Source organism: Colossoma macropomum, unplaced genomic scaffold (assembly GCF_904425465.1).
Source record: "Colossoma macropomum unplaced genomic scaffold, Colossoma_macropomum, whole genome shotgun sequence".
NCBI classification, from domain to species: domain Eukaryota; kingdom Metazoa; phylum Chordata; class Actinopteri; order Characiformes; family Serrasalmidae; genus Colossoma; species Colossoma macropomum.
In genome coordinates, this window is record NW_023495255.1 from 59,287 (window position 1) to 120,234 (window position 60,948).

The 60,948-nt window shown below is 37.6% G+C and overlaps 1 protein-coding gene across 1 annotated transcript; it reads right to left on the reverse strand.

Moving 5' to 3' along the window:
• Positions 1-30,336: 30,336 nt before the first annotated feature.
• Positions 30,337-60,385, reverse strand: LOC118801294 (verrucotoxin subunit beta-like). The gene is made up of 5 exons (XM_036561536.1): positions 60,225-60,385; positions 37,094-37,186; positions 33,552-35,288; positions 31,126-31,223; positions 30,337-30,804 (listed from the first exon to the last, which is right to left on the reverse strand). Exons 2-5 carry the CDS (start codon positions 37,182-37,184, stop codon positions 30,487-30,489), a joined length of 2,244 nt encoding a protein of 747 aa, XP_036417429.1. The 5' UTR covers positions 37,185-37,186; positions 60,225-60,385; the 3' UTR covers positions 30,337-30,486.
• Positions 60,386-60,948: the final 563 nt, after the last annotated feature.

A 60,948-nucleotide genomic window follows, 5' to 3' on the forward strand; every position in this document is an offset into this window, starting at 1 on the left:
TGCATGGTAACTGCACCGTGAACACTCCGAACTGCCTAATGGGAATTCATCTGCGCGCGCATGACGCAGGAGCAGTCTCACCCGTGATTGGCTGGTGAGGAAAACTGGTTTAAACTGATTGGCTGGAAGAAAGCGGGAGTTTTGCGCTTCAGCACAGACGGACTCGGCACATATACTCCAGTAAGATCCCAGCGTGCTGACCGTATATATGAAACGAAACATAACAGCCAAATCTTTCCAAAAATACGGGGTAGACCGCAACACAAGTGCACAGATTGCTTCCACTGCAGAGCTATCCCTCGCCGCACCAGAGACACACTCACACACGCACACCTAGGGGCAATTTAGCATGTCCAATTGGCCTGACTGCATGTCTTTGGACTGTGGGAGGAAACCGGAGAACCCAGAGGAAACCCACGCAGACACAGGGAGAACATGCAAACTCCACACAGAAAGGACCCTGGTCGCCTGGCCGGGGAATCGAACTCAGGCCCTTCTTGGTGTGAAGCGCTGAATGTTTCACATTTACAGAAAAATGTATCTATGTTTTTTTTTTCTATTTCTGCTGGGTAGCTGAATGTGTAGGTATACATTGTTTATTGTTTAACATTGTGTAGTGCTTTCAGATTATAGCATTAAAGTATCTAGTACTTTACTAATACAGTACTACTCTTTCATTTTACATCAGGCATATTAAATTCACTGAACAAGACCTTTTATACCTTTAGTAATGTTTAATAAATGTTTGTAATGCATTACTAAGGCAACATTTGTTTTCACTTTACATCAGGCATATTAAATTCACTGAACAAGACCTTTTAAACCTTTAGTAATGTTTAATAAATGTTTGTATTGCATTACTAAGGCATTATTTGTTTTCACTTTACATCAGGTATATTAAATTTACTAAACAACACCTTATACACCTTTAGTAGTGTTTAATAGATGTTAGTAAAGCATTTTAAGACATTATTGGTTTTAACATAAAGCATGTTATGCTCTCTGAGTAGTTTCCTTTTATTCCTGTTTATACGATCATGTTTATATTTACAATTTCTAAATGTATGATGAGTTCCTAAAAATGTCCCATTCACACTCACACATGCATGATGAAATTTGGAATAAGGAAGAGAAATTGGGTAGGTAAGTAAATCATTTCAGTATGTAAAATTCCTTCTTGCAATACACACATAAGCATATCTAACAAACATCAGAATGTAGCATATTAATGTAAGCTTTTATATATAAAATAAAATATTACCTTGCGCTCATTTACATACATGAGTAATGAGTAACTTGGAAAGGTCCAGTCAAGCTCAGTACATCCAGAATCTCTCAGCAGAGGAACTGAAGACTATATTATTAGCTTTTTATTTCCTTTTGCATCTAAAATAAAATATTAAAGCTCCAAAGTGAGAGGTGAGCAACAAAGAAGCAAAACAGGAGCTGAACCACCTCAACGAGACGACACAATGAAACCCCAACAAGCAACGAAACCTAAATGACTGAAATGGAACTGAGGGAAAAGCAGTAGAGAGGGAGTAAAGGTGTTATCATTTAAAAAGTACAAAATACAGTACAAAATCCTACATCAGTAAATGGAAGTAAGTAAATAAATCAAGTTAGTGGCTACCATTGGTAAAGTGTCATTTCAGCCAGTTAAACTATTACTTAACATTGCTTTTTTCAAGCGTTATGTATAACTGCAGTACATACGCAAAGCACTAGAACATAAACTAATGAAGTTGTAACATGTTCAATTAACATTAGTTAACCATTATCAATGTAGAACCTTAGTTGTTGTTCATGTTAATAAATGCATTACTTAATGTTGATGAGTCAACAATTCACATGAAAACAACATTAACTAATGCAGTTGTTACATGTTTACTTAACGTTAGGTAACCATTGTTAATGCATTACTTCATGTGTTGTTCATGTTAACTAATGCATTCCTTCATGTTAGTTAGTCAACACTTAATGTAAAGTGTTACCAATGATTTTTATACTTTGCTATGCCTGTCTACAAATTCCTAATTGTATGTTCCTCTTTAGATTTCAGTCACGCATCCTACCAGGAACCATTCTGGCTGGAAGAAGTCGATGACACTTACGATTTCCGTTATCTGTCACGGGCCGTCGAACTGTCGCTACAAAAGTTGAAACACGTGACTGCACACAGATCAAGGCAAGACGTTTGTTCTGCTTTTTCCAAGTTCAAAGAACGTGTAAATCTGTTTCTTAATCATTGTAATGTATTGTATGATTCAAATGGCTCAGAAACGCCCTAGCAGTGATCTTTTTAACGATGATGCTAAGAAGCCTAACATCATTCCTTTTTCAAGCACCCCAAATCAGATAGTGTCTGTACTGGATCATAATTTGTCAAGATTACAAAATACTCTAATCGAACACAACGCGTACACAACTGTGAATCCGTTTTTATTAGATGCGGTGAATCAACTTAATGAAAGTTTGTCATTAACTCATGAGCGCGGCTCAGTCTTTGAATCTGTAGCATCTCGTAATATTACCTTACAAATCACACCAGAAACTCTACATGATGCTTTCTATCAACTAAACCAAAGTCTGTCAAGGTTACAAAATAATCTGCAAGAACAAGGATCGTCTATTCAGTTTAACCCTTTTCTAATAGATGCGGTGAACCGACTTAGTGAAAGTTTGTCAGTATCTCACGAATGCAACTCTGATATAGAGTCTGTACTGCCGCCTCACAATATCCTAGAAAATGTGCCATCTCAGGATTTTTTCTTTGAACTAAATCAAAGTCTTTTGAGATTAAACGATAATCTGGTAAATTTAAGTCAGAACTCATCAACCAGCCCTGTTCATGATGAACATAACTCTTTTATGGCTGCTAATGAAATCAGTAATCCCCCATCACCTATCACTGAAAGAGAGGATGAACTGAATGACTTTTCTCCTCCTCCACCTAGCGCTGAAAGAGAGGATGAACTGAATGACTTTTCTCCTCCTCCACCTAGCGCTGAAAGAGAGGATGAACCAATGACTTTTCTCCTCCTCCACCTAGCGCTGAAAGAGAGGATGAACCGAATGACTTTTCTCCTCCTCCACCTAGCGCTGAAAGAGAGGATGAACCAAATGACTTTTCTCCTCCTCCACCTAACGACGCAAATGAGCAGTTGGGAAATGGCATAGATCGAAATATCATCATAAATCGTCTGGACAGGTTCAACACCACAGAAATTAGAAGGCGTGTAAACTTTTCCTCACTAGGTAATGTTGATAGTTTTGCTGATTTTTACAATTATGTTCTTGAGATTTTAAACCAAATGTTGGATGTGGTTAATGATGAAGTAGGCCCGAGTGATGCTGTACATGTTGAAATTCAAGGTGATTCACTCAATGTTTCATCGCGTGTTCAGGTAGACAATGGGGTAATTGAATTGAATTCTTTTCTGTCGTTGCTTGAAAATGCCATACAGAGTAAATTTGAAATACTTTCGGATGAAACTTTGCAAATAGTGATTCGAATTGTGCATGCCCCGCAAGGGGGAGGGCGGCAAAAGCTATCACACATCTTCAACTCTGAAGTTGTTCAGAAAATGATGAAACATTTGTACGTGTTTCACAATAAAGACAACCTATGCTTTGCCTTATGCGTTTCCCAATTATTGAATCCTGATAAAAACATTTTTCAAGTAGAACAAATTGCAAGGCAGCTGCAACATGATGTAGGGATGTCTGTAAACGATATGGTTAGCTTTGCTGACATTGTGCGTTTTGAGCAACGACTGAGCTGCAAAATTGTAGTGTTGTACCGAGCCGCTAACAAAAACGGGTACGCTCTTTATCAAAACACCAAGATGCCCCATTTGATGACATAACCATTTACTTGTTTTTGCATGAAAATCATTATTACAGAGTGAAAAATCTTAAAGGTGTACTAGGTACCTCCTACGTCTGTCCTTACTGTCATGCTGGCTTTAACAGCACGAAACATCACAAATGTGATTTCTGTTGCAACATATGTCTCGACCGTGACTGCCCCAATCAGCCTCGAAAGACTGTGCAAGGTAAAGAATGTCTAAGGATTTGTAGATCGCAATATTGTTATGATAAACATAAAGCGGCTATCGGGGCGGATGTAGAACATTCTTTGTGCAAAACTAGATTCTACTGTCCTAAATGCAACACGTTGCAGGATCGGGGTAAAGGATCCACAAAGCATCAATGTCGTACGAGTCTATGTAAAGAGTGCGGTGCCAAAATGAAATCAGAAATTGCGCACAAATGTTTTATTGAACCTTTAAAAAGAGAACCTTCGGATGAAAGGTTCATCTTTTATGATTTTGAGTCCAATCAACAGACGGGGTACCACATAGCAAATTACATATGCTGCATTGATTTCAGCGGTAATGTGTGGACGGCCGGCGGAGACGCATGCGTCGCCGCATTCTTTAAGAGGTTTCGCAGGAAAAAATACAAAGGCTACACATTCATAGCGCACAATGCTAGAGGGTATGGTTCATATCTTTTGCTGAATCATTTGGTAAAACAAGGTATAGCACCTAGCATCATAGCACAAGGTGGTAAAATCTTGTGTTTTGAAGATGTTAAATATGAACAGAGATACATCGATAATCTCTCTTTTCTCCCTATGAGACTGAGCGCTATTCCAAAAGCCATGGGTTTCACAATGGAAAAAAGGGGTATTTTCCGCATTTCTGGAATACCCGGGAAAATCAGAACTATGTAGGACCTTATCCAGAGCCCGAGTTTTACGGGGTAGCTACCATGATGGCTAAAGAAAGAGATGAATTTTTTGAGTGGTACAATACACTCACGGGAAAGGTCTTTGACTTCAAAAAAGAGATGGCTGAATATTGTGAAAATGACGTTCGCATTTTGAGAATGGTGTGCTTGTCTTTCAGGAGTGAGATACTGAACAGCACGGGGGTTGATCCATTCAAGTGTATCACAATCGCCAGCGTCTGTTTGAAAATTTTCAGAACCAACTTCCTACCTAAAAACATTTTAGCTATTCCTCCTTTAGATAATTACATCGACAGACAGAAATCGTACTCCGCACCCTCTATCCAGTGGCTCGAATACCTCTCTGACAGAGATGAAATTCCCATTCGACACGCTCTCACTGAAGGTGAAGTCAAGTTTGGAAACTACTTTGTGGATGGTTACTTTGAAGATGGTAGTATTCGAAAAGCTTTTGAGTTTTTTGGTTGTTTTTATCATGGTTGTGATAAATGCTACCCTTCAAACTTACTGCATCCGCTAAGTAAGTCCTCTCAAACCTTTGGGGACATTTATCATCAGTCCCTGGAAAAAATCAGGACTTTGCAAAGCACTTACAACTTGCATGTTACTGTGATGTGGGAACATACATGGAACGAGATGAAAAAGTCAAACCAGGATGTGAAAAAGTTTCTCAATCACTTTGACTTTCCTGAGCGTTTGAACCCCCCGCGATGCTCTGTTCGGCGGGCGTACAAACGCTTTACATCTCCATTATGTAGCTCAGCCTGGTGAGAGAATCGATTACTATGATTTCACGTCCCTCTATCCGTATGTGAATAAGACAAAGAGGGGTAACACTTTACATTAAGGGTCGCTAATCATTCATTAAATATATAATAATCAACTATTAGTTTCCCATTATTTAGCTATTAGTTAACTCTTCATTAAGCATTAGCTATTACTTAGTAATTGATTAAGCACTTATCAATTAGTAATTAAGTACACTGTTAGTTGATAAGTTAGTTTGTGGCTTACTTACTCATTATCTGTGTGCTAATTGCTGCTTATTACATTGTTAATTAACTAATAAGTATTTTTCTTCATATAAAGAAGTAACGTGATAATTTACTAGCACCTATGTGTTAATCCCGCTAATTATCTGTTAATTAACTTTCCATCACCTCCATATATTCAGTTGCTTCACTTTTCTCACTTTGGTTCTTGTTCATTAAAGATGCCTATGGTCACATCTGACCGTAAGATGAGCACACACAAATTCACTGACGGTTTTGTTATTCATCACTTTCATCTTGGCATATCTGTACTCATATCTGGTAGGAGTGCGTGTAAATTTGGGCATAAATGCTGGATATGTGGCTAATTAACCAAAACTATTGTCAACATAATCTTTAATTGCAAAAATAAGAACAACAATAGAAAATTTCAATAATACTAATTTGTGTGCATGACAGTCCAGTACAAAAGTGGATGTACTTACTTTACGTGCACATTGATGTAAACAAGTGCTGCAACTATTTCATGTTCCATTTAAAGACACATTACACTGTGCTTTTGTTTCATACTACTGACTCACAAACACAGCTTCGGTCATACACTGCAATAATACAGCGTTTATTTTAGGGAATTACACTAAACAATCACTCTACTATGTTAACAACACTGAGAGTATTTAGTTTTATTTCACATTCTATTTTTTTCCAGTTGTTTTCATTTTAATACTATTAAGTTTGGTCAGCAGGGGAGGAGTGCACTCACTGCTGGACATCAAACTCCACTTTTTTTACGTAACTTTGATGATTAATGGCCATTAGATCTTTACATTTTGACCATTAATTACTTATTAAATTCCACTTAATCAACCATTCATTGCTTCTTAAATTCCTCTTACTTAATCATTAATTACTTCTTAAATTCCTCTTACTTAACCATTAATTACTGCTTTTGTGTCCCTCCAAGTAAAGTGACAACACAAAATCAGTAATTAATGGTCAAGTAAGAGGAATTTAAGAAGTAATTAATGGTCAAAATGTAAAGATCTAATGGCCATTTTGTCATGATAGTGCATGAAAACTAACATATGTCTGTTGTAGCTCAGTATTTGAGCATTATAGTTCACTGCTAATGCTTAATACGGACGTAATCGCGACTCTTTGTGAAAAGGGCCCATGGCCATTAGACCTTTACATTTTGACCATTAATTACTGCTTTTGTGTCCCTCCAAGTAAAGTGACAACACAAAAGCAGTAATTAATGGTTAAGTAAGAGGAATTTAAGAAGCAATGAATGGTTGATTAAGTGAAATTTAAGAAGTAATTAATGGTCAAAATGTAAAGGTCTAATGGCCATGGGCCCTTTTCACAAAGAGTCGCGATTACGTCCGGATTAAGCATTAGCAGTGAACTATAATGCTCAAATACTGAGCTACAACAGACATATGTTAGTTTTTGTGCACTATCATGACAAAAGGAAGTGAATGGAAGCACTGATTTAACTGTAAACACAGCTAAAATGCTGTGTGTGGTGCAGCCCTGCTTACTACTGCTGCAGCTGCTCACATCAAGCAGTGTCTCTGTAGTTGTACAATATGCCAGCGATTTCTGTAATATTTTTGTTATCAAAAGAAATAAAAGTTCTTCTGTGTAGTATGAATTTGGTAGACGTTGTTTAGCTGTAGCTAGCTAGCAACGCTAGAAGCCATTTCTAACTGTAGCTGTGTTCCCAAAATAAGGAAGCTAGTTAGCTTTCATCAGCTGCTGCCACCAGCGGGCTAATGTGGAGCAGGTTCTGTGACACATTTAGCTACATGATGGCAGTGACTTCTGACATAAACACAAACAAAAACTTTTACATGTAAACTATATTTTACAGACCTCGTTTAAACTGTATTAGCTTACGGCAGGCTAGCAGGCTACAGTCGCTAATTAGCTAGCCTGCCATTAGCAGTTTGAGCACCAGCTTCGTATGAGCATCAAACTTTAAAGCTAAGTTAGCTCTAACGCTGGCTATGTTAGCGATCTGTCAAACAGCATTATTCTTATAGTTTCATGGCAATTTATGAAGCAGCACTTCAGAAAACATCCACCTTTCACTGCTCAGTCAAAAACGAGACTCATAGCTGAAAAAAACATCTGAAAAAGCTGCTTCATGTTAGCCGGGCTAGATTGGTTAGCAGTAGCTTCTAGCCAGTATAGCTAGCTTAATATAAACAAAGTCTATAACATTCATGCTACATATAAAAGTTCTTCTTTCTTTTGAAAACAGAATATTACCGAATCGCTGGCGTGTTGTACAAAGACACAGAGACGGCCTGATGTGAAGCAGCTGCAGCAGAACTGCAGTAAAAACAACATACAGCATCTCAGCTCTGTTTACAGTTCAGTCAGAGCTTCCGTCCACTTCTTACTCTCACTGTCACAACCGTGCAGGAACACTACAATACAGCTGTTGTAGCTCCTTGTTTGAGCGTTACAGTTCACTACTAAACATTTTGACATCGCGTCTGCAGTAGTTAACTATATGGAGAAGAAGTGAGTTTTACCCTGCTAATGCTTAAACCGGAAGTAATCACGAATCTTGTGAAAAGGGCCCATTAATCATCAAAGTTGCGTAAAAAAGAAAACGTTTTTATAAGGTATGAACTGCTCTGCGTCTGATTCATAACAATTTTGTACGATGTGGAAACAAGTGGAGATTTGAGCATAAATGATAAATCAGCTTCAGTGCATGAAACCAGCCTACCAGCACCTCATTTACATATCATTTACATGAAGCACACACTAATTCATGCAGATGTTTCAGTAGCCAGCCAATAAAATGGCAGTGTTTGGCATGAAAGCTTATGGCCGTGCTCATGGGTGGAGTTTGATGTCCAGCAGTGAGTGCACTCCTCCCCTGCTGATCAAACTTAATAGTATTAAAATAAAAACAACTGGAAAAAAAAATAAAATGTGAAATAAAACAAAATACTCAGTGTTGTTAACATAGAGTGATTGTTTAGTGTAATTAATTCCCTAAAATAAACGCTGTATTATTGCAGTGTATGACCGAAGCTGTGTTTGTGAGTCAGTAGTATGAAACAAAAGCACAGTGTAATGTGTCTTTAAATGGAACATGAAATAGTTGCAGCACTTGTTTACATCAATGTGCACGTAAAGTAAGTACATCCACTTTTGTACTGGACTGTCATGCACACAAATTAGTATTATTGAAATTTTCTATTGTTGTTCTTATTTTTGCAATTAAAGATTATGTTGACAATAGTTTTGGTTAATTAGCCACATATCCAGCATTTATGCCCAAATTTACACGCACTCCTACCAGATATGAGTACAGATATGCCAAGATGAAAGTGATGAATAACAAAACCGTCAGTGAATTTGTGTGCGCTCATCTTACGGTCAGATGTGACCATAGGCATCTTTAATGAACAAGAACCAAAGTGAGAAAAGTGAAGCAACTGAATATATGGAGGTGATGGAAAGTTAATTAACAGATAATTAGCGGGATTAACACATAGGTGCTAGTAAATTATCACGTTACTTCTTTATATGAAGAAAAATACTTATTAGTTAATTAACAATGTAATAAGCAGCAATTAGCACACAGATAATGAGTAAGTAAGCCACAAACTAACTTATCAACTAACAGTGTACTTAATTACTAATTGATAAGAGCTTAATCAATTACTAAGTAATAGCTAATGCTTAATGAAGAGTTAACTAATAACTAAATAATGGGAAACTAATAGTTGATTATTATATATTTAATGATTGATTAGCGACCCTTAATGTAAAGTGTTACCATCAGAGCAAAGGTTCTACCCCCTAGGGGATTGTGGGCCCCTGTCCTCCCATACAGGGTGAAAGACAAACTCTTGTTTCCTTTATGTCGAACATGTGCTGAACTACAACTGCAAAGTTGTAACCACACGGATGAGGAGAGGGCTCTGACCGGTAGCTAGTGTAGCGTGGAGGTGATGAAAGCCCTCGAGAAGGGCTACAGGGTGATGAAGGTGTTTGAAATCTGGCACTTTCCTAACCAGTCAGATGAGTTGTTTGCAGATTACATCAAAATGTTTCTGAAGACGAAACAGGAGAGCTCAGGGTACCCCTCCTGGGTAGTTGATGAGTCTAGTAAAAAAGAGTACGTTCAAAAGTATAAGGAGAATGAGGGGGTCAAGCTGGATGAATCTCGTATAGTCGTTAATCTGGCTAAGAGATCTGTGGCTAAACTGGCTTTGAATTCTTTGTGGGGTAAGATGTGTCAGAGACCCGACAGGTCAAACACTTCACTGATCAAAGACCCTAACGAGTGTTTGCAGTTTATGTTCTCAGATATGTATGATGTGAGTCATTTCTCTTTTCTGAATGATGAGGTGGCGATGGTGCAGTGGAAATACTCGGATAACAGGTGTCTCAAACCAGGTAAAGCTAATGTTTTTATTGGCATCTTCACTACAGCCTATGCTAGACTTGAACTGTACAACTTGATAGACGGAGTGCAACAGCGGTGTTTGTACACAGATACTGACAGCGTCATTTTCAAAAGTAAAAAAGGTGACTGGATGCCGCCTTTGGGCGATTACTTAGGCGGTCTTACAAGCGAACTTGATGCGGATGATCAAATAGTAGAATTTGTCAGCGGAGGTCCAAAAACCTAGGGTTATCACACTCTTAAAGGTAAGACCACGATGAATGTCAAAGGTATTACTTTAAACTACGCTAACGGTGAAATTGTGAACTTGAAATCCTTGACAGAACTGGTTGATGAGTCTGTGAAAAACCCTAATCATGTCAGAGAAATAATGACCACCCACAATCAAATTGTTAGAGATAAAAGAGGCTTTCACTTGAAAAACAAAGCACAGATGAAAAGATTCAGAGTTGTGTATGATAAACGTGTTCTATTACCAGATTTTACAACTTTACCTTACGGTTATTGATTGATTTAATTCATTTTTAAAATGTTTGTGCCTAAAGGTTTGATAGTAGGCTTCAAATGCCATTTTCTTGTATCGTATGTGGACCTAGCAATAGTGGAAAATCTTTTTTTATCAAATTGTTACTGGAAAATTGTATGTATTCCATGTCAAAAATCCCAGAACAAATTGTATGGTGTTATACGTGCTGGCAGCCTCTCTATGATGAGCTGTCGAACAAAATAAATATCCGTTTTGTTCAAGGTGTACCCGACCCTTTGTGTGATGATGAACTATTTCCTCCCCACAAAACAAACTTATTGGTGATTGATGATTTGATGGAAACAGCCAGCAAGAACGAGGAAGTAGAAAAGGCCTTTACAAAATATACTCACCATAGAAACCTGAGCGTCATCTATTTGGTTCAAAATCTGTTTTTCAAAGGGAGAAGTAGCAGAACCATCAATTTAAACACCAACTACATGGTACTTTTTAAAAATCCTAGAGACAAGTTACAGATCAGCATACTGGCACGTCAAATGTACCCGGGCAACAACAAGTACTATACATAAATAAGTACAAACATTCCTTTAATGGCGCAACAATATCCGTTATATCAATGTCCATTGAAAAGACGGAAAAAACTATCAAACTTTTTGCCAATAAAAGAACGACTGTAGAGTCTAAAAGAAAAGCCGTTAATCAATCCGGAGGATTTCTTCACCCTTTATTGAGTGTGGCGATTCCCTTCATCAGCAGTTTAATAGCATCCCGTCAGAGATAGCATGGAATCCGCTGAAAAGATGTATTTGGTACCTCAACATCAACTCGATAAGCTTAAAACCATGACGAGCGGAAAAGAAAATGTTAGAAACACGGTGGAAAATGATTTAGATTAAACGATGCGTCATATTTTGACCAGGTCTGACTTGATTCCTTATGAAAAGGCCAAACTTTATGCATCAGCCCTACAAAGGTTTTTGAACATAGTCAAACAAGGAGATGAGGAAACGGCTCAACTAACCCTATCCCTGCCTGTTGAATCTGAAAATAAGTGGTGACTGACGATCAACAAACAACTAAAGATGAAATCGCTAAAGAGGTTATCGGTAATGTTCCGGTTAGAACCAGAAAAAATGCTCCTTACATCATGGATAAAATATCAAAGTCTGGCAATGTAGCTTTGTGGAACGACGAAGGGGAGTTTATTTTTAAAGGAAAACCAATTAAAGGATCGCACATGTTAGACTTCTCACAGCGCCTCATAAAGTATCTGACGACCGGAGACCCCTAGGATGGCCTGAAATGTTACAAACTGTAGCTAACTTAAACATTCCCTTTTCAACCATTCCTAACGTCGGTGTTCGACGTAAAATATCAGACCTTAAAAAATCTAAAACTTTGTACTCTGCCGTTGCTTCGACTCCCCTAACATCCTCCCCTAAAAGTAGCGTTTCAGATGCCTCTAGTCTTGATACTTTTGAACCTAATTTTAAATCTCCTACCTTTGACCCTTCAAACTGGTTAAAGTTTTAATTAAGATTGATGATAATTAATAAATGATAACACGTTGTAATGAATATTTTTGTAATGTTATTTTTATTGAAATAAAATGTTATTACAATGACCTTTGTAGGTATTAAGAGTTGTTATTTTAAAATGTATTACAAGCACAATCTATATTTTTCACCAGAGTTGGCACATTGAATACAGTTCATGGCACACGTTTTATTTACTCTAGGATACATTTTTTTGGCAAAAGACACAACCATGTCATCGTTTCTCTTCAAGTCATCGGTGCACATACACATAATTTGATTAAAAGAATATCCTTTAGCTCTGTGACATAAAAAGAACACGCAATGTTGTCCGCAGCAAACTGATTCAAACCTTTGAACTTGTTTTGAGTTATGTTTTATTTCAAGACAGTTCTTTTTTAAAAATGAATAAATTGATTCAGGAAAGAGGTCAAAGTCCGGTGGGTTTCTGTATGAATCAAAAAATTCTCCAGATGTTTGATCGTTGAGACATAACGCCAACCAGTGTTCTCCCGGCATGTGACTCGGGTGAGTGTTTATGATGTATAGAGCAGGAAACTGTGTCGGCCTGTTTTTGGGTAAGTCATTGCAGGCCAAGACACCGTGAAAAACCCGTTTCAGAGGAGCACAACTTCTCATCAACTCTGTAAGTTCTCTGGTATCCATAATTACTGATAATCTATGAGAACATTTCGACGATTGTTGATCTCCAGAGTCGAATCAAAACTGGCATATACAATTAGATTTACCGTTCTCAGAAGAGGGTTTCGAAATCTGAGTTCCAGCCTCATATTACCCAACTTTATTAACAACAGATGTTGTCCGCAGTCATCGTCAGGGCTCAGGTTGAAAGCGAACAGCATGTAACCTTGTACGTACTCTTGTCTGTTTATTGCCAAACCTTGATCTTTGTTTTCTTGAAGCCAAAATTAATGAATAACATTCACGGACCACGTTACCGGACTGAAAATTAGGTTGAAACGGTTTTGCAGGATACTGTGTTCCGTCTACATAGAGAATTATAAATTCTGTATCGTAATGTTTAAAATCAAAAGGGTTCTTATTATATGCTCCGCTGAAAGCGTCGTTGTCAACCATTCCAAAAATTAGTGTTTTAGGAAGTGGGCCGAGGAACAGGTTCTCTTGGGTGCATATACGGCTGCCCGCCGGTAGACTAAAGGTCTTCATACCTAATCTCTCGATCGGGTATTTAGCGGTGGCATTGAGCAGCGCCTGCGCGTGACCCAGCCTTACAGCCAGAGACACGGTTACTTTTTTCACATACAGAGATGCCGTGAGTAATTTAAGAATGTAATCCCTGGCTCCTTCTTTCATTAGACAAAACTCATCTTTACTTCGAACCATTTTAATTTTTAAATCAACTCCGTTCAGTGAAAGTTTATCCTGAAAAAATATATCCGAGTGAATGTGTCCCATCAAGTCAAAGGTTTTGCTTTCTGCGCTGGTCTTGAATCCGTTGTTACGACCTTGAGGATCCGTCACATCCATCTGACCGGCCGTGTCTTTGTAAAACAATCCGGCTGAAAATTGCGTGTCTAACGACTCTCTAGCAAAATTAGAAATTATCTCAATAATAGATCTATACGAGTATGTGTTACTCGACTGAGTAATGAGACGGTCTCCAAGCATAACGTCTACTTGTGAAAATAGAGATGCTATAGGATAGTTTACAACCCCGACTTTAGCGTCATTAGCTATATTGGATCCGTCAGGGTTTGTGATTTTACACCTTAAATGTAAAAAGGTGTTGTTCAGGTCTAGGTAATCTTCACCGATGCCGGCCACATAAAACTCCAAGGGACCGTTATCACTCATGGTTGAAAGCGGCGGTATTTCAACATAAGTATATTTTTCAACACTCGTTTGAGTGTACACTAGAGTAAAAATATCCAGTTCCGACTTGGTGCATTCGGCGGAAAGACTGTGCAAAAAGGCCATGGCGTTAGAAAATGTTCAGTCTTCTTCGTTTGTTAGAGGAGGAGGAAGAAGAACGCTTGTTTCTTCGTTTGCTTTTTTTCACTCTGACCTTAACTTTGGCGATCTTATGTTTTTTATTTGAAAATACTACCCGCCTCCCAGGAGGCCGCCTAGTGTTCTTGTAGGCAATCGCCGCGAGTCCCGATCCATGCTGCTCTTGTATTTGAGTCTTGGTGATGATGTTTTTCACCACATCACTTACGATACCTTTTGCTGCTGTTTTTAAATGAGGTTTTACGATAGATATACCCCTTTTAATAATAGGAACCGCCATCCTAAAAAGTGATTTGAAGATTCCCCCGAACCCCGCCCCATACATGGTCGAGGTTCCGTGGAACCCTGGGAGCCCATTGCCGGCCTGATGTTTGTAGTAGTCTACATAGAGCTGAGGATCCGTGTAGCTTGCTCCAATCATTTTTCAAACACGAAAAGAATGTTTTGCCGGTCTAAAGTGAAGTTTAGTGACAAATTTTCCGTACAGAAAAGGTATATGCTTATCCTGATCGGATTTGACTTCGATGACTATATCGCTAATTAGACTCTTACTCACAGGTATGTAGTGCGGCTTGTCATATGTTAATGTGACAATTTTGTTATTCTCACCAGTTATATGTACGCATCTCAACAAAGGCACAAAACTGTCCCCAACCCTTTGATAATGAATAATATCCATATACACAAACATGGTGTAAAATCCTGCATGAACGTCGGCCGGATAGGGAGCCTCAGGTTCATGACGTGTGAGTACTTTGTTTTGTTTCAGACCGAGCATATGTGATAAGTTTCCCTTAGCACCCAGTGAATAAGATTTGTCGGTTACCATACGTATTTTGTTGATCTTAACATCATATTGAATTTTTATTTCAATAGCTGATTGTTTTACAACTCTTCATTTCCTCAACGAGTTGTTCTATACCGTCGTAATGCCCTTGACTGATTTGACAGTTATAATATTTATTACTTGTTCCATCGCTGTATTGAACAAAAAACACGCTTTCCCACCCCGTCAACGAGTACCAAGTATGAGGATATTGCACTTCTGTGAGAGCTACCTCCCAATCACCCGTCAACTTGATGGGTTTCGCAAATTTTGTAGTGTAACATAAAATCTTATTATCGGGATAAATGCTTTTGGAGGAGTTGCTCGGGAGAGTCACAAAGAATCCACTCTCTTCCATGTTGTGTTGTTTATAATTTTTATTTTGCTCCTACCAATTCTTTTTATTCTTTCACAATGTCAATGACATCCTTGGCAGGAATCCAAGAGTTAAATTTATCAGGCCACCCCACCCATTTCACTAAACACATCTTTTTCCGGTTTTGTGTCTTTTCGTCCAAGATTTTCTCTATTTTAAATATTTTGTCTTTTCCGACTATAATTTTTTCCAGCTCTGGTTCATAAAACGTCCCCTCTATGTTTTCACCATCGACGTCTTGCAGTTTATATACCGGAGGCTCTCTCGGTATCTGTTCCACTATTGTAAAATATTAATCCGTATAGTTTTGCTCATACCCTTTTTCAAACTGTCTTTTTAAATGTGAAATTCTGACGATGTCACCGACCTTAAACTTAAAGCTTAGTTTCTTTGCTCTTGAAGGAAACAACCCGTACAAGGTTTTAAAAACTTTGAAGGAATTTGTCTCGTTCACCTCGACAGGTTTCATTTTGATGCTGCTGTGGTAGTTGCGGTTGTACGCGTGAACCAAGTCCTGTACTACGTCGATGTATTTTCTCGTATTAACGGCTGTAAAATATATCCACATTTTATTTCTGAGCGTCTTGTTAAACCGCTCACAGATTGACGCTTTTTGACCCGTGCCCGTAGCAAAGTGAACGATGTTGTACTTTTTCATTAAACCTTGAAAGGTTTTGTTAAAAAATTCTCCACCTTGGTCCAATTACAGTTTTTTAGGAACTCTCCCTTCCTTAAGAATGGATTCAAAAGCTTTGGTTAGCTCGACTCCTGACTTGTTTCGTAATACACGTACCCAAGCACAGTTGGATAAAATATCTATACAAGTTAACATGAATTTCATATTGTCATTATTCTCTGATAAGTTGGTCATATCCACTAAATCGGCTTGCCATTGTTCATCGATGTTTTTCACAAAAACTCATTATAATTTAACCTTTTACCTATTTTCTCAACAACAGCTCTTTGCAAACTCTCAACCCCTCCGTAAGACCCTGGGTCAGAGGGTGTATAATATATATTATTTAACAACCTCTCAGTCATTTTGGTGCGCCTCTGTAGTAATGGACAAAAACGAGTGTGGAGTTAACATTTTATTGTTACAAACTCAGAAACCTAGTGACGTGAAATAGATTTACATTTTTGTCTGATAAAAAAGAAAACAAACAGTCGATCGTTTTTCCAACATCGACATGTTGGCAAAAGTGTGTGAAAATGGTTGTCCTGAAGGTTTCCAGGGTACTATGAGTATCTTGTAATCAGCTTCACATTTTGTATATCTGTACATCATGTAAGAGTATAATTCACCGCAGTGTCTCTCGAAACCGCTCCAATCGTTCCGATGCAGAATGAATTTCCCCGTGGTATCCGTGAAACTCTCTGTCGGACTGCTGAAGAGGGTAACGCTGTCATTTTGTTCATCAAAAACGAATCCAAAGTAGCTTCCGTTGGATAGTCTCCACGCGTGAAATTTGTCCGACTCATTGAGTCGCAAAATTGTTGATCTAGACAAAGCTGTCACAGACTTTTTAGGGGCATCTGGTGCGTTGGCCATGGCTTCTTAGCTGCTTAGCCGCTTAGCTGCATATAGATCTCTTGAAACACTAACTCTTAAAAACCCTTGCTCACAGCGTCATGGACAGAAGGGAGGAGTTTGATCTTACATGTAGTTATGAAAACATATGTCTGATTGGTCGACATCTTTTTAAAAATTGGCGGGAAAATCGATGTTAGCGTCATAGCGTATCAAAATGGCTGAAAATAATGCGGGTGAAATAGGACAATATAGCAAGATATTATCAATTCAAAGACAGATGGGTAAGGCCATTGGCACGTGGGTGCGTGTGTGTGTGTGGAGGTGGGTGTTTTTTTGTGGCGTTGTTGGGGGTGCTGGAAGTATCCTGTTCAGGCCTCCGGGGCAAGGGGGTGTTGGTAGGGCCAGAACATTCTCTGTTTATGTGTCTAAACCAGATGATTAATTGAAGAATGGTAGTGGGGGTACTGGTGGGTGGGGGCCAGAAGATTTCCTGTTCAAAACCAGATGTCTAAATTAGATGGTTCATTGAACAATAGGGAGTTGTTCATGAAGGGTGACACCCCCACCTGGGGACAGAAGGGTGATGGCGGGTGGGTGACTGGTGGGTGTATTGGCGCCAGAAGATTTCCTGTTCAAAACCAGATGTCTAAATTAGATGCTTAATTGAAGCAAGGGGAAGTTGTTCAAAAGGTCAAGGGTGACGGAAGGGAAATGATGATGATGATGATAATGGGGGGTCAAAGGTCAAGGGTGACACCTCCCACCCTGGGTGACGGACGGGTAATTATGATGATGATGATAATGGGGGTCAAAGGTCAAAGGGGGCGGGGCTACGACTTGTCAAAATCAATTAGCAAATTTGATGGTTACAATACTTGCATCCTATTTCTCTCTCTTGTAGTAAATACTATTTAAATATGATTAGAGTGAAAAAGGCCTATAAATTTAATTTTTTATTTATTATAAAATATTAGTTAAATGGTTTAAGTAATGGGGCAACGTATTAACATGAAAACAATTGATTTAAAGTCATATATTAGTCTTGGTGTTGAATTTGTACCTATTAATATTTCAGCTTAGTTCTGCCATTGTGTAAGTAACCCTGATGAGGCAAACTAAACATTTGTAGCTAAAAAAGTAGTTGGAGGACCGCTGTAATATTTTGTAGCGGTGACTTAAGTTATTAAATTTTAAAAAAGGGCTTTGCATTAATTGAGTGTTTTTATTTAAAAAATGGAAATACATGAAAATGTGAAAATACATGCTTACATGTTATTCTATAAATTAAACTAAGATGAAAGCTGATGTACTTTTTTCCTATCTTATTTTTAAGGCATTTGGAGCCTTCAGATGCTACACAATGGACAACATTTTGAGATGAAGTGTTAGGATTAGAAAGTCCTGTGTTCATTACTTAAAAAAAAACAAAAAAACAAGAGAGGGCAGAGAATTGAATAGTTAATGAAAAAATACACGTTAGGCTGCCGGGATACCAATCCTGTTCCTTGAAAATTTTTCATGTTCAGGACACAACACTTCAAATATGCGGGAGGTAGAATGTTTAGGTGTAGAGCTTTTAATACATGGGTTGCTCTTTTGAATAATAGTCGTTGGCCAACATTGTTCTTGTGCCAAATTTAGTTCAGTAAATTTACTGCATGAGATATAAGCACACAGTAAACTATATTAGCAGTATTAACAAATACATGTGAATACTATTCTTGCTCCTGCACATTTTTATAATATGACTTAATTTTTTGGTTTTTCATAAGGTACTATGAGTTACCAGATCATTAGACACGCCTACTTTGTCCTTCTGCTCATCGACCCTTTTATCAGACAAATGTACTACATAGGTATGCTTTGTAGATTTACAATTGCAGACTGTAGCCCATCTGTAGCTCAATAACACCCACACAAACCCGACCGTCCACCTTGAAGATCAACCTTGACACTACATCATGTTTTTGTCATTACCGGGAGAAAAATACAATATCCAATATCACCCCAGCCGTCTCTTTCCAGTGGTGAATGGGGTGGGTGATATGGTGTTCTTTTATGTACTGATGATATCCACAATATGCTGAAAAGCATATTGTTACATTGACATAATTTATGACAGGTTATAAACTAGACTGTCAAATGGACTGCAGTCAGTAACTGTAAGCCTACAAAGTGCACCTGAATGGGAAGTATATCCAATTAGATGGTGTTGCTGTTTAGGATGCTGTTGATGTTAACTTTATCTGTAGGGAACTAAAATCAATGTTGGAAGGCATGTCGCTGATACGATGTAGTGTTTAAATCTTCGTTGAATATTTTGCATATAATAATTGTTTTGAATAATTTTACATTGATTTTAAGATGCTCTGTATTTTGAATTAATTTTTCATTGGGTACTTTAGGGCTGAGATGGTTTATTAGGTCCACATTTCATACTTCTTTTAGGAAGTAGTGTCCACAGCTGTTATAAATTCCATTTAAATAGCACCTTTGTCTTATCCAATGTCACTTTACAAAGGCAGGGAAAAAGGGTATTAAAAAAAGTTATAGTACATATGTCATTTTATTGCATTGCCATGTTTTTTGGTTATACTTATCCACAGAATGTTCTCATCTTTTTTACCCCTTACCTGTTTGCGTCTCTGTAATAAACAGCAACAATTACATTTCTGAAATGTGTTTTTTTTTTTTTTTCAGGAAAAGTGATATTTCATTAATGTACAGGATGTTTTTTTTAATTTGAAGATGTTGGAATTTTATGACTTTGCTTTTAATTTACAGGAACCACAAGAAAGTTACTGAAAATATTGTAATTGTATTGAAAAACAAGATAGCTGCTGTTAATAAACTGGCAGTTAGTGTAAAGACATCAGAAGCTACTGTAATTTTACAAAAAGCACTTCAATTCATGGTTTAAAATGTTAATTTACACTAAGTATCTGAAAAATTGATGAAGGAAGACAAATAACAAAACATTCAGTTAAATTAAATGTTAAGTTATGGAAAAAAAATCAAAGGAAGACTTGTTAAGACTCTGTTAAAAAAGAAAAACTTAGTCATTTACAGAAAATATATATTTAATTGAGAAATAAACTGAATTGGATATTATAAAATGCCAGTACATTTTCTGTAATTTTACAGATAATTTTTTTACAGTCTACTTGCTTATGACATTATGGTATTTTACCATAAATTTTACCCAAAAAATTGTATTTTTGCAGTTAAATTGTTATTTTGTATTGTGTATGTTAGTGGGGTGAACACTGGGTTTGGTTTTTTCCTTTTCTTTTCTTTTGCTGTGATTTGTGTTTGAGGCTTGGATGTATTATAGTGTCATTTTGTGGTGGATGGCTGTGCAGGGTGCTTTATGTGTGATTTGAGTGTGATTTGTGTTATTAGGTGTATTTTGTGACTGATTAACTCCCAACCAGAACAGAACAGAGGACACTCAACAAGCTGTTAGCCATCTTGGACAACACCTCACACCCTCTGCATGCTACACTGGATAAACAGAGAAGCACATTCAGTGGCCATCTGTTACAGCTGCGCTGTGTTAAAGAGTGCTGTGTGAGATCATTCTTACCCACTGCTGTAAGGCTCTACAATGAGTCTCTTTACTGCAGAGATGGTACTGATCTCCTGCTATCTGAACTGTGCTGAACCACATCACTGTATCTCCTCTCTGATTAATACACACTCTGCAATATATCACAACTATTACTGTAATGACACTTTCACTATGCACTTTACACTGTAATATTGATGCAACTCAGAGTTAGTTATGTCTATAATATGTGCTTTTAGTTTACCTCATACCACTCAGTGCCTGCTGTCTTGTAAATACCACAAATCTGTCTCATATGCCATGTAAATATGTAAATAGATATACTTTTACTTTTATTTTATTTCTCTTGTAGTTTAACTTATGTCTAGATTTATTTCTATTTCCTATTTTCTCTGCATAGTATATGTAAGTTTATGTGCAATTATATGTCTTGCTACTGAAACACTGCAATTTCCCTCCGGTATCAATAAAGTTCTATCTATCTATCTAACCAAATGATTAGCCAACCAAATTGGAACTTGCATTAATGATGGACGAATCAGCAGAGAGAGAGGTGACGAAGGTGGAGACTTTTATTTTAAAAGGGGACCCAGGAGAGCGTGAAGCAGCGATTATTGGGGGGCGATTGTTGGGGAGCAATTGCCAGCAGCAGTTCTGAGAGCACGGTGTAGCGAGAAGAGCAGGAAGCGAGTGGTTGCAAGAGTTGTGGCGTGGATAGCACGTGAACGAAGTTGAGAGCTGCCACATGCAACGAAGAAGCCCGGTCGCAACGAGAGAGAGAGTAAGTGGTTGAATGAGGCACCACGAGAGCCTCAATGAAAGCAGCGGTGACAGCAGCGGTGAGGAAGGAGAAAAGCAGTTGAACGCGGCACGAGTCTCGCGAGAGTCTCGACGAAGGCACCAGTGTATGGTGATGACAGCAGCACCGGTGAGCGGGATAAATAGAGGGCTGAGGACCAGGCCACACACCACTGGCAAGTTGCTGTAGGCTCCAGGTGGCGGTTGCGATCGCTACCTGGACAGGCGTGAGTATCTGCAGCCTTTTCTACAGTCTCTGAATGTAGTGGTGTGTGACAGTGAAGAAAAGATGATGGACCAATTTATTATTTATTAAGCTGCCACTGTTGTGATGTAAACTATGTTTTAGCATTGAGAACTTTACTTTGTGAAGTTAGACATTGGGGCTGAGTCTTGATTTGAAGAATTTGTTACTGCCAGTTTGTTTCCTTGTTTTGGGCAGGTGTTTGCACCCACGCCATGAACCGTGAAGGACTGCTTGTAACTGCTCCCTGCATCATTCAGACTGCTCCTGGGACTTTAAGGCTATTTTTAAATGTTGCTTTCATTGTTTGTTGCTTTTAATATTCTTTTTCATTTCTTTTTAATGTTTTTAATGTATTAAAGAAGGGTAATAAATCTTTTTGAATCAACCTCTGCCTCCTGTCGAGTAACTGGACCAAAACTGTTTCCCCCCAGTCGAATTTGTAATTTTATATTTGTATTGGGTGTAGTTAGCGGTATAAGAAACCTCTTTTTGAGCGTTATGATAGTCTAGCAGTTGGTTACTCTTTTATTATTGGTTGAAGTTCTTGATTTTACTTATTTAGTATATAAAATATTATCTCTCCTTTTTATTCTTTTACAATCATTTTTTTAATTTACTACCACCGCAAGCCTCCGCCCCCTAACATGTATTGTGATCATAATTACCTCCTAATGAAGAACACAGAAACACCTTGTTAATTAGTAATAAGTTACTGTGTGTTTCACTTTATGATACCGTTCATGATCATCATAAACTCCTAATGAAGAACATGGTAACACCGTGTTCATTAGTAGAGTTACCATATGTTTCACTTTATGATACCTTCCTGATCATCATTAACTCCTAATGAAACAGTAACACCCTGTTCTGTAGTAATGAGTTAAAATGTGTTTCACTTTATGATACTGTTCCTGATCAGCATTAACTCCTACTGAAAAACACACCAACACCTTGTTCATTGGTAAAGATTTACCATGTGTTTCACTTTATGATACTGTTCCTGATCATCATTAACTCCTAATGAAGAACACAGCAACACCTTGTTAATTAGTAATAAGTTACCATGTGTTTTACTTTATGATACTGCTCTTGATCATCTTTAACTACCTTGTGTTTCACTTTATGATACTCTTCTTGATCATTATTAACTACCATGAGTTTCACTTTATAATATTGTTCCTGATCTTTATTAACTCGTTCATTAGTATGAAGTTACCATGTGTTTTACTTTATAAAATTGTTCCTGATCCTTATTGTAAAACACAGTATTGAAAAACACAGTAACACCTTATTCATTAGTAATAAATTACCATGTGTTTCACTTTATGATACTGTTCCTGTTCATTATTACTCCTAATGAAGAACACAGTAACATCTTTTTCATTAGTAATAAGTTACCATGTGTTTCACTTTATAATACTGTTGCTGATCATCAAGTCCTAATGAAGAACACAGTAACACCTTGTTCATTAGTAATAAGTCACCATGTGTTTCAGTTTATGATACTGTTCCTGATCATCAACTTCTTTTTTATTAGTACAAAATTACCATGTGTTTCACTTTATAAAATTGTTCCTTATTGTCTCTTAATGAAAAACACAGTAACACCTTGTTCATTAGTAATGTTACCATGTGTTTCACTTTATGACACTGTTCCTGATCATTATTAACTACCATGTGTTTCACTTTATAATATTGTTCCTGATCATTATCAACTCCTTGTTTATTAGTACGAAGTTACCATGTGTTTCACTTTATAAAATTGTTCCTTATTGTCTCTTAATGAAAAACACAGTAACACCTTGTTCATTAGTAATAAGTCACCATGTGTTTCAATTTATAATACTGTTCCTGATCATTATCAACTCCTCGTTTATTAGTACGAAGTTACCATGTGTTTCACTTTGTAAAATTGTTCCTTCTTGTATTCTTATGAAAAACACAGTAACATCTTGTTCATTAATAATAAGTTACCATGTGTGTCACTTTATAATGCTGTTCCTAATCATTAACTCCTAATAAAGAACACAGTAACACCTTGTTCATTAGTAATAAGTTACCATGTGTTTCACTTTATGATATGGTTCCTGATCATCATTAACTCCTAATGAAGAACAAGCCAAGTCAGCTTTATTTTTATTACAGCTATATATATGTACATAGTGAGATGAAACGACATTCTTCCAGGACCATGGTGCAACACAGGAACACAAGTGTGAGACAATACAATATACACAGTGCAGACAATACAGTACAATAAATAAATATGAAAAACTTACAATAAATACAAAACAGACCACAGGCAGTACACGGTACTGAGAGTATGTGGTGTTGTGCAAAGGAGGATGTAACATACTATGACATATTAGCAGCTTAGCAGATAGCCTAGCATATATGAGCATAGCAGTCACTGCGGTAGCAACCAGAGCAGCAATACACAGTATACAGTATTTGGTTGATACAGTAATTATAGCATTGTTAAACATTGTTAAAGTGAAGTAAAATGCGCAAAAATGCAAGTCAGATATTGTTGTGGAAATAAAATGTGCAAAAATACAAGTATTCAGATCTACAGTCATATCAAGTGAAGTGTTTCAGTGAAATGCAGTAACTATATTTATACAGTCCTCCATAATTTGGAAATGCAAAAAGTTGGGAGTCAATTAGTCCCATATTGTTATGTATGTGTGTGTGAGGGTCTGTGTGGGTGTTATGTATATGTGGGTGTGGGAGTTGAGGAATCTGATGGCTTGTGGAAAGAAACTGTAGCACAATCTGGCTGTGAGGGCCCAAATGCTGCAATACCTTCTTCCAGATGGCAGAAGAGAGAACAGTTCGTGTAAGGGGTGTGTGGGGTCAGTGGGGTCAATGCTAGTGGCTTTTTGGATGCAGTGTGTCGTGTAAATGTCCATGATGGATGGAAGAGAGACCGCAATAATCTTTTCAGCTGTCCTCACTATTTGCTGGGGGGTCTTGCAGTCAGAGGCGGTGCAATTCCTAAACCAGGCAATAATGCAGCTGCTCAGGATGCTCTCTATAGTGTCTCTGTAGAAGGTGGTAAGGATGGTGGGTGGGAGATGAGCTTTCCTTAACTTCCGCAGGAAATAGAGATGCTGCTGGACTTTCTTGGTTATGAAGCTGGTGTTCAGGGTCCAGGTGAGGTTCTCCACTAGGTGAACACCAAGGAACTTGGTGCTCACAACAATCTCCACAGGGGATTTGTTGATGGTGAGTGGAGAGTGGTCACTCTGTGCTCTCCTGAAGTCAACAACCATCTCCTTTGGTTTGTCCACATTAAGATGTACGTTGTTGACTTTACACCAGTCTGTCAGTCTCCGCACTTCCTCTCTGTGTGCTGACTCATCGTTCTTACTGATGAGACCAACCACAGTAGTGTCATCAGCAAACTTTCTGATGTAGTTGGAACTGTGAAGTGCCGCACAGTCATGAGTCAGCAAAGTGAACAGCAGTGGACTGAGCACACTGCCCTGGGTGTCTCCAGTGCTCAGTGTGATGGTGTAAGAGATGCTCACGATCCGGACTGACAGAGGTCTCTCAGTAACAAAGTTCAGGATCCAATTGCAGAGGAAAGTGTTCAGGCCCAGAAGGCTCAGCTTTCCAACGAGATGCTGAGGGATGATGGTGTTGAATGCTGAACTGAAGTCTATGAACAGCATTCAAACATAAATGTCCTTTTCCTCAAGATGAGTGAAGGCCAGATGAAGAGCAGTGGCTATGGTGTCATCTGTGCAGGGGTTGGAGCGATATGCGACCTGCAGAGGGTCCAGTGAAGGAGGCAGCTGGGTCTTGATGTGCCTCATTACGAGCCTCTCGAAGCACTTCATGAGGATGGGTGTGAGTGCAACAGGATGATAGTCATTGAGGCAAGACACTGGAGATTTCTTCAGCATGGGGACAATGGTGGTGGCCTTGAAGCACGCTGGAACAACGGTGCTGCTTAGCGAGATGTTAAAGATATCTGTAAGAACTCCCGCTAGATGGTCTGCACACTCCCTGAGCACTCTGCCAGGAATGTTGTCTTGTCCAGCAGCCCTCCGTGGGTTAACTCAGAAGAATTTTCCTCACATCAGCAGTGGATAGGCACAGTACCTGGTGACTAGGTGGAGGGGTGGTCTTTCCTGCTGCCATGTTATTCTGTGTTTCAACCCGTGCGTAGAAGTCATTCAGTGCATCTGGCAGGGAGACATCACTGTCACAGGAGGGAGATGTGTTCCTGTAGTTGCTGAGGCGCGCTTCACCTCTCTGATAGCTTGTGACAGTTTGGCCGTCTATGTTCTTAGGGCTGCTCTAAAGGCTGAATCATGTGCCTTCAGCAGAATGCGCACCTCAGCAGTCATCCATGGAGCTTTGCGTGTGGTGATGGTCCTGGAGATAGTAACATCATCAATGCACTTGCAGATATAGCCAGTCACTGATGCTGTATATTCCTCTCGGTTAACAGAATCATTCTCAGTGGCAGCCTCCCTAAACACATGCAGTTTGCTCAAAGCTGTCTTGAAGAGCAGAGATGGCTCCTTCTGGCCAGGTTTTCACCTGCTTCTGGATTGGTTTGGAGCGTCTGATGAGCGGTCTGTATGTGGGTATCAGCATTACAGAGATGTGGTCTGACTAGTCGATGTGGGGGTAGGGCTCCGCCCGAAACATGTCGGAAACGTTAGTGTAAACAAGGTCCAGCACTTTCGCCCCTCTCGTTGCAAAGTCCACATGTTGATGGAATTTTGGGAGCACTGACTTGAGATCTGCCTGATTAAAGTCACTAGCAACAATAAATAGTCCATCAGGGTGCTTGTTCTGCAGTTCGCTGATGGCTCTACACAATTCACAGACTGCCTCCATAATGTTTGCGCTGGGGGGGAGTGTAAACTGCTGCTATGAACACAGAGTGAAATTCACGAAGGAGGTAAAATGGCCTGCATCTGACAAATCATCTGGAAAGTTTTCACTAAGCCACGCAACCACATAAAAACCAAAACGCAGCAGTCTCTGAACTCTCGTTGGGTAGTCCACTGGAGCCTGATGTAGTCCAGTTTATTGTCCAGTAAGCAAACATTTGCAAGAAAAATTGCCAGTATAGCGGGTCAGCTAGGGTTAGCCTTTAGCCTAGCATGGACCCTAGCACTCTTCCCACGTTTCTGCCTCCTCGCGCAGCACTTTCACTTTATGTTACTAATGAAGAACACAGTAACACATTGTTCATTAGTAATAAGTCACTGTGTTTCACTTTATAATTCTCTTCCTGATCCTCATTAACTCCTAGTTCATTAATAATGAGTTACCATGTGTTTCACTTTATAATACCATTCAATACCATTAGTTTTAACCCACCATGTGTTTCACTTTATGATACTGTTCCTGATCATCATTAACCTTAAGGACCTGGAGCAAAATGGTAGGTCACTTCTAGCCTTCATAACTTCAGAACGGTTTAAGATACAACCATGATCCACATATCAGGAAGTTTAGCAGACCCATCCCTAACTAGCAAGCATGACTTCATCGAGATGCAACATCAGCATCAGTGAGTAATGCGGCTCAGAAAATCACCTAAAATCCTGATATTGTTGCTCTGCTGTTTGGCCTTCATATTCCAAGGGTTAAAACAGTGACATGATTCACACATCAGATCACTCATCAGACTCTGCCCTCAACACCCAGAGTGATTTCATCCACCTGTGACCATCCATCAGCCAGCAATCCAGCTTCAAAATCACTCAAACCCCACTCGCTACTGTTATATCACATCTCTGCTTTTAGCCTTCATATTATAATACAAAGGGCTTTCAGATGATTTTGAGTATTAAAAATATCTGATATTAAATATGCAACTCAATTTGTAATTAAAAATAAATCCTGTTTTGCTGTGTATCAGAGTTTTAGCACTGAGCATGAATCCAAGAGGACAGAAAATGAATAAAAAAACATGTCCGCCTTATGCTAATTGTTTATTTTTGCTCATAATAACCAATAGAATGAATCAACACCAAAATTATTGCACTTTCAGCTCACAGACACTCCAGACTAACAATTTCTGAAAAGATAACTACTACTGCACTTGTTTTCAAGATCTATATAATTAAAAAAATACAAAATTTAGCAGGCACTAGGTAAATTCTTGATCAGAAATGACCCAAATTCATAAAGATTTCAAATTTCTGTTAGCATTTACATGTCAAACAATGCCATATCTGAGTAGCCTAGGGTCTCCTGAAAATAACAACATATGGCATGTAACTTTCACATGTAAATACTTTATAATTGCAACTGTAATTGTAATTGTTGACCCAAAAAATACCACAAGAAATTCCCTGAAATTTTAGATCTCTAAGGGTTAACTCCTAATAAAGAACACAGTAACAGCTTGTTCATTAGTATTAAATTACCATGTGTTTCACTTTTTTATACTGTTCCTAATCATCATTAACTCCTAATGAAGAACACAGTAACACCTTGTTCATTAGTGTTAAATTACCATGTGTTTCACTTTATTATATTGTTCCTGATTATCATTAACTCCTAATGAAGAACACAGTAACACCTTCTTCATTAGTAATAACTCACCATGTGTTTTACTTTATGATACTCTTCCTGATTATCATTAACTAATAAAGACCACAGTGAGACCTCGTTCATTGGTAATGAGTTACCATTTGTGTCACTTTATAATGTTGTTCTAGATTATTTTCTTTCCTAATGAAGTACACTACAATCTCATTCATTATCAAACATATATGAATTGCAATATCACTTGGTTATATTTACAAGAACCTTTCCACAGAATGTGGAAGTAGAACACATACACAGCCACATATTTCTGTTAGCCATCTCCTCGATTGTCCCTGCCCTCAAAAGGAATTTCAAAGGGTTTAGATTAATGTTCAGAAGAAAAAACACTGGAACACGTGCCACCATAAAAAATAATGTTGTTTTGTATTCTAAAGATGAGAGGTAAGCAGACTGTTCTACAGGATACTGTAGTACTTCAGCAATTGTCCTATTAGAAGGCTGATTTGCAAATTGGTTAATTCTGCCAAATATGAAGGTGAGTTTTAGCTTTTTAAGGTTGCTGATCAAAACAAACACATGAGGGTCACTACTCAGTACAGTGTAGTGTAGGGCCCCCTGCCTCCTTTGAGGATACCTGTTTCTGTAACTAAAAATTGAGGTTATAATAATTTATATTTTAGATTTCTAAGACTTTGTAGTTCCTTAAGTGTTAATGCAGCACTATTCATTTATCCTGCTTAGTTCCTGCATAGTAACCTATTGACAATGAAACAGTATTATCAAGTGTTACATTTGTTTTTGATGAATAAAACTCAATGCATACCATTACATTATTCTTAATTTGATGAAGGAAATAAAAAAAATCCTTTAGTAAAATGATGTTTTAAATTCCTATTTCCTAATACTATTATATTGTATGTTTTTTTCCAGGATAAAAAAAATAACAACAGGGCCAAAAACAGTCCAAAATAGCCTTTGCCAGATTTATTCAAAGAATTTGTCAGACAAAAACAGTTTTTGTGATGCTGACAGAAACAATAAGTCATTCAAGGAAATCATTGGTTAAATACACAAAAAATTATAAACTGATTACAATAAAAGGAAAAAAAAGTAAATAAAATGAATAGTTTCAAAAAGGCCTGAGCATTGCTGGCTCTCAGTAGCTTGGCTGGACTCAAAACAAGCTGATAACATCTTTCTTGCCAAGCTACTGTTGATCTCCTGAGTGTCAAGCTGTTGTTGACTCTTGTTGTGTGCTAACCTGCTGTTCACTGCCTACATCCAGAGTTAACCCCTTTTAGGCTAAATTTTCACCATCGCACGATGGTCTCAGCCACCAATTTCATGTTTGTAAAACATTCTTTGTGCATAAAGCTACAGATTTGAACTTGGGTAATATGTGCTGTTCTTTTTTATCTTTTTTGTTCTTTAAGCTACCTTTTGTGACACAGTGACCTGTAATTTATGGCACACGGCCACCAGGAAGGGTACAAACTCTACAATTAGGAGCCCGAGCTCTTTCAGGAACAAAGGTCACAAACCAGTAAGGATACTAGGTAGTTTGTTCTGTTTTATCCTGACCGCATACCCAGTAAATACACAGGTCTATGAATCACATGTGATTAAATCAGATCATACCATATAGAATATATAGCTATTTGCAGCAAAATCACAAATGACAATGGCAAAAACAGCAAAACAATTAATGATGAAGTAATAGGTAAACAGGACATTTTATGTTTCAGTATAATGTTTCTTAAGTGTAGTTTTCGCCTAAACAATGATTTGACCTGCTTCCTTTCCAAAATATTGTTAAAAGCTCTTGTTTAAACTCTTTGGGCTGTGCAGTCCTTGCATTACTAACGTTACTAGTTACAACAGGTGTTTTACACTTTTACAAAGTTACTTGATATGAAACTCAAGTTCAGCTCATCCTACCAGCTGGAAATGAACATTTTGAAAAAAAACAAAAAGTAAAAAAAGTGACTGATTTTTTCCAAATTTTTGACTTACGTTAAAATAACTTATTTTCTCAAAAAATAACGTAAGTAGAAATAGTCACTTTCTCAAAGTGTAATAACTTTGTTAATTTGAATGAAAGTTCTTAGCAGCTAATCCACTAAAGTGGCTTCCCCCACTTGTGTAAGCGGACAGCGATTACCGCCTCTTTTTAGTCAATCTATTTTCACACACATTTGGAATTAGAATAACTTCCTTATTCTGTTTGTTATTACTGCTGTCATTGTCTACTGTTGATTAAACTCAAGCATTAATTTAAGAATCATTTGTTTGCTTAAAATACTGTTACCGTTAATACAGTTTCCCTTTAAAAGGCACTTTTTCATTCATTGATTAATATTTTCAAAATGTCACATCTCTGTGAAGGTGATTATCTTTACAGTATTACCTACTTTAGAAAGAAGAATCCAAGAGCATCAACATCTTCCCCACTTCTCACTTTAATCCCACGAAATATCCCTAAACCCACATCAATGGACACAGGCGGGCTCATGTTTGGGTAATTAGTAGAGAATGTAGCAGTCTTCCCCGTTTTCCTCACAACTTCAAACTGAAGACCTCCCAGACGATTCTCATCGTTGTTTGGCCACAATGTCAGTGAACGGAAACGATCACCGTCCTCAAATGTGAATTCCTGGATATTGCCATATGTAAAGCCATACATATTCTCTTGATTATTGCTGAGCAACACATGGAGAGCATGCACCTGGAGAAGAGAATTATTTCTCATTACTTGCATATCATTGCATTTTGGTTAACTTCCCTCATATCAGTTAAACTGATGGGATCAGTGAGACAGTTAAAGTGTTATTTACATATAGAGCAGCTTGTATGTGTTTATGGGTGTGACATTAATGGTACAATTACAGTAAAATTTTTGAAACCTTAGCAGTTTTTTCTGTATCTTCTGAAATTAAGTCAAATATCCAGACCAACAGAGACTCACTGGTTGGATTTGCAATGTGCAATAAATATAAATGTAATCAGAGAAAGAATACGAAATGTGATATAAAAATATCTCACTCACTTTAAACATGTCTAGCCAAACCGTGATCTTCTTCAGTGTCACACCAATATCATGAGTCAAAATGTATTGACCTCCTCCAGCGCCACCCACCAGAGTGCCTGGCAATGATTTTGAGAAGTGTTTATTCCCCTCAAATTTATTACATAGACAACAGTAATGTAACTTCTCATTTAAGCAAATAGCACAAATTGCTATACTGAAATAATAGTGCTAAAAGCCAGAGGTGTGGACTCATTTGAATCATTTGAATATGATGACTTGAGACTTGACTCGAGAAAATCGAGTAAGGCTTGCAACTTGACTTTGACTTCAATACCAGTGACTTAGACTCTGACTCTGACTTCAGCCTTATGACTCAGAAAGACTCGAGACCCAAAGTGGAAGAAACATGGAGAAAGTGACTGCAGATGGGACTCTACACAGCCGCTTACTGTTCATGTGAATGGATTCGTTTCCTACTGTAAATTGAATGTACAGCAGTGTCATCAGATGTCTGTTACTGAGCTTAATGCTTGGCTTATTTTATTTCGGAAGACCAGTGAAGCGTTAGAGCTCAAGTTCACCTCCATAAGCTGGAAACAAGCTAAGCATCAACAGCATCAATGCACCCTCGCTAAGCACTTAAACTCTTACTAGAGAAACTCACCAGATGAACTGACCATTTTCCTCATGTTAGCAAAACAAAAGAAACACAGCTCTCTGTTCAACTGATTTTAATAGCTTCTGTAGGTAAAACAAGCAGAACATTCACTACATAGCTGAAGTTGACTTGTTATTCACCACCTTCGTACTGGAATTTGTCGTTCCACCTTAAATGGTGCAGCGATCAGGTGCCGGCATGTAACTGCTGGTGGAACGGAAAGGTGGAACGGAAAATTCGACTAAGAAGCTGCTGGCGACTAAAAAGTCAACTTCAACTTCGTACATTCACTATCATTTTGCTGTCTTTTCTGTAAAATTTGTTCAGCTCGGTTGTTTGGGTTTCTGTTGCCTAAATTCAATTTAAACTAGTTCTTAGCGCTGATCTAGTTTTTATTTTAATCCTGAGTGCCCAGTGTTCCCAAAAATTATCAAAATTATCTTCAAATATAAAGTTTTCTTTTTTAATCATGTGTAGTGCACTACACTCAAAGATTCCTTTGCATGATTAAAAGGTTCTTTGCATCATGAAATGGTTCTTCAGATTGATAGAGAATGTGATGCAGAGGGTTCTGTATAGAATCTTTTTGAAAAGGGTTCTATGTAGCACCCAAATGGGGTCTTCTATTGTTACAAGCTTGACATTGTCACAGTAGAAGAACCCATTTGGGTGCTGTGTAGAACCCTTTTCAGAAGGTTCTACATAGAACCATCTACAGCACATTCTTAAGAACCCTTTCATGAAGCAAAGAACTCATAATCATGCAAGAGGTTCTTTGAGTGTTCATGGTTCTTTATAGAACACTTTTCTTTAACAAAAACCCTTGAATATCCATCCTTTTTAAGATTGTGTTTATCTGTGTACCGTGGATTTTGTATTTTACTTGACAGAGTAAAGAAATTAATGAAAAATTAATATACAGCCACACACTACTAACATGCTGTCATTAAAAAGCTCTAGTACTGTTATCCTTATTCAATGTTATGGCCTTAAATTAGCTGAAGAACGATTACTGACTTGTTTAGGATTCAAAGATTAGGAGTATTGACTTGAGATTTGACTTGAGACTCGCCTGTACTGACTCTGGACTTGAATCGAGACTCAATTCTCTTGACTTGGGATTAGAGTGTAAAGACTTGAGACTTACTTGTTACTTGTTCCCACCTCTGCTAATAGCTACTAAAAGCACAACTGCAAGCATATTTTGTGCATTGTAAGGCTGTTAGGAAAACAATCAGCATTCCCTGAAAAGCTTTTTCTACAGAGGAGAAAGAAAAAATGTTATTCTTTCAGAATCTCCTTTTAATTCTAATTTGAAGTGTTTTTACAAGCTATTACTAAAAAAAGTTATTCAGCTGTTCACATGTGCATGCTTTTGTTAAGCGGCAGGTTAGCTGTCTTATCTGTGACTGAGCAGGGTTTGATCCTCACTCAGGCAAGGGCACCAGTGCTCTAATGTTAAGCCAGTGTTAATGTTCTAAGCAAACTAAAAACATCAGTTTGGTGTTGTGCATGTGTAATATAGTTTGATATGTTACAGCAGTCCTTATTATGAAAACTATGATTATGAATCTATGAAATTATGAAAATACAACTAATTGTGCAGCAAACAACACAATTATAGTAGCAAAACTTTAATCAGATTTTGAAAGCTTTTTCTATGTATCTGGAGGGACTGATATGTCTCGAACTTTTCTTTCAGCTTAAAAAAAATTAAATGTGTCACAGCATGTAATGAGGACTGTGTATTGCTGAAGCCTGGAAAGAGCAAAGACCATTTACTCACTTTCAATCCTGGTGGGAATTTCTGCACGAACAGATTCACTGGCTTCACTCACTCCCACCGCACTCACAGCTTTATACCGAACTAAGTATTGGTTTCCTGGCTGCAGTCCAGTCAGTAAGAAAGGTTTCTTTGCATCTGGAGTGTCTCTGGTCTCCCAGTCTTCCCCCTGGATTGCTTCACCTTCCTTTACCATCCTGTATTCTACTCTAAACCTCAACGTTTCTCCAGTTGGGGACTTTTGAAGATTTAAGAATACAGCTCCATCTTGGGTCTCCACTGCTGGTGGAGGAGGCTTGGACACAGATTGGAACTTTGGATCTGTCAGTGTGCCTTTTTCATAAAGTCGGATGGAGGAACCTGGATTGGCGGGGTCAGAGATGGAGGCAATGACAAACTGCATTCTCTTCTCATTTTTATTGGCCTGTGAGAAACTTGTAAAGAGTGAAAGGTTCTGTCTCATGTTTTTGGAAATTTCAGTGGAAGTGAACCAAGGCTCTGTTACGTGGGGATAATATGCTTCTGTGTTTGCTTGCTCTAGCTTTACAAGTGCTTCAGAATTCACAAAATCTTTCAGTGCGTCCAGGTATATGTCTTTGTACTTCAGAGACGTGAAAGACAAGCATACCACTACATCTACGTCAGGATCAAAGAGAATGGAATTAAGCAGACCTAGTGATGTCACAATCCTGATGTCCTCCAGCTCACCGATATAAGAACTTAATATGCTCAATTCAGTTGTAAAGTCATCTAACCACTTGTTCAAGTTGTTTGCAGAAAAGAGTGACCTGTATTGAGCGTTTAGGATGTTAGCCAGTGCCAGCTCCTCCTGTGTTCCATTACGAATAGCTGGCAAGCTTCTAAAGAGAGATTTCTGGAATGCAATCTTGTAATCACTAAACAAGCCTTGAAACATTTGCAGCCGAACTTTCAGGTCAGGAAAATCATCCACGCTTCTGTTTCTGACCAAATCGTTGCACCTCCTCTCTATTTTTTCTAGTTCCTCCAGCAAATTTTCTATTTTAGACACCACATATTCGCTGATTTCTCTGACCAAACTGGCTGCCTTATCATTCAACAGTTTGAGGGGATACAGCCACACTCTTACTGGTACATCATCCTTCTCCTCTCTCAGCAGGTTAGGCAGCTTATTATACACTTTCAGGGCCTCAGAGTATGTTGTGGGGTTTTCTTCTAGCTTATAGTCACCATGAAATGTGACACTGATACTCTCAGCCATCTTCTTTTCACTCTCATTCAACTTCAGGTCTCCATCTCCCTCTATCGACAGGGAAGGCATCTTCTTGATCAGAACATGAAGATTTCCTTTAACTTCCTGTTTGTCCTCATCATGTGCAGCTGTATGATCAAACACCATGAAGGCCTGAGCTCCATACAGTGCAGCTGTGATGACATGAGTGGCTGTACACTGGTCAAACACTTGTGGATAGGTGATTTTTCCAAGGTCAGCCATAGAGAGTTGTTTGAATGTTGTGGTCTGGCTGTAATGCATGGTGATCCGCTCCTGACGTGCTGAAGATTTGCTATCATGCAGGTACTTGGCAGATCCTCCAACCTCCACTAAACCACCGTAAAAGCTAGCTTTGAGCGAGGCGCTCACATCCAGAAGGTTGGCCTTGTCACTGAGAGAGTCAGAAGCAGAAAATTTCAGATCTGTTTTAGCCTGCTCATGTACATCTAGATTCTCACGTAATGCTTTCTCATCCCACAAAGTGATGCCTAAAATGAGAGGATGATGAGAAGTGATCAGTGTATCAGAAATAGTGATTTGATAGTCACAAGTAGTAATAATCATAAAGTGAGTTTACACTGTTTTCTTCTCATAACTGAGAAGACATTTCTTTAGCTGTCATTTGTCATAAAAGTTGCATTTGCCAACACTGATATCAAATGGACATAACATCTATGCCAGGTAACATTAATTTTTTTCTGACATTAGGTTGTGTCTTCGCACTTTCTGGGGCTTTCAGACTTTGTAGCTGAGTCAAGTCAGCTACATAGCTTGCCAAGTTAGACTGGTTAAACAAAAGTGAGCATTTTCTGTGGCCCTTCAGTAAAATATGCCACGTAATCAGCATTATGTCACTGTAATAAACACAAAGCTAGTCAATTATTATAATATGCTAAGGCAATTTCACTCAAAAAAGTGACATGACACAATCCAATTTCAGAAAAAAAGATGTGTTATATCAACTTGACATCAAAATTGACAAGACCACCTGTATGACAGACTATGCCTATTGGAATAAGCCTTTATATGTTTATGTAGGTTTATGTCAGTTGTATTGACAAGCTTATGTAGGTGATGTGTAGCATTATGTACACTGCCCCACAGTAAAGTGTTAATTAGTTATCTTACCATCAGATACTTCACATATTGTGGAACTGCAGAAGGAGAACAGTGTACCATGATGTGCAATAAAAGATTAGGAAAAAAGTCTCAAATCTCACAATGTGTTTACTATGTAAGTGATGCTAAAAGATGAATCCAAATTAGGCTAAATTATTTTTTTTCAAGTGGTAATTTGCAGTTTTGTTCCAGTGATAGAGTTCTATATTCTTGCTGGAATGTTGTAAGCTAGACATTTAAAATCAAGTCTGGATGAAAAGCTTTATATTCTTCAAAGAAAATGAAACAGAGGACTGAGCACACAGTTATATCTGAAAGGCAGATTTACTTTGGAACTGAAATATGTTTTCTAAGTAAGGCCCTCCTGTATAGGTCTGACCAGACTGTACATCTACGAGCTGGTCCCTTGAGCACGAGGTCTGCAGGACTGCCTCTGCCAAGAACCACAGCAAACAGGCATTTAGCATATGTTGCTTATTTCATGATGAGCCAGTGTCATCAACAGTGTTACTATTCACTCATATTTGATGTAGGATAAAATCCTTTTTAGTCCAATTTTAGCCACATCATAGTTACAATTCCATGCAAAAGTGTTTTAGTAGGTTTTACAACATAACTGCTACTTACAAACCATAGATGTAGATTTGTGGGGGTGGGGGGTATGTTTTACCTAATGTTTTGAAAGTAATGATAACACGTTATATTATTAACAAATTTACCTGCAGGGTAGCCTTCTACATCTAAATGTGTACTTGTGTATCTGTGCGACACCTTTGTGTATCTATTTAAAGCTATATTACCCAGTTCTAAAACAGTGTTAGACCAGAGATCTCTCTGTGCAAATGTGCAAATTTGTGTGTGTGTCAAAGGTAAAGTGTGAGTGACCATGTTATCACCTTGTCTTACTTTGCTCCAGCTGCCACTATGGTATATCTCCACGAGACATTAAAGGTGAGCTTTTAATAGAGGCATTTATTTGTAGCCAAACCAAGACACAGGAAGGTACAACTCCCAGTACAAGACAATACATTCATCCCACACTAATTTAAATGTGAAGTAATCAGAGGAATAGTAAGTATATTACTTGCCAACATATATTGCTAATATTGCTGTAGCTAATATTAAACATACTTAGGCTAATGGTTCTGTGTATTAAAGATCATGGTAGTTCTACCTGGAATAAATGAGTCACTCTGGCAGTCGTACAGCATGCCAGGATGCAGAGGTCTTCCCAGGGCTGGCATTTCAATAGGTCTGGCATCCATAACTATGGCAAAGAGAAAAATGCAGATAAAAAATGCCATCATCTTCAAATTTTCAACTCCGCCAGTGGTATCTACACTATATGCCCAAAAGATTTAAGACACCTGCTCAGCAATACTTACTTCCAAAGAAATGATTAATAGGGAGTTTTTTTGCACTCGTTTTTATAAGTCATTTGCATGCAAAATCTAAGAACTTTTCTCAGGAATAAATTTAGTATGGAACTGAAGTACTTTTTCTAAATAAGATCCCTGTTGTCTAGGTCTGACCGGATGGAGAATCTATGAACTAGTTGATTGAATGTGTCTGCAGGACTGTCTCTGGCAAGAACCCAGTGTTGGCTGACAAACCCAATGCACTGCAAAATAAAAACAAGCTGCAAACACAGAAAAAAAAAACCTTGCATTGAAATAATAACATATGTGCTTTGCTCTGCGAAATAATAAAACATGCTGCAAATTCATAAGCGCTCTGCAAACTCAGAGAACACGTTCGTGAAAATGACTACACCAGCACTACGTTTGACAAACAAGTCGCAAATACAGAAAACACATGAAACTGCAGGAACACTGCAAAGTCAGTCACAACACAATGGAAATGTACACTGAAAGAAAACGGAGCTATTCAACGTTTTAAATCATATGCAGCATGAGCATTCACCAGTGAAAGTAAGTTTTATTTGAACAGATAATTAATGTCTAATGATTGTATCATCATGAGAATTAGCTATAGAATGTAACAGTAACCTGTTATGTAGCAATATCCGATATGACTGAAAACTACTGTAGCACAGCTATGACATGTCAGATGGTTGACTAGCCAGCCAAGTAAACCATGAACTTACTTGAATGTGAATGTATGTGGTTTTATCAACTTGTGTCAGTGATTGTCCATCTTGGATATTCCATATCCAAAGGAAATGGAAGACTCCAAAATGGACAATCACTGTTGTGACAATCAATGTTGCAACATTTCTGAAGTTGCATGTGTTTTCTGTATTTGCAGCATGTTTGTGAAATGTAATAACATTCTGTGCTGCATTTTACATTCATTTTAATGAAAGTGTTTTCTAATCATATATTGCGTTTATAAGTTTACATGTTTTTCATTGTACTTTGCATTCTGTCTTGTGGGCCACTGTAATGAAACCACAGCAAACAGGCATACCAAAATTACCAGTGCTGTCTGTTGCTTATTGAGCCAGTGTCATCAACAGTGTTACTATACCACTTATATTTGATGATGGATAAAGTCCATATTAGTCCAATTTTAGCCACATCATATTCTGTCTTTAGGACAAAAAAGCAATGTTTGGAAAGTAACATACTATGTTACATATATGTGATAACATATTATGTTAAGATTATTCATAACGTAATGTATGCAGGATAGTATGCAAATACATAAAAGTTCAATAAATATGGAGATGGCCTGGTTTACTATAGTAGTCTTTTAATATTGTAAAACTGACCATCCTAAAATCAGTGATGCCTATTACCTGCCCTTAATTTGCTCCAGCTGCTACCACGACATGTCTCCATGAAACAGTGAGAGTGAGCTCTCACTGGAGACATTTATTGGGAAACCAGGTGTAAGTGTATGCATCTTACACCAACTTGAAGGAAGGGTAGCAACTATATTACTGGCTAAGTGATATGGCTAAGATTGCTGTAGCTAGAGTAATGGTTTTATGTATTAAAGACCACAGAAGTTCTACCTGGCGAGACACAATCGCTGTGGCAGTCAACCATCTTGATACGATACAGAGGTGTTCCTGGGGCTGCAATCTATTCGACATCCATAACTACTGCAGTGTGAAACACAGGTACATTTTCATTTTGGTGAAGGAAGTGATTGGAGATTCCCCCCACTCACATATCCTTTATCTTTTATGCAAATTCACTTTTAAATCTTAATAATCATAATAATGTTAATAATCAATTCAGGCACACCTAATCATATTTGGTATGAGAAACCATAAGACAACAAGCTATCTCAGTGAATACTGGTATGCTTTGCTCAGTATGGCCTATGCATGCCTGTTCTAGGTGGCATAGTCGCATACAGGACAGAAGACTAAATGTCATCCATATTTCTCCTTTACTTCTTTTCAGAGGCTTTAAAAGATTTAAGGACTTATGCTGATGTTTTCAAATGTGCTTCTTCTCGCCATCCAATTCAACAGAAGCTCAGTGTAGCTTCCGTGTCCAGTGTCACCCAGAGGAAGGTGGGGTGCCCATTTTGAGCCTCGGCTTCTCTCAAGGTTTTTGTCGCTGTAAGCTTGATCATTAGGGCCGTTGAACCCGAACTTTTGTATGCTGGTTTGAGACACTGTTCATGAGACACTATCCATTACATTCATGTTCTGTAGATGTTGAGAACATATTTCTTACATCTAGAAATATAGTTCTTTGGCCTTTGTGTCTCTGTGAGGCCTGTGACATATTCCTTGAGAAAGTTGTTGGAACTGGGTTTTTCTATCCTCATAAAACTGGATGAAAAATGACCATTCAGAACCCTTCAGTGCCTTGGGTCTGACTCAGAGCAACTCTTGCTGACGTCATTAGGATGAGTACATGGGACACTTTCTTTTTTGACTGAATCCCACCAGTGACACTGTGTTCAATTATGTGTCTGAACCAGTCTGCATTATAATTGTTCTGATTTGTAATGATGAAACAGCAATTTTATATGCAGACTGTCTAATTTACATATACTCTGCATAAGGGTATAACTGCTTTGAACAAATCTTTGTTAGCCATGGAAGATACCTGCAGATGCTCTCACCCCCACCCACTCTCTCTCTCAGAGTTTTAGCCTGCTTGACCTTTCAGTCCTTTTCAGCTCATCAGTCCATTCAGTTGCAGCTGCTTGCCCCTCTCTCCCCTCTCCCTCTTCCCTCTCCACTCCTGTGCTGCCAAAGCCAAATGGGAATCAGCTGGTTCTCATTATGAGGCAATATGTGCACTTGAGTGAAGAAGGAAAGAGAGTTGGCTGCTCCGCCTCCCAGGTTACCACCCTTGCTCCGCAGCTCAGCCACCTACTACATATTGCTCCTGTACTGCTTGTACCTAGATGTAGTAAGCAGCAGGATTTGACCAACATGAATTTCCCCAGTATGCCAAAGATACTCGGATGACGTACTGCTCCAGCTAAAAATTCCAGTACACAGCCAGAGCTATCTCCATGATATAATGCATCCCAAAATGCAACGCGGTCTTTTCAGGAGCACGTAAACACTAACGTAACTGCCTGGATATTTGTAACAGCCCTGGATTCAGACTTTTTATACAAAATAACAGCAAAATGAAAGAAATTTGTCCAAATGCCGCTTCCACGCAGAAAGCCACAAAGCTGAAGCCACACCAGCTTTGCCCTCCTTTGCTGGTCTTGAGGTGGATTTGCTGACTTAATCTATTTAATAAAGTTAATGTACTGCATTGATAATGTGGTTCGCATGGTAACTTACTAGCTAAAGTTGGTCTCAGCAGAACAATCAGCTCATCATTGCACAACAAAAGTCTTGGAGTAGGTTAATATTAATAAATTCTGATATATTGTGGAGTTTTAATAAAATGTTTCCTTAAATCACTACCTTCATTATTAAATGAATTATAATCATACAGATAAAGTTGATTAATAAAAGAACACTAATATTCTCACTAAGGATAGGCCTTGATTTGCTTGTAAGGGACTTTAGACATTGGAGAGTCCCTGAAACTTTAGTAGCGTCTAGAGGCCAGTAAGCATTGCTGACACAGTAAAAAACAATGGCGAGCTGACCCTCGAAGAGTGAAGTAAGCTGATAAGAACCTGTAGAAACCAGTTTTTGGAGCCAGTTAATAAAGCAAGAGTTAAACTGATAGCCTTAAGAGGATGGAACGGCTTGGTACAGCCAAGCTAGGAAAGTTTTAAAAAATCGATATCACGTATGTTTGGAAATAAGGATTTCCAAGGAAAGTGCAGAATCAGGATATAATGGGGACTAAGATGATATGAAATAATGTAAAAGAGAGGGGTGATTACTTCATCACCCCAAACAGGATATAAAAAAGGATGTTTTGTGATAATCTTTGCACTGTGGTTGTCCGGGAATCCAAAGTTATCTGGTAATATACGATCATTGTGGTCTGCAAATACATATCCAAAGCAACATATCAGAGCAGGGAAACATCTTGCTTTTTGGGCTTTAGAAATAACATGCCTTGTAATAATGCAGAATGACTCACCACTGACAGTCACTGCTCGAAAAGAAAACATGCATGACGATCTTTCATCTGGGCAAACTTGTCAAAAACTTTTCTCCACCAAGTCCACCAATCCATGAATGAATTCAAGTGATAGCATAACAAGAGCAGGCAAGGAAAGCAGAAAAGTGTTTTTAGCTACACTCACAGTTAGCCATGTTTTTTCTCTTGAGCCTTTCTGAATTGAAGGAGCAGTTTTTGTCCTTTCTAGACTGAATGATGTTGAACTCCTCTGGCTGGTGTGGTTTCAAATGTTTAGTCTCTAATATCTGCTCTAATGACAGGGTACCAAATTGAACTTTTATTAGTTTTTCGACTTGACTCACTATATTGCCTTGCTATTATGAGTGGCTACCACAACTGATGAGGAACAATAGCTTGCTGAGTAGCAACGCCTACACCGTAAACAATGTCTACTAAACATCTGGATATATGTAAATGTATTATCTTTTATTGGCTGATCTCAGCATGGGGCCAACGTGATCATGCCCCACAGCGTTGAACATGCGCAGCGTGATTTTTAACTGCTTGCTTGGTTAGACGAACGCTGAGAGGCCGGCCCCATGCTTACCAAACTAGTCTGCTAGGAGGAATAGGTAGGCTACTGGCATTTACACAACAGGAGGATCATATCAGACAGCCCTGTCATTGTCCTATGTTATAGACGCGCAATAATGTTAGTTACGAAGAAAAAAAACAAAAACAAATTTTGACCATTCTTCTACCAGCGCATTTGTGAGGTCAGCTTCTACCAGCGCATTTGTGACGCAGTCTCCATTCTAATTCATCCCAAAAGTGTTCTATCGGGTTGAGGTCAGGACTCTGTGCAGGCCAGTCAAGTTTGTGCACTGGTGCGCAGTCATGTTGGAACAGGAAGGGGCCATCCCCAAACTGCTCCCACAAAGTTGGAAGCATGAAATTGTCCAAAATCTCTTGGTCTGCTGAAGCATTAAGAGTTCCTTTCACTGGAACTAAGGGGCCGAGCCCAACTCCTGAAAAACAACCCCACACCATAATCCCCCCTCCACCAAACTTTACACTTGGCACAATGCAGTCAGACAAATACCGTTCTCCTGGCAACCGCCAAACCCAGACTCGTCCATCGGATTGCCAGACGGAGAAGCGTGATTCGTCAGTCCAGAGAACACGTCTCCACTGCTCTAGAGTTCAGTAGCGGCACTTTACACCACTGCATTCGATGCTTTGCATTGCGCTTGGTGATGTAAGGCTTGGATGCAGCTGCTCGGCCATGGAAACTCATTCCATGAAGCTCTCTACGCTGTTCTTGAGCTAATCTGAAGGCCACATGAAGTTTGGAGGTCTGTAGCGATTGACTCTGCAGAACGTTGGCGACCTCTGCGCACTATGCGCCTTAGCATCCGCTGACCCCACTCTGTCATTTTACGTGACTGTGGAATATTTAGTAGCGAGGAAATTTCACGACTGGATTTGTTGCACAGGTGGCATCCTATCACAGTACCATACTGGAATTCGCTGAGCTCCTGAGAGTGACACATTCTTTCACAAATGTTTGTAGAAGCAGTCTGCATGCTAGGTGCTTGATTTTATACACCTGTGGCCATGGAAGTGATTGGAACACCTGAATTCAATGATTTGGATGGGTGAGTGAATACTTTTGGCAATATAGTTTCTGAATTATTGATCATGTCGTGCACTGCTCCACAGGTGGGGCCAGGCCCCACCAGCCCCTAATGTAGAGATGCCACTGTTGATCGGGAGAGAGAATGTGATGTTATCTGTAAATGAAATAAAAACCGGTGGTTTTAGCTTTAGCGTAGCATTATCTATGAGTCAGTGAACTGGTCTGGCCTCAGGATTCTGTGTTGCGATCATGTTGATCGGTAGGCTTTGATGCTATTCCATAGTAACGTTAAATGTTAGTACGCGGCTCTATTCTATTCTTTTTCTATTTTCCATCCCACAGTGGAGCAGTTACATTCTTGTGCCAGCAAATTTTCTGTTCCACCTTAAAGCGTGCAGCGGATTCTGGTGCCCACAAATTTCTATTCCTCCTTCAACCACGCAGTCAGATTCTGGTGCCACTGAATTTTTCATTCCACCTTAAATTGTATAGCAGTTACATTCTGGTGCCTAAATGCAGCAGACTGTCACTGCTGCAACTGCCACCTAGAGGCTTCAAAAATAAACTGCATCCCTGCATAAAGTTTTAAACTGAGCTGGTTAGATTTGTGAGGATGCTTTAACAAGCAGGCTGACCAATCAGAGTTGTCATGGTTACTGCTGTAGTTGATTTGCTTGTTTTCAGTGCTCAGAGCTGTTAACTTTGATAACTTCATCTTTTCTCTGGTAAACATCCACATAATATTCTTTATTCTTGAGACCAGAGTCTCTCTCTCTCTCTTCGATAAGCTGTTAATGTGGAACCATGCTGGGCCATTCCATAAACTCAGTCGAGTAATATTTTCTGCCAGTTTGGTATTTGGTTTACTTGGATAAATCCCATCAACCATGCTAAATATGCTGTAGTTCGAAAGTATAATAAATACTATGCAGATAATAAAAACTATGCAGTTTTGAATTTTGGCCATCTTATAAAATAGTTTTTTGTTAAACATGTAATATAGCCTACTTTTGCATCATTACAGTAAACATACTTTGGAATAGGACAGAGTGATAAATTCAGTGCTGTGAAAACTACCAAGTTGTACAAAGTTATTATTTCACAAACACAATTGTTCAGAGCAGATAAGCATTTTGGTTGTTGTTGTTTTGCTGTTTTTCGAGTTTGTTCATAAGTCTGTAATAAATAAAACGTTGATAATTTCACTTGAGAAAATTTCAGTAGCTTTTAAATGATAGGCCATATTGCTCCAAAACAAGAATGTACTTTAACTTGTTCTGATAGGTTGTTGTAAAATAAAGTCAGTAGTTGTATGCAATCATATTATATATTACATCTCTTATACTGGCAACTTTTTCTCATGCTGAAAATTTTTTTTGGAACTTCAACGGTTTTTGAAAAGTTGGACATATTTAAAAACAAGATGTAATAAAACTAGATAATCAAATTCCTCATACTACATAGGGAATATATATATATATATATATATATATATATATATATATATATATATATATATATATATATATATATATATATATGTATTGTGTGAAATAAAATAATAAAAAAAACATGGAGTAGAAAACCACACAAATGTAAATGGGTAGATTGGGTACAGGAGTATGAAGGGCATGCTTGAAACAAGTGTTGTTAATCAAGTTGTTAAGTGTCAGTTAATCAATAGTTGACATCAAATTTAATTATACTGAAAAGAATTAGCTGTCCCATTTCCCCAATTTCTGTTCATTCTCTCTATTACTCCTGTTCCTCTCCTTTCCTGCTGCTTATTTTCTGCTGAAGGACAGGAACAGTAGCAAAATTTTCTTGATGTAGCCAGAGCATTGGATTTGCCCTATAAAGCTATTCTGCACATGCCACCTACTTACAAGCCCCATACATTACACTGGTCACTGTGTGTGTGTTTTTTTTTTTGTTTCTAATTTCAATAGCTTTTAAACAGTTGACCAGAATGCTTTTAAACAGTTGACCAAAATACAAATGTGTGTGCATATAATCAAGTGCCTCTCACCCGACATACTTCACCTTTTTATACAGCTTTATATAGCTTTTTATATTGCTTTTACTCAATTGTGATGAACAGCTTTTTTTTTGGAAGCAAGTTTAGTAGCTTTTGAAAGGATTGACCATATTGCTCCAAAACAAAGTGTATCTTATATCTTATATCACATCTTATATTGACAATGTTAACTTCTTTTGAATTCTGGTGGTTTTTGTAAAATAATTTCAGTAGCTTTTAAATGCTTGATTAGAGCCTTAGCTTTTGAATAGATTAGCAGAATGCACAAAAAATGTATATAATTTAGTCTCCCACACAACATACTACATTTCTTATATTGGCATCATTATTTTCTGTCAAAATCTGGTGATAGCTTTGTTTATGTAATTCCAATAGCTTTTGAATGGTTGATTGTATTGCTCAAAAACAGTATGGACATGCAATCAAGTTCCTCATACACAGTATACTACATTTCTTATATCGAGAGCATTAACTTGTACTAAATTTTGGTAACAGGTTTTTATGAAAAAAAATTCTATATCTTTTGAACTGTTCATCATAATTCCTCAAAAGAACATACTACATCTCTCATATTTGTAACTGTAACATATTTGTGCTGAATTCTGCACAAGTGTTTTTTTTTTTTTTGGGAAATTATGTCAATAGCATTTGAATTGTCAGAATGCTACAAACAAGTGGCATAGCCAAGGGCTAGTATGAAGCTTGACTGCACTTCTGGCCACTCCATTTTAACAAAGTGAGACATTCAGCCATCATCAATAAAGGAGTCACCAGAGAAAAGTTGTTCTACATAAGCCTGTGTGAATGGTTACGCTTATCGTGAAAATCTGTCTTCAGGACAAAACAGAGCTGTTATTGCATCTCAGACAGTCAGAGTCTGATTGAGCTGCATTCAATCAGTACAGCTCGCTCTAATAATCTACTTTGATGAGCAGACATGAGAATGATAGTCAAACCATTGTTAACTAATGAGGCAGCAAACATTGTTTTTATACATTAGGAAGACACAGTTAACATCAGTATGGTACAGTACTTCTGTTTTGTAATCCACTGTGTAGATCACATAGAGATTTCAACCAATATAATGGGTACGATTTAGAAGTAAAAATGAAACAAGAAATGAAATGAATAATATGTTTCAGAGCCCAATAAAAGACAGGGACAAAATCACTGTATTTCCAGAGTAAAGAAATTTGGTTAACTGGACAATAACACTGTTTTGTTAATCTGTACAGAATTATGACCACATTAATCATTTGCCCAGTAAACCTATTCTTTACTGTGTGCTTCTTTAGTAGTGCTACTCTCTGAGCTACAGTATATGAAGTAGGATAAGATAATGGTAGTGTGCTTGTGCAGCGTCAACTAAACACGTTGCACGTTTGTATGTTTGGTCATTCACTGTTTGTTACACTAGCATTTTTTTTAAATCTCTCAAGTTATGTTCTCTCATTGCCCTAATTCGTTGATAACTGTGCTCCTTATATTTTCTTCGTTTTTCAGTCTAACTGACCTTATCTCTGAATGCGAGCTCTGGACGCTGAGCAAAAAACTGCAACAGCTCGATCGGCAGATCATTGCTTTCCTGGATTGGCAGACTCAGCTCCACCTGTATGCACTTCACTGTTGGCGCCAAGGCTGGTACGATAACAACAGCATTTGCTGTGTGAGCAACTGAAGTGCTTTGTGGGGACACCCTAGCTGCCATGGTTCTCTCCTCTCTCTTTTCTGAGAACATAAAGAAGGTGCTATGCCAGGCCTGAGCGGACTTAACAGTGATGAATGATGGACAAGTAAGCAGTATCGACAGCAGACAGGTAGGTGCTTTAAATGGTATAGAAAACGCCTCCTCAATTTCTACAATTCCCCTCTTTCTCTGCTGTCATAATGCTAGCTTTTACTAGCTATGAAGAGAGAATGCCTAAACTGGTCATTAAGGACAGCACAAACAATTCCCATAATACAGTCAAAACAAAAAAAGTGAGCAATAAATTAAACCTTACTTTACTCAATATAAGGTCATTGAATAAAAAACACTTGTGATTCAAGATCTTTTTAAAGAGCATAAGCTTGATTATGTTTCTACCAGAGACATGTCTAAATAAAAATCAAACAGCAACTTTACTTGATGCTGCTCCTGAAAACTACAGATTTATGCATACAGTAACACAGGGCAGACAATGAGAAGAAGAAGCATATATTTATAATAGTGACTTTATCTGCAAAAATGTATTTTTTGCAGGGAGTATGTTGTGATCATCCTTTTTAGTGACACTTCTTTGTTATTAATTGCTATAAATGTCCTGTGCCATGTGCCCATCCCACAGGAACAAGCAGAAGGCAGGGCCCGAACCCCAACCAGGACGAAACCTGGCGAGGATGGCGGGGAGATGAGAACCGTGAGGGAGTGGTGGACGGCGCGCAAGTCCTGCCTCCTGGGCACAACCATCTATCCAGCAGTGAGGCCACTTTTTAGTTTGCCTTACATTCGATCTCAGTGGCCATTTTTTTATATTGCTAAGGTAAGGCCTTTTCGCCTTTTCTATCGATGAAGAGAAACTTTTTCATACATTTGTCACAAGCAGAATTAGTTACTATAATGCTCTTTCTAATGGGCTTCCCAATCCATCCTCTATATTTCGTACAAAAATGCGGCAGCACACATTCTAACAAAAAAAATAAATATATAAAAAAGAGAGATCATATCACTCCCATTTAGAAAGAACTGCACTTGTCACCTGTCTCTTTCAGGATAGATTTTAAAGTCCTGCAATTAGTTTACCTGTTTAGTTAGACATCACATTACATCACAGAATGTATGCGTGTTTATGTTCCAACACGTAATCTTAGATTTGTGGATTAGGCTTGGGCGGTATCTATTTTTTCAACGTTCATACCTTCCTGACATTTCACTGGGGAGAACACAGTGCATGATTTTCAAGCCATCATTCAATAAATATCAAACCATCCATCGAACAACTGACAAATGTTAAACACTGCTGCAGTGTAGGAGAGGGAGGCTGGTTAGTGTTAGCTTCTCTAGCATGATAACGGCTGTGCCCACCATAGAACATGTTCAATTCTGGCTAAACTAAAACACTTTTTGAATGATTAAAATTAATGATTAAAATTAAATGATCTGAGAGAATAAGGTCAAGCAACCACTGGAGGAACATTTAAAATTAGACCTGTTCTGTGGAGTCTGTAGCCTGATACGCTCCCTTAACATTAGGTTAGCAGGCAAAAGACCCAAACAGTGCCACCCTTCACAGTACAGGCTTGATTCTGAAAACTGGTGCTCTGTTGATACAAATTTAGATGAAAAAAGTGTTTGACAGAGTAAAAGCAGAATGACACTAAGCCAAAATCAAATGTGCTCTGTGGTGTGCTCAGAGAATGTGCGGTTCTGACATATGTAGCTCTTTGCTGTAGCTGAGCTGCAATCATGCTCAGTTTTTCTGAGGTTTTTCATGGCTTTGTTTCCCCCCCTCTTTCTATGAGCACCACCAATCAGTGAGCTCCCACACTACCAATCACTGAGCCCCCTAAAATACGATTGAGTGGAAAGTGTTTATTTATCTGTTCAGATGTGGAACAGAAATTTGACAAATCATTTTAAAATACAGTCATCATTTTTCAATATCATCATCAATTTTACATAGTGGTATACCGTACTCCTGTCATACCACCCAACCCTACTGCAGATACTGGCCTTCCGCAAACACCTTCCATAAAATACAGAAAACATGGACAGGCCTCTTTCCGTTATTATTTTTTTCGAAACAGTGGAACTCCACCTTGTATCAGACAATCAAACTCAGTACACACTTTTAAGAAACACTTGAAAACATATTTCTTTATCTTAGTGTTTAATTGAAATTCTATGTCTCTTTGGTATTTTTCTTTTGAATTTGATCTGTGTCACTGTCTTGTAGTTTCATAGTTTCTTCTATTACAGTTAAGCTTTACCTGCCTGTAAAGTACTTTGAGCTGCCAACAGTATGAATAGTGCTTTGTAAATAAAAGATTATTTATAAAAATTTATAAAGATTAAATTATTGTTATTATTATTATTATTATTATTATTATTATTATTATTATTTATAAATAAATAAATAAACAAATAATAACACTTATAAATGTGTTAACTATCCAAAATTACTCAGCTCTAATCATTTGTAATGTTAATGTAGATTACTTTTTACAGCGTACAGAGTATGGGTGTTCAGACTAGTTTCATCTATGGTCAATGCTGCATGGAATACATTTGTGTTAAACGCGGATTAGCTCGTCACCCAGACAAAGACTGTTCAGACATAATGTTACCTTATATTTATATTGTGTGGTCTGGCTTCTTTATCATTAGACTCATGAGTCACCTGCAGCCAGGGCAGCCTAACATTTGTGACCTAAAATATTAACATTCTCTTTAAAAAGTGATGCATTTAACGGTAGCATTTTATTTTATAGTACAGTAAGTACTTAGTATTAAATAAGTAAATATGTAGTGCTTACAAGTGATTTTCTGGTACAAACTTTGCAAGTACATAGTACGGGCAAGATATGTACAGCAGTACCTGAATTTGATGGTAAATATGTAGTTTTTAAAAGGGATAAATACTTGGTGCATACTTTGCAAGTTTAATATGTAACTACCACAACTAATGAGAGAAACATGAGGTGTATTTCATGAGGTATATATGTTACATTACATGGTAATGTACTACCAAACTTTATCAGGAAGTACATTTCTATGTGATGCCTATGTGATACAGAAGTGTAGGGTACAGGTGACAATAGTGTTTTGTGAATGCAGACCACACCTTGGTAAATGAGATAATGAGAGGAGAGGAATTTTGGGCTGGAGTTCAGTACAGCTTCTGTGGGTCTCGAGAAGGCCAACCCCCCTATATTAAAAGATCAAGTGCAGGTGTGGACAAGGTGGAGGAGAAAGGGGAGGAGGTGGGGTGCGAAATTTCGTCACGGATAGGAGGAGTGAAGGAGTGGTGTTTATAAGAAGCTGGAATTGAGAAGGAGGAGTTTTAGGCATGGTCTTTCCTCAAACTTCAGTTATGTCATAACTCCATAAAAATTGCAGGGTACCTACCACTGAGTACTTTGTAAGTACCATTGTTCCACTATAGTAATTCATTTCATAGTAATTGGTACATGATGGAAACAGGACTGTAAAACTACTAATACAAGTTAACCAGTGAACTTCATTTGTTTCTGCGCTGTGCTGTTTGCTCTGTACTCTTGGATTCTTCAATGTTTTGTAGGCATTCTTTATAGCAAGTCTGTCTCTCTGGGTGAGACTGTGGCTGTGGGTGTGTGTGTGTGTGTGTGGGTAATCAGAAAGAGAGGGAAGTTTCTGTGTCTTGTTTGTGTGTTAGTAAGTTATATAAGTGATAATATTGCCTGGAAAGCTATCTGTAGGCTTTGCAAAAAAGGTAAAAGCTCTAGACTCCCAGACAGTGAATTTCTGCTTACACATCCTAATACATCATCCTACAGAATCTGCAGCTCTCAGCCCTAAATGTGCATCCCATGGTGGTCACATTGCACTCGTGCAGTTACCTGCTTTTTGGCCAAAGAAATTGTACCTCAGCATGGTTGACAAGACCAATTGCCATGCTATGCTGCAAACATTTGACCACCAGTATGATGTACCCAGTTGGAGCTCTTTCTCTTAAATAATGATCCCAGAGTTCTGCAGTTAGGTTGAAGTGGAGTAATGAACAGCATCTGGAGTGCAGAACACATCGCTCTCATAACAGATATGTGGCGACACCATATATGTCTGTTGTGACAGCATATATGTCTGTTAATGTGCACTACATTGACAAGGACTGGACATTACAGTCAAGATGCTTGGAAACCATACCCGGCAGCCTTATCGTCCCCTTGGAATTAAAAAATGAGGTTTTGATGAGGTCTTAATTACAACATAAACATTAATTTCATTCATTCATCCATCTTTTTTTCCTTCTTCCTCCCAAAATAAGACATTTCGGGTTGTTACAGTCACATTTCTGATATAAAACAAAACCTCACATGGCCTTTAGACTGACCGACTACACTTACTTGCTGGGACAGTTCATTGCAGTAACTATGTCATTACAGTAGTAAACCTAAAGGACACTTAAACAAATGGTTCCTACTTAAAACTGACCTCTGTACTGGACAAAAAAATTTAGCACTGACCTATGTACTTAGACAACAATGCTTTTTTAATAAAAAAAGATGATTTGTCCTAAAACAAAAAAAAAGAAAAAAAAAGCAAAATCTTATCAGGAAATAAATATTTTTATGAAATCTGTGTGTGCCACAATTACTGGCACTTCATTTAATAATTTGTGCAGCCTCTCTTTGCAAAGATAACAGCTCTGAGTTTTCTCCTATAATGCTTAATGACACTGGAGAACACATGGCGAAGGATCTGAGATCATTCATTGGCTATCTTCAGGGGTGTAAAAAGTACTGAAAATACCTACTTAGGTACAAGTACTGCTACTGTAGTGATAATTTACTTGAGTACAAGTAAAAGTATTAGTAAATAAAATTACTCAAGTAAGAGTAAATAAGTAGTTTGTTGAAAAACTACTTTAGTTTCCTTTTGTGTATGTCCACTGTCACAACTTGAAAATATTTCTGAGCTGACTTGGCTACATCACTGGAAATAATCTGTACAGAAAAACACCAAAGCAAAACATGAAAATATATGGGGAAAAAGTTCTGAGAGCTGAGACTGTTCACAGTCTCCTCTGCTAGAGCACATTTACACACCTTTCTGTGAACTTTGTAAGGAACAAGGTTTACATTACACTGCATGTGTTTCATGGTTAGATGATTATAGAAGATGTCCTAGTTTATCTGTTTCCAATAAAGTATTTTAGAATCCCTGAAAGACGGTGCAGAGATTGTTACTGTTTAATTAAGTTCACTTAAGAGAAAAAACTGAGTCAAAATTATAAGTAGATTGCTTAATTAATAATGTAATTTTAGTGACTGCCCATCAGCTCCCTGGACTCTAGCTTACGTTAATAGGTGTGAACCTCTACAGACAGTAAACATATTCACAGCCTTCAAACTGTGTATTTTCACTGATATCTGTTCAGAACATTTCTACCGTTAAAATCAGCAGCAACATCAGCAACTTACCCAGCTTTGATTTTACTGTAATATATTTCATTAGTAATCATGCTGATCATACAGATTCAGACATTATTACTGCATTTCACAGCTAAACAGCCTTTCATAGTTAGAGGCAAACACCAAGGCAGAGAGTGCGAGGGGGGAGAGAGAGAGAAAGAGAGAGGAAGAGAGAGAGAGAGACAGAGAGAGGAAGAGAGCGAGCGAGAGAGAGAGAGAAACAGGGGGAGAGAGACAGGGGAGAGACAGAGAGAGAGGAAGTAAGAGAGAGAAAGAGAGAGAGAGAGACAGACAGAGAGAGAGAGACAGAGAGAGGACGGGGAGGTGGGGAAGGATCAGAACATGCAGTCAGCTTAAACAACAACAGCGCGAGAGAATCACTGTGCAGAGTTTATGAAGAAACTGTATTAGACTAGATTTCTGCTTTCTTGTCTCACAGCCGTTCATCTCCACAACAGCCACTAAACTATGCTGTATAAATGGTAAAACTGTAGGCTGTGGGTGACACCTGTTAAGTATAGTGGCAGAAAGGCACTTGTGATAAAATATACGCAGCAGATTTCCAGTGTAATAAACAGAATCATTATAAAAGACAGAAGAAACACGTAGACACGGTACCTGTTTAGCTCAGCTCGGCTAATGCTGCCTCAGGCTGGATTCAAGCTGTGAAAGTGAATCTCAGCGGGTTTCGTGTTTGGTTGCTGATAATAATGCTGTTTTCTTTCGTGTGAAAATGAATTGGTTCAGATCTCCTCTGTCCTTCTCCACTAAACTGGACATCTCTGTAGTGTTTTTCCTGCTGGAGCTGCTGTTTTTAAATTGGTGAATTTTTAATTTTGTTCATATTGGTTTCTGAGCTGATACACTAATCATTTTTTTAATGCTGTAACGTTATGAAAATTAAAGTAGAGAAGTGAAAGTAGTTCATTAAAAATTAACTCAAGTAAGAGTAGAAGTACTATGATTTAACTCTACTCCAAAAAGTACCTTTACAGGGAAAACTGTACTCAAGTACAGTAACGAGAGTAAATGTAATACACCTCTGGCTATCTTTGCGTCCACACCAAACTCACCTCTGGTGTTTGTTTCCAAAAAACACCAGAGGTGAGTTTGGCAAACTGTAGGTGCTTGAGTTTGTTGGTCTTGATCCTTGGAGATTCCTAGACTACTTGAAGCATCCTCCTCACTGAATATAGGGTCAGTACAGACATCTTTCCCTTATCCTGGCAGATTCTTAACATCTCTAGTTGTTTTAAACTTCTTAAATTATTGCCCTGATAGTGGAAATGGGCATGATTTGTGCAGCTCAACTACCTTTTGTCACACACCAATGCTGTATTCTCTGGTCCTTCTCATAGTGATAGATGACTGATGAAGAATTTGGCCTGGTTTCATCCCATATATATTTCCCAGTCAAGGGTGAATATTTAAGTGCTCCTAATCACTCAGGTGATTATAAAAAAAAAACCCATAAAATATGAATGCGAATATACTTCAGTTAGATTTCACTCTGCCAATAATTGTGGCACATATTAAATTTAAGAAAAAGATTTTTTCATGACAAGAATTTTTTTTTTTCTTTCTATCGTTATACTTTAAAAAAGGTATAGTATTTTTCTTACTATTTAATTATTATCATATATTAGTATTGGATAATAATTGGTACATAAATAAATAAATAAATGATTTCTTAAATCAGTGAATATAAGTGTTAAAATATATAAAAATAAATTATAATTTCTCCTTCTTCTTGTTTTTGTATTATCATAAGTTGGCCTAATAGTAATAAAATAAAAATAATAAAATTTTTTATTATTATTATTATTATTATTACATTCCAGAACTGTCCTACATGGTGGGCCTCGGAGCAAAAGATGACTGAGAGGATCGTTGAGCGAGCTCCAGCAGTAAAACATGTTTGTGGATGACAAGACTTGGCAGTCGCTGCCACAACTAACCTGATATGATGTTTCTGTGCTGGAGGCTGTGAACAACACGCTGTAGCCAATAGCAAATTTAACAGACATTCTTTCAGGGGAATCTTATGTCTGTTATTCCAGTGCTGCAGTACTGTCACAGTATTTTAACACCTACAGAAGATGACACGCAGTTAAGCAAAAACACGAAGAGTGGCATTTTGGAGAAATTGGATGCAAAATATGACAATGGTGCAACACAGACAGTCTTGCGTATGGGTATGCTGCTTGATCCTCATTACTTATGGGAGGCAAATCCGGCCAAAAGGATATTATAATTAAAACAATAAAATGCAAATGCAAACATCTTTTTGCCATTTCTCTTTCCAAACCGCAAGTATCCTGCCAAAATTGAAAATAAAATGAAATACCTACATTTACAATTTAATTTTTCACATAAGCATGAGTTATTTATGACAAAAATAAAAATAAATTTAAAACAGCTATTTGTCATTTCATTTTAGTACTTATTCTGGTATTTCATGGCCATATCTAAAATGTAAAAGCTAATAGAGAAAAGAAAATCCAAGCTTCACTTTGGCTTTGCCTTTTCTTCATGAAATGCTTAATACATGTCAAAACTAAAATGCAATGTTTACATTGTTATTTCTTTTTCATATAATAGGCTGCATATCTGACAAAATGAAAATGTAAAATGGATAAATCAAGTGGGCGCACTTTAAGTGTCAGAATGAAAAGGCTAATGGAAACGAACAGGTGCCATCTGCTGGAGATTTACTTTTCACTTCCCACTTTCCTTTTTCATTTTCAACTTAACCAAATTACTGGTACGTACCACATATTTACTTATTAAATACCCGTTATTTACTGTACCGTAAAATAAAATGCTACACATTTAACCTATTTGATTCAAATGTTTACATCATTCCTCATGAACGAGTAAAATACATCAAGGCAGTTCTGTCTTTCAGTTTACTTTCAGCAATATTTGTGTTGAGTAAATTCAGTGCACTTCACTTCAGTTCACTAAAGTAGCATCAAAAAGAACATAATTAACTGGTGTTTTATTTTTTCTTTGCCAACTTCACTGGGTTTAACCTGGCCACCCTGTTGTAGAAGCTGTAGCTATGCCCCTGCAAGTTGTACATAATTAAGTTTCATAGATGATATATATAGTTTTAGAATAATTTAAGTAAATTTTGAGTGGTTTACTGTGTTACTCAAAAACAAGATGTATATATCTTGCCCCTACACAAAATACTACACATTGGAAAATTTAACGTCTGCTAAACTATTATTATTATTATTATTATTGTTGTTGTTGTTGTGTGAATAAGTTATATAGGCCTTGTTCAGACAGCAGCTCAAATCCGATTTTTCTGCTATTCAGCTTATGCAGGACAGATTTTCTGTAGTCTGGATGGCAAAAAGCCACATGAAATCTGACATTTTCCAAATAGATTCAAGTCACATTTGTAGGTAGTTTCAGATCTAGAAAATGTGACTCAGTTTGTTTTGCTTATGTGTTTTTATCCATTATTTTGGATGCTGCAGTTCATGACATCAGAATGTGCAACAAGAAAGTCAGCGGTGAATATTCACATATTACAGCTTACAGTAGAGTAGAAGCTTTTAACAGACATTTAGGTAACATTTGAAACACTGTTAAAATATAGCATGATTGCTCTATTAGCTAATTATCATTTTTAGGTGTGCTAAGTTTTGCCCCTATGTAGTCAGTGTGTGCACATTTGCAACATTACTACAGTAACAAATGTGGATATGCCAAAAAATGCAACTACAGTCTGTCTATAGAAATCAGATCCGGTCACTGAACAGTCAGTCTAAAAAGTTAGACATAAGAAACAAATCTGATCACTGCCATGTAGTGTGAACAAAGCCATAGTGTCTGCTATGCAACATACTACACTTCTTATATTGACAAGTTTAACTTCTGATAAATTCATTAGTTTTTAATTGGAAAAATACTTAGCCTTTGTTTAATCAAAAATAGTAAATGATAACAATATAAGGCATGAGTTTTGATTAACTTACTACTGATGTTCATTGAACTCAGATATTGATGTCAGCCATGGTTCTTACTTTTTTATGTTAAAACAAATTGTTTTTTCCAGTGTAATTGTATTGTTGTTAAGTGTGCATATTTTCAGACTGGTGTACTGTGGCATACAATTAACCCTTTCAGGCACAGTGGTTACTGTGAGAAACCACTTTGTTTTTTCTCATTTCTCAATTTGCATTAGTGTTTAAATAGGGAACCTCTACATTTTCTGAAAAAGTAGAATGTTGTTCTTGGGACAGTTAAAAAAGTAGCACACAGGAAGTGATGTAAGAACTGTAGTTTTTCTGCAAAGCTGGGTTTGCATGGTTGTTGAAGGAGCCTGTCCAAAACTGCTTACCAGGTGATCCAGGTTGGTTTTGTATGTATGGTTGTATGGTTTTATTTTTGTAGATAACATGCTATAGAATGAGAATTAGCAAAATAGCAATTAAGCAGTTAAAATCCTACCATGCTCTTTGGCATGTATAAAGAATTCAGAACAGGCCCAGTTCACAAAAAGTGTAAGAAAAATATGGAATTATGTAGGAATCAAAAATGTATTTTACAAATCAATTTTCCTTTTCTTCAAGACTCCCTTTGTCTGTATGCAATGTTGCATATATATTAAATACACTGTATATATTAAATCAAGATTGTCCAAAGTTTTGACTCATGAAGATACATGTTGTAGGTTTGAATGAACCTAAAAACTATATTAAGCTATTTCTCTGCAGTGCAGTAATTCACAAGGAACAAGGTTAGGTAATCATGATTAACATCCAGTATATCTAAATCCAAAATATTCAGAATCAGAGCAATAGACATTTTATACATTCTTCTGTGTTATGCCAAATGGTCATAACTAAAATAGGAGAGAACCTGATCAACATTAACCAGATGGCTGAGAATTATTCATAAGAACATATTCAGCTCTATAGTCCTTACATGCCTTAACTGGTACATATTACACTTCAGATTTCGAAAACCTAACGAAATGTGTGACCAGAGCTTGTGTTCAGTGCAAATGTTAATGCAATTACTTTACTCCTGTGTAAGCTATACTTTCCTTCAGGTCCTTGGTTGTGATATTAGGGTTTTGCTTTGCCTTTCTGGCCAGCATATGAGCAGTTCTATCTGACAGCTTTTTTTGGTTTTCCAAATCTTTCTTTGACTTCCACAGTTCCCCTCAAGTGAGAATTACCATAAGGTTTGAAGAGTCAGAGAACTCCTGATTACAATGTTTGACCTGCCTATTCAGTCCTAAGGAGTAAGTTAAAGATGCAGTCCAGTGGCAAATACTTGAATGACGTATGACATCATTAGAATTTTTCACGCATTTAAAAATCATATCTCATGATGTGGACAGTATCCTAAAAGCTGGAGAAATTTGTTTTGTTTATGCTGTGAACCAGGTGCAGTTGTGAAATCATGAAGATCTGCCAGTTGTGTGTTATTTCATAGCAATATTTAATGCACAAACCTCATAATTCACTTTATAAGTAGCTTTTCATTGTCCAGTGACCTGCTAGCATAATGCAATTTCTGCTAGCATCCCAATGGGAATTTGTAATGCTGTTAGTGCTAATCTAGCAATGTTGAAATGTGTAATCACATTTGATGCCAATTCTAGCTTAAACATGGGCATATGAAGCTTGCAATAGGCATGCAACATATTCTTTATTCTAATGGTTTTACCATGGCTCCATCTCGAAGGATCTGAATTTGAAGCCTGTTACTCAGTATTACTGAGCCACTGTTAGCCAATTAGCTACCAACTGACTTTATCTAGTGAGAGCAGAATATAGTCCAGTTTCAGAGAATATAGTAAGTGTAAACTAGTTAAATAAAGCTTGTAACAGCAACTTGTGATGTTGCTCACCTCAACTATGATCGCACATTAAAAAATATGCATATTAAATTTATTTTCATAACAATGACTGTTCAAAACCAAATGCAATTACTTGACAAGACAAACTCAGTTGCTCATGTGAGCCTTATGTTTGTCTTTTTTTGTTCAAAACTAAAGTGAAGCTCATGTTTGCACAGGCAGTGCAGAGATTAGAAATAAAACAGCAGTACAACTATACGTATCAGCCCAGGGGTATTGCCACACCTCCAAAAGTGGTAGAGCTAAACTTATTGTTTAAAAACAAACAAAACGTGTGGCTAGAGTAAAAAAACGCAACTAGGCCACAGACTGTCTAACTCATGTGAGGCTAACAACATATATATAACATCTATAAACTTATTCATGAACAGTGTCAGTGTTTGTTCTGACCTTGCACTACACTAAATTCAGCCAGCCTCAGATAGCAAGCATCTCTTAAGATCTCCGTTTTCATACCCAGTTCATTCAGCAGTTCATGAAGCCAAAGTATATCTAGACAGCACTGTTTTCTTTGTTGATCAAAACCACTCTCAAAAATGTGAACCAGCTCAGTTGCCATTTTAGCAAAACATGTTGCGTTGTAAGCGACAGGAGGCGGGGCTGCAGCTCCATGTACAGACAGAGTGTACAGTAATTTGAAGAAGTAAGTACACCACATGAAAAATTTAGACATATTTGGAGATACAGATATCAAGTCTTCATTTAAACAGTGTTCATAAAGGTTATACAATTTAACAAGTGACACTTAAAATTACATTTTTTATCATCCTTTATATAATAGAAATAAACACTACTGCAACTTTCTTATGTGGAAAAAGTAAGTACACTCCCACATATATCACTACTTCAAATGCATCAAATTGAAATCAGGTACACCTCAGGTTCTAATGATTACAACACTATTAAAGAATATCTTGGATGAGTTTGTCTTATTTAAACCTCAGATATCTGGTCTGGTTTGCTCTTTGTAATTGGAGTGTATGTAACATCATACCTAGATCAAAAGAGCTTTCTGAGGCCTTCAGAAGAAAATTGTACATGTGTGTGAGTCTTGGAAGGGGTTTAAAAAGTGTTTCCAAAATATTAAAAAATCAATCATTCCACTGTCTTGAAGATAATGTGCAAGTAGAGAAGATTTTAAACCACTGCCAACACATTTTGTTTTGGAGCAATACTTAAAAATGACTACATTAAAAATGCCAACATCAAAGTGTAGCATGTTCTATATAAGCATTTGATTTTATACATCTTGTTTTGGAGCAATATGGTCAACTGTTCAAACCTGTTTAAACGATATTCACAAAACAGTTTACCAAAATTCAGGTTATCGCTGCTGTCGGAACAAAACCTTGTATCTCCATTTTTGACGTTTTTCAGTTTTTGACATAATTTGAAAATACCTGTTGCCCTTTACATTGTCTGTAAATTTCATGAAGAATGGACCAAAAGAAATGGCCCAAAACGACTTGGAAAAAATTCTGGTTCCACTGACTTACATTAAAAGTTTTTTTTTTTTCGTTCTCCTGTAAAGTTATCATTTTGGAGATACAAGGTTTTCTTCTGACAGCAGTTGTTATACTAACAGTAAAGGGAACCAAGTATTTAAAAACTTTTTTGTTATTTAGTATACTCCTCGTGCATGTATCAACTTCAAATTTGCATGCATAATGTTTTTACCTATGAATATGAAAAAAAAAAAATTGGCATTCAGAAAAAAATACAGGTAAAAAAAACATGTAATGGGAAAAAGTGTTAATATACTATATTACAAATACATATAAGTAAAGGTTAAAAAACATAATAATAATAATAATAATAATAATAATGAAAAAAAATAAAAATATTGTGCAAATTGCATCTGTTGTCGTTATAGATGACTGTAGTGGAGTGTCTTAAAGTTTTCAGGGAAAACGTTAAACAACACTCGAAATGTATGATACCCTTGAAATAAAGCTGAAGTAACATTAAAAACACAACAAAATATTAGAAGAACTAAGTTACTATACTACTCTTATGATAGGCTCAGGTACAGTAGGATTGCTCAGTGGGACAATGGAAATGTCTGTCCTCTATCAACCTATAGTACTGAACTCGAAATGTGTTGATATGTCTTACCTTGACTGCTGTGCTGATTACAATTTTCAGAAAAGACCAAAGTTGTCAGATATCCCCTTTTGAATGTCTCTGTATGAAGATTCCCAACAGTAATAACTGCAAAAAGGAAAACACTCTGACTGAAAGCAGAAAAATATAAAGGTATCTTTTGGTTGCTTTGTGTCTAGCACACCACAAGACAGAAGAGAAGAAACTTGGGTCTATATAAATGCTGTCAAGTGCTGCCATCAGCATCTTGCAGTGATGTCACTTAGTGAACACTCAGCAGTGTCATCTGTATGCATGATAAAACAGAACAGCATGCAACAGCTGATTTTGTTGTCTGCTTTTTTAAGTAGCTTTACTGGAACATTTAAAAAAATTGTGCTCTCATTTTTTTGTGTTGTGTATAATAGCCAAAACTCATAGTGAAGGTATTCAAAGTCATTACAGAGAAATGACTCAAGGAGAAGTAAAAGCACCTATAATTAAATGATGTAACTCATAATAGTAGCAGCAGAATGAATTCAGAAGTCTACAGAAACATTTTGTCTGCCAACTTACAGAGAAAAGCATCCAAGCTAATTAAGAGGAACTTCATCATGCAGCAAGACAATGACCCAAAACACACTGCCAACATAAGAAAGGACTTCATCAGGAACAAAATGTGGAAGATTGGCCAAGTTAATCATTAGACCTTAAGCCAAGTCAGCATACATTTCACCTCCTGAAGAGGAGACCGAAG

Coding starts and splice junctions, on each gene's coding strand:
- LOC118801294 (XM_036561536.1), bottom strand. CDS start 37,184: ATGGATGCCAGACCTATTGAAATGCCAGCCCTGGGAAGACCTCTGCAT. Junction 31,224..33,551: donor AATTCCCACCAGGATTGAAA/GTGAGTAAATGG, acceptor AATCATTGCCAG/GCACTCTGGTGGGTGGCGCT. Junction 30,805..31,125: donor TTTGGCTAGACATGTTTAAA/GTGAGTGAGATA, acceptor TCTCTTCTCCAG/GTGCATGCTCTCCATGTGTT.